General features: G+C 39.8%; 2 protein-coding genes across 3 annotated transcripts; both read left to right on the plus strand.

Annotated features, from left to right (window-relative positions):
* Nucleotides 1-12765: 12765 nt before the first annotated feature.
* On the plus strand, nt 12766-59179 carry LOC117506544 (elastase-1-like). Of its 2 annotated transcripts, none has more exons than XM_034166048.1 (8): nt 12766-12868; nt 13094-13194; nt 13334-13434; nt 18118-18243; nt 18384-18520; nt 19000-19142; nt 19822-19971; nt 59083-59179. In XM_034166048.1, the coding sequence occupies exons 1-8, from the start codon at nt 12829-12831 to the stop codon at nt 59092-59094; spliced, it is 810 nt and encodes a 269-aa protein (XP_034021939.1). In that variant the 5' UTR covers nt 12766-12828; the 3' UTR covers nt 59095-59179. The 2 variants fall into 2 exon arrangements, with proteins under 2 accessions (XP_034021939.1, XP_034021940.1); XM_034166049.1 differs by lacking the exon at nt 59083-59179 and adding an exon at nt 22690-22800.
* On the plus strand, nt 50807-59179 carry LOC117506542 (elastase-1-like). The gene is made up of 8 exons (XM_034166047.1): nt 50807-50956; nt 51200-51300; nt 51424-51524; nt 51744-51869; nt 52030-52166; nt 52530-52672; nt 54031-54180; nt 59083-59179. Exons 1-8 carry the CDS (start codon nt 50917-50919, stop codon nt 59092-59094), a joined length of 810 nt encoding a protein of 269 aa, XP_034021938.1. The 5' UTR covers nt 50807-50916; the 3' UTR covers nt 59095-59179.
* Nucleotides 59180-72089: the final 12910 nt, after the last annotated feature.

Here is a 72089-nt window from a genome sequence, read left to right on the forward strand (position 1 = left end):
GCTCACAGTCACACCCACACATAGAGATGTGTACCCACACCACTGACTTCATGAATGAAACTCGGTCAATAAAGGATAATTGTTTAAAAATATAATATATATATAAATGTATTGTAATGGTTTTAGGAGCCACGCTGCGTTGAACGCAGCAGCAGCTCAGCCTAGCAGCGTAGCTTAACAGCGCAGATCTGTGTAACTTTCAACACTAATATTTGGGAATGTGTGTGTCAGAGTAAGTTTAATACTTTCCTGACATAATTTAATGTAATTTAATTTTACTGGCTCAATATCCAGGTCAAAATGGCATTTTAACACTTATTTTGCGAGCATTTTTCTGAGTGTGTTCAGTCGCGAATCTCCATTGAAAATGCATTAACATCCGGGAACTTAATCAATATTTTGCCCGGTTAGGCGACGTCATGTTGCTGTCCATGAAGGGACGTTTTCATTTAGTGTGCAGCAATGGGACTGCGCTCTCTCGTTCTCATATACAGCTCCATCGCGCTAACCCACTGCTGCTGCTTGATTTGTTCACCAGCAAAAGCTATAGCTCTCACATGACCATTCATACAGTTTGACTGTTTCAAACCATTCACACACTGAGTGAATATAAAGTCTTAATTGGACCTGTTACATTTTACAGTCGGATTCATTATCACAGCCTGACGATAAGACATCCTTGTTTTGGAAGACTAATACCTTATCCTTAATACTGTAATACCTTATCCCCAATACCTTAAAAAAATTACTGAAGAATCTCAATGCTTTGAAAGAAGTCCCTCAGTGTTTGTCTACTCCAGGTGTGTTTCTCAGCCTGAACCAGAGAACACCAGCACTTTGTCCAATCAACAACAAGAAAAATAACTTATTTTAACACTTGAAAGTATCACAGTGCTCCATTTATTCCTGACAGCGTTTAGAAATCTGATACAATATCTCATTCATGATCCACCAAGACAAAAAAAAGAAAGCATAATAATAATTACACAAATAACGCAGCATTTTTAAAGAAGTCCTTTTATGTTTGTCTGCTCCAAGGGGGCTTTCTCAATATGAAACACAGAACGCTAGCCCTTTGTTCCACAAAAAACAAAATAACTTAAAAGGGGCCGCTTGTAAATTGTTTGGTATAATAATATCATTCTAAGGGGTAAATAAAACTAATATTTACAGGTATTTTCAAAATTAGAATTTTCTATTAATAGTAATCGCACAAAACATATTCGCTAAAAATTAATCACCACTAGAGGCACTGCAGTGTGACGTCAGCATGTGGTTGTGTGCTAACACTCTAGCAGCAAGCCATAAGCTTTGAACCACTTTCACTTCTTATACGGATGCCAAACAGAACAATTTAACCTTTTTTTAAGTCATGAATGGAATATGACCACAGAAGATAAAAACTATTAACAAATATCAAGAAAATCTTTAGTTTTACCTTGAATCTATGTTGGCAAATTGTTGTATTTTGGTTGTCATCAACACATAGTGGGCCACAGAACCAGACCTGTTGGGTAATAATACATTCCAAAATGCTTTCACTTGACAGTGACCATATGTTCTCTCTAATCTACTTCTGCCTAGGGGGACTCTGGTGGACCCCCGAACTGCAAAGTTAATGGAAAATACTACGTCCATGGTATTACCAGCTTTGTGTCAAGTCGTGGATGTAACATTCCCAAGAAGTCAACACTCTTCACCCGAGTCTCTGACTACATCAGGTCGATAAACTCTGTAATAGGAACATTTGCATCAATATTATATAGGCTTTGAAAAAAAACAGAACCATGTACCCTATGAAATGCAGTGAGTAAATGACCCACATATGGAAATATAACTGAGGCAGATACAGTATGCATACATATTATTTCTAAACACTATCTGTCATATCATTCTGTGTTTTTTAAAAATAGCATTTTTATAAGCAGTTTGAGATGAAACTGACCACCTGATCATGAAACTCCAGATCAGGTTAAGTTTCCAGCTAAACGTACCATGGTGAACAAGCCAGATTAAAAAAGAGCCCCGTACATATCCCTGAAAATAATGGCTGTAGGCTTAATATACTTCACTAACTCACTAACCTTGTTTGTAATAGACCCCTGTGGAGTAAATTAAAAGGGTGAGGCAGGACTCACACAGGAACAGGTGCAAACAGAATGCAAAATCAAAATGAAAAATCAGCATAGACCTACAAAGTGACATGAACACTGACCTGACAAACAGAATAAAAACCATAAATAGATGTATGATGAAGAATGACAAAAATCACAAGACAGGTGTGTGACAATGCACAGGTGCAAGACAGAGGTTCACACCCACACTAGAGAAACCACAACACACAAATGGGACTTACGTGACAAGCAGAAAGCATCAAACAGAAAGCAGAGATTAAAAAAAAAAAACACACGAACAGTAAAATACACCTCAAAATGACCAAACTACTTGTGTAGAGAGGAAGATTTTAAGGAATTTGGCCATGCCAAGGTTTTTTTTTTTTTTCTGAACTGCTTACTGATCTGAAACAACTGGAGGAAAATGGGATAACAATGGGAGATTAACTTGAAGTAAAGGGAGCTCTCTACTGCATTGCTCGAGACAACCTAGGCTCTCACACAATTGGTGGTTTCATAGAAAATTTCAGTTCATCTGAGTACTTCTGCAGATATTGTCTGATTTCTCAAACTGAATTTCAGGGTGCTGATCCTAACATCTGTGGACTGGAACAAACTCCAGAAATGTACAGATCTGCCATTGAACAGCTGGAGACAGAGGATGCCTCACAAGTACACGGGGGAAAGTTCAGGTCGGTATTTAATACTTTAAAAAACTTTGATGTTTGGTCACCTGGCCTACCTCCTGTCTCGGTCATGACATCTTTGAGGGTGTCCTCAAGTACTTCATCAACAAATACAATTGGTTCACCTATACAACTTTGAACAGACGAATCAAGCAGTTTGAATACAAAGCAACAGATGCTTGCTCTAAACCTTGTGAGGTCGGTCCTCAAACACTAAAACTGAGTGGACATGCTGTCCAAAATTAGAACGTCTTGAGACTGTTGCCTCTTATAATTGGAGACAAAGTGCAGGACTTCCAAGATAATGTATGGCAGTTGATTTTGCAGCTTAAAGACATGGTTGACCTGATTTGTGCTCAGCAAATTTCCATAGGTCAGGTTGCTTATCTGGATGTACTCATCCAAGAATATTTGGAAACCAGGAAGGCATTATTTCCAGATATCAGCTTGAGACCTAAACACCATTATTTGTGGCATTATCCAGGACTGATCCTGAAATTTGGCCCACGCATCAGGCTATGGAGCAAATATAGCCATAGTTACTTCAAAAGATGCACAAGGCATCTGAAGAATTTTAAAAATCTGTGTTTGGACTTCCGGGGCAGCGAGGAACGAGATGGCAGCATAATGCTGAGCTCCTGAGTCGATCTAAGAATAATCTCCCCCAAAATATGAAAAGACTGGAAATGCGAAACCAAAGTGATAAGAAATGAGCGGGGGACGAGGTCAAAGAAGTGGAAGGAAGAAAAACATGTCCAAAGACCAAGAAGAATGCGATTTTGAAGACAGGGCGGCAAACCAGGATAATGGCGACCGCGGAAAAACCAGCTGACTGTTGGAGGGACTTACCGCTATCACGACAGAAATACGAGACCTTAAAAAGGAGCTGAAGGATTTCTCGAAATTCAAGGACGAGTTTAAGGAGGAGATGAGACAAGAGTTTGTTGTATTTAAGGATGAAATGAGGCGAAAAGTAGCTCAAAATGTTGCCGATATACAACAACAGCGGAAGGACACAGCTGAAGCACAGGTGAGAGTGACGTAGCTAGAAGAATGGAGCACGGAGGCAAGAGAAGCGATCCTCGCCCTGCTAAAGCAACAAACAAAACTACAAGACAAGCTGACTGAAGTAGAAGGACACCGGAGACGTAACTTGAGAATCTATAACGTGATAGAAAAGGACAATGAATCCGTCCCGGAGCTGGTGGAGGATCTCCTCCGCTGGGAACTCGGAATACCGGAGGACACCGATCTACACATTCAGTGAGCACATAGAAGTTTCGGAAGAAAGCCTCCACCGGGAGCACCCCCGAGGTCTATTATTGTTAATTTTCTGAAATACGAAACCAAAAAGAAAATCCTGACCAAAGCCTGGAAAGAAAAAATACAAGTCGAGGGGAGACAGGTTTTTTTTTTTATCACGATTATCCCACTGAGGTAATGATGAAACGCAAATCCTACTCCGAGATCAAAAAAGTTCTCAAGGACAAAAAGATATGTTTCCAGACACCCCTGAGCAGGATACGGATCCACTGGTCAGACGGACCTAAGATCTACAACAGCGCTGAAGACGCAGCGCAAGATATGAGGAAAAGAGGGCTGGAGACCAGCGGACGGCACAGCGGTTTGGGCGGCGGCGGCCCCCCACTGGAGGAACAGATCCGGGATTGTGGTGCCATGCCGGAGGGAGGCCGGCGACAAACAGAGGAGCTGCCGCGCCCGAAGATGTGAATCAAAATACAGCCAACCGAGCGAAGGAAAGGCTGCAGGAGTTTAGGAGATGAATGAGACGATGGACAACCAGGTCAATGGACAAAAGGTGACATGGAGGTATAGAAAAGGAGGGAGGGGGGAAGAAAAAGAGGTCAAAAATCATTTATGTCCCCCTCCCCTTTTTACCCCCACCCCTTTTTTGTTTTTTTTTTTTGTTGTTTTTTTTGTTCTCCTCCCGAACTTAAGTCAAAGAACAAATAAGGGTTGGGGGATAAAATTCGATCACTATAATGCCAAAGAGTTTAACTTTCATGTTCCACCTCACCCTCACCATATAGTGAAATTCATTTATTATTTTTATTTATTATTATTATGTTTTTATTTAATTTTTTTTATTGTTTGTTGTTGTTGCTGTCCCCCCCTATTTCACTACTAAATTTAATGTAACAGAAAGGGTTTAATGATCAGTTACTTAAAGCAGAGAACCTTGTTTGCACCTCCATTTATTTAACACTTATACAGCTTAAAATGGAATCGACAAGAAGAGCTATTAAATTAGCAACTGTTGGTCTATCTAGTTGAATGGGAAAGCCTAATTCAGGTGTACCCCAGACCACTAGGGGGGCCCTTTGTTCAGAAACTGCTATCTCTCACTCCCACCAACAGGGAGGCGGGGCCTGCAGAGAGCAGGACCATATTGGCTGGGAAGTTCAGTTTGTTTTTGTGTGTGTTTGTTTTGTTTATAAGAAGATACTGGTGGGGAACACTGCAGCCAGGGGGCTACTAACCATTTTACAGGACATTAACAATGCAACATAACGACATTATGGTGGTGTCATTGAATGTTAATGGATTAAACAAAATCAAAAAAAGAGATAAAGCCTTAGCAAAGTTTAGAAGAGAGAAGACAGGTTATTTTCTTGCAAGAGACCCATCTGTCATGAGAGGAACATGCAAAGTTTAAAAAGCTAGGGTATAGGAACTAATTTTTTAGTTCCTTTGGGAAAAACCATAACAGGGGTGTGGCAACACTAATTTCTAACACAGTAAATTTCGAACTGAAGAAAGAAATAATGGATAAGGAGGGGAGGTATATTATGATTAGTGGAAAATTACAAAACCAGCTTCTGACCTTGCTCGATATATATGCCCCCCCCCCCCCCCCCCCCCCCCCGGAGAGTGGGAAAGCCTTCTATGAGAAAATATTCAACCTTATAAATGCGGAGACAGAAGGTATATTGGTGTGCGGTGGGGACTTCAATGTAGTACTGAACTACAGGCTGGACAAAACAAGTACTAAGGAAGGCAAACGACAGATTAATAAGTACATGAATACAATGTTGTCACAAATGGACCTACTTGATGTATGGCGAGAATTCCACCCATTTGATTGGGACTACACCCACTACTCAGCCCCACATGATATGTACTCCAGAATTGATTATTTTTTAATGGCCAAGAGAGATGTTCACAGAGTGAGGGAGTGCAGGATAGGAGTAGCTGACATCTCATCTTCCTAAAAATTACCATTAATAATAAGAGAAAGGAAACAATATGGAGGCTCAATGAAGGTATATTGAACAACAAGGGGCTAGTCGGGGAATTAAAAGAAGAAATTATTAGATATAAGAAGGAAAATGATAATGGGATGGTAGACTCAACCATTTTATGGGATGCCCTGAAACCAGTAATTAGAGGGAGGCTGATATCATATACAGCATATAAAAAGAACCAGAATGGAAACATATCAAGAACAAATTGGAAAATTAAGAGTTGGAAAAACAACACAAGCAAACACAAGATTCAGAAATAATTAATCGGATGAAAGAAATTAAGGGGAAAATAGATGATATTTTGTTGGAAGAGGTAGAGAAGAAAGCAAGGTTCACTAAACAGATTTACTATGAGGGAGGTTCTAAGGCCACTAAATCCATAGCCAGACGCCTAAGGGAACAACAAGAATTGGCCAATATATATAAAATAAGGGACCCTTTAACTAATACAATTTTTTACGAACAAGAAAAAATAGAAAAAATATTTGAGGATTATTATCGTCAGTTATATTCAGAACCAACCCTCGTAGAAGAAAAGCATATGGAGGAGTTTCTTAGAAATCTGGAGTTACCAGCAATAGGTACAAAGCAGAATGCCATATTGACCTCTGAGATCACAGCAGGGGAGATTAAAAAAGCAATCAGCCGTACAAAATCAGGTAAATCACCAGGATCTGATGGACTGGGGGCTTCCTTCTATAAAATATTTAAGGAAGAGCTAATCCCACTACTACAGGACTCTTTCAATTACAGTCTTACAACAGGCAAAATCCCTCCCTCATGGAAAGAGGCCATTATCTCCATAATCCCGAAGGAAGGTAAAGATAAGGAGCATTGCCACAACTACAGGCCTGTATCACTTTTGAATGTTGACTACAAACTCTACACCTCAATTATCGCAAAAAGATTGGAAACATTTCTCCCAGACCTAATTGACGAAGACCAAACTGGCTTCATTAAAGAAAGACAAGCACAGGACAATATCAGAAGAACGCTACATGTCATAGAAAATATACAAACGAACCAAGAAAGTGCAATTCTAGTAAGCATTGATGCTGAAAAGGCCTTTGATAGTGTGAATTGGCTATTTCTTTATAAAATATTGAGGAAATTTGGGTTCAATGAAAAATCTGTGGATTGCATTACAGCAAAATATCAAGAACCCACAGCAAGGATAAAAGTAAATGGCAGTTTGACAAAACGATTCAATTTGGAGAGGGGGACAAGACAGGGCTGTGGCCTCTCCCCGGGCCTCTTTGCATTGTTTATTGAGCCTTTGGCCCAGCTGATTAGGCAGGAGGAAGAAATTAAAGGGGTAAAAATAAGAGATGAGGAACATACGATGGGGCTATTTGTGGATGATATACTCATATTTTTAAAACAACCCAATGAAAGCTTCCCAAAAATAATAAAGCTATTAGAAAGCTATGGGAAATACTCAGGATACAAGATAAACGTCACAAAAACACAGATCTTGTCATTTAATTACAATCCATCCCAAGAAATATAAGCTCAAGTGGAATGCCAAATCAATAAAATATCTGGGTGTAAATATCACAAAAGGGCTGGATAAATTATATGAGGCAAATTATACCAAAATAAATCAAGAAATTAAGAGGGACCTGGGGAGATGGTCTGCTAATGCCCTGGACTTCACTTCAAGAATAGAAACAATAAAGATAAATATTCTCCCAAGACTTCTATACATGTTCCAGTCCCTGCCAGTAGCAATACCACAGAAGCAGTTTGTGGAATGGGATAAGTGGATTTCAAGGTTCATATGGGGTGGAAAGAAAGCTAGGATTAGGTATAAAACTCTGCAGCTCCCTAAAGACAAAGGAGGATTGGCTTTGCCAAGTATTCAGGAATATTTTTACGCTGCACAAATCAGACCCTTGATATACTGGTGTAATGATAAATATTGGGCAAAATGGAAAAGTATAGAAATGGCCATGACACATACTGAGGTACGAAATCTAATTGCAGATAGAGGATTATTAAGAAAACTGCGTAACCAACTGGACGCAGTAACCGTAAACACAGTTGAAATATGGAACACTGTCTGTGAAAGGTACAAGTTGGAGAAAGAAAAACAGATTTTGAGCTGGTTTGCATTCGATGATAGATTTATCCCAGGGATATATGATGAAGGGTTTAAACAATGGTCACAAAAAGAAATTACAGCGATATGCACAATGATGGATCAGGATAGACTACAGAGTTTTGAAAAGCTACGGGATAGGTTCAGACTAGAACAAAATGACCAATATCGATACCTGCAAATAAGGGATTACTATGAGAAAGAGATAAAAGTGGCCACTAACAATGAAATTATTGAGGTATTCCGGAAAGCATACAAAGGAGAAAAATGTAGAGTAATCTCAGCTTTATATAGAAACTTGATGTTGTGCAACAAATCCTCCTCTCTGTATATTAAGGACAAGTGGGAAAAGGAACTGAACGAAGAAATAACTGAGGAGGAATGGCAGAGTATCTGTAAAACACAGTGCACATCCACTAGCTCCAGGATCTGGAGGGAATTCAATTGGAAGAATATGGTTAGGTTCTTCATAACGCCAAAGCTCAGAAACTTAATGGTATCTACACAGCAACAGTGCTGGAGAGCATGTGGGCATATAGATGCAGACCATACCCACATATTTTGGGCCTGCCAAAAGATAAAAGGGTATTGGGATAAAATATGGCAATGCCTACAAAAGGTAATAGGTTACAAAATACCAAAAAACGTTTAAGATGCTCTACTTAGGGAATTTAACACAAAACATAATTCAAAAAAAGGATGAATATCTTGTAAAAGTATTGCTGTCGGCAAGCAAAAAAAAAAAAACAAATACAAGACTATGGTACAAACCAGAGCCACCGACCGAGGAGCAGTGGCGGTGCACTGTGGAAGAAATTTTTATAATGGAGAAACTTACACACAAACAGATTGCAAGAACAATTTGAGATTAAATGGAGGAAATGGACTGATTATAGAAGACAAGAAGAGGACACCACCACTATAAATCGACAAAAAGAACATGGATGAGTGACTGTTTGCTAAGATATCTAGACTCTTTAATGCGCCCCCTGCCCGAGTAACTGTGTACCAGTTTGTTCTTTGTTCATTACTACTTCTTTCTGTCAATAAAAAATAAGTTAAAAAAAAAAATCTGTGTTTGACTCTTTCAGAGAGGCTTCAGATGTTTCAGGCCTTTCTTTCCGCTGGGTCAGTGAGTCCTCCAGCCTTGCAGATAAAAGATGGCTCACCATTTTACTCAGACCTTTACAGTGAGCAAGTTAAAGGCACAATCCTCCATTTTGGCTTCACTGAAAGAAATACAACAGTTCATGTTAATGTGCAGTATAATGGAATCATTTACAAGAAGGGCCACTTTGTTGTCACTAAGAATGATGATTCAGTGGAGTTTTGTGAAATCATCCTCTTTCTTGTGAAAAATGATTTTGCACTTCATTTTCTCATGAAAGTGCATGATGGTGAAATTCTTTCACACTGCCACATGTACACTGTAAAAAGGACACTGGAAGATTCAAATGCAGACTTGTTAGTGAACTGGTTTGCATGTGGCCTTTATCTTATTAGATACAAAATGCTTTTACAACCCCAATTCCAATGAAGATGGGACGTTGTGTAAAATGTAAATAAAAACAATAAAATTATTTACAAATCCTCTTCAACCTATATTCAATTGAATACACCACAAAGACAAGATATTTAATGTTCAAACTGATAAACATTATTTTCTCATTTTGAAATGGATGCCTGTAACACGTTTCAAAAAAGCTGGGACAGTGGTATGTTTACCACTGTGTTACATCACCTTTCCTTCTAACAACACTCAATAAGCATTTGGGAACTGAGGACACTAATTGTGAAAGTTATGAAACAATGAGACAGATGATCGTAAATAGACTTATTGCTTATTTAAAGTGAAGTAGTGAGCTTTTGTATTTAAAAAACACACATGCTCTGTGTTGACCCCCTGGTGCAATAGGACGTGCACTTTTTTCAAGTGAATCAACTGACTAATCTTTGTCAGGTGGATTATTATCAGATTTGATTCGAGCTTTCATCTATTTGTCAACAAAGTGCACAATGATTTTATCAATGCAGAGTTTGTAAAACCCTCACACACGCAAGGCTGTTTTTCACAGGCTGCGTGCACAGTGCATGTACTGTCTTGAAAGCTCCAAAACCTGTAACAATGTAAAAGAATACATGATTTGACCACTTTAAAAAGAAAAATTGGACTTGTCCAATTCGGACAAAGTTATAAAGGATCAGTGGTGGACACAGAACCAAAAAATTAACTTCGATAACAGATAATCAGATAACTGAAAAGTTATCTTTGATAAAGATAAAACGATAAACCACCCAAAAATGTATTGGAAGTTACAGATAACCGATAACCGATAAATTCCAGTATTGTCTCTGGTACATTTGCAACTACTAACAAGATGAATTGAGGAAAACGTGCGCACATTTTATTAATTCGAGGGCTCAATTAAATTATCATGGCCATGAAAACGTGTGCACGTTTTATTAATTTGAGAGCAAAGTTTTATTAATTTGTGGGCTTAATTAAAGGAAAATGTGCGCACAAATTATCATGGCCAGAAAAAAATGTCACTTTAAGTGACCTCTCCTGGGTTCCATAGTCCCATCGAGAGTTTTTGTAAATTAAGTTTGAAAAAAGGTTCTGTTTACATTTTGCTTCTGGAAATATGAGTCCGACGTGTGGTTTTTGAACGTACAATGTGTGAGAACATAAATCATGTGCTCTGAACCTTTACACCGTGTGGTTCTGTGGTACAGTTTGAGCTGAACCGAGTACAGTGATTGAAAATATATCAGCCCAGCTTCAGGGCCAATACTGCCATGAACATTACTGGCCAGTAGATGGCAGTAGAGACCTTGAAAACTTGCCAAAATAAAATTCCAGATAATCCGAGTCTGCTACATTTAAGATGCTTGGAATTTAATAAATGCAGACACAATAACGTCTACAAACCCAGAGAATATATTCACGAGAGTTTTAGGCACTAGAGTTTAATGCTGTTGTCCGTAGAGCCTGGTCAGAGTGTTTCAAATGCATTTCTCATGTCGTGAACGTACGGAGATTGAAACAGCTCTTCTCTGTTTTGCAGACGGTAGAAGTACACATCAGCTACAAAACATTTAACAGGTAGGTGCTCAACTAATTTTAAATTTTATAAATGTTTGTAGCTGTTCAGCTTTATTTACCACGTTATTGGTCTAAAATTATCAGACAATATTTATCGCAAGAAAATTAGTCCGATAATAGTTTTCAGAGTTATCTAAAAAGATAATCTGATAATGAAAACATTATCTTCGATATTTATCGGAACTGTGCCCACCACTGTAAAGGATCTGTGCTGTCTGAGACAATCGGACAATGATGAGGGCTGTGTTGTTTTAATTTAGGGAATAACCCTGTTGTGTCTGATGATTTGCGGACGTTCATGCTGGATTTTACGGATTTACGGACGTTTATGCTGGATTTACTCAATTTGCGACTGTAAAATCCAGCATGAACGTCTGCAAATCATCAGACAAAAGGGGGTTATTCCCACTAATCCAATTCCATTGTTTGCACTGTTTATTTTTCTGTAAGTAATTCAGTCAGCGAATCGTTCTGAAAGGGTGTGGTCGGCTCGTCAAAGCTTACCGTCGCAACAGCCTCTTCATGCCAAAATGGAAATTCTGTGAGCAGACCCACAGATTTCTCCATCTCTTCAGCTGCATTGAGTTAAAACCACTGTAAATCCTTCAATCAATCCAGTTAATGCCATTAAATCGCATTTCGGCATCATCTTCGCTGCGCTAGTTTCTGTCAGCATCATTGTTGACACCTGCGCAGCAACACGGTCAGGGAGCGAAGTAACACATCAATTTTAATATTTTGCCACCGTCCACACGATATTTTATGGTCTGAAATCGCACACTAACCAATCAGATTCACCGAAAAAAAATTTAACTGGATTAGAAAGTGGGTTTTTTGTTTCTCTCTGAGTGTATGCAGTAGCAGGTGGTGCCCAAGGCGACTGCCTCCATGGTCTATGCCAAGAGCCAGTGTCGCAGACCGAACGGTCCCCCCCTGATGACGCGGTTCAAAGATTATCACCTCGTTTCTGCTTCAAACTGCACTCCAGTCATTATCTATCTCAGCGACAGATATCTGAAGCTTTAGTACAACAGTCATTACCACATAAATTCAGCATTATTTCATCATAAAAGGTGGCAGAAGCGATCAGAGCACCGATGCGTTCATGGCACATCGGATATTTCAAAGCGTCATGGAATTTCGCCTCGTTGCTGCTTAAAACTGATTTTAGAATGATTTAAGAGGTTTTACCTTTATCGTCTGATGGGTAATAATCTCATTTGATTGCTTTGGGTGAAAATACTCCATCTCAGATGTGCTGCTGTGGTCCGAAATGACGCATGCAAAGATGCAAAAGGCGGACTGATTTTTAGGGGCGGACCGTTCAGTCTGTGACACCGGCTCTGCATTTAAGCGTCTACGTGTCATTGCGCGCTCCAAGCCGCTGCCACAGAAGCTGGTGTGAGGTAACTGACTGTGATAAGACTGTGTGAGACCCACCGCAGCTGCATACTTGGATTTTGGCAGGTTTGCAGAAGCTGAAGGTCGGGTTTGGGTATAAAAACAGGAGGTCTGCTCTGTTTTCACTGCAGAAACATTGTGACACACTGCAGACATGCTCAAGCTTCTCGTGCTGACGACTCTGACAGCTCTGGGTAAGAACTTTAACAGTACAATTAACTGTAAAACCAGAACTGATCTGTCACAACTAATTTATTTCCACTGTCACTGTGTCAGCCAATCAGTTTCGGGTTGGTCCTGACAAGATGAATTTATACGACCTCATGTTTTCTCTGTGTTTTTGCTGAAAGCAAATAATGTAACGGGAAATCTGGAAAAAAGTACAGAACCATATAGATTGTTTTTATGTTTTTCATCAGCGTTGGCTGAGCTGGATCCCCAGCCCAGGTACATTGAGGACATTTCTAATGAAAAGGTCATCGGAGGTGAGGTGGCCAGCCCTAACTCCTGGCCCTGGCAGGTAAAAATGCCACATGACAAATTGTATGTGTATAAATGTGTGATGGATCAGCAATAATACCAAAAGAAAAGCTAAAACATGAGATTCTTTATGTTGAAGATGTCCTCATATCTCAGGTCTGTATCTTTTGTCCATTTAGATCTCGCTCCAGTACCAGTATGGTAGCAAATACTACCACACGTGTGGAGGAACTCTGATTAGGAAAGGCTGGGTTATGACTGCTGCTCACTGTGTCGACAGGTAAACATCATGTCTTAAAAAGTGTCTGAAAATATACTTAGCCATCGAGGTGGAAAATTTGTAAACTTTTAGTAAAAAGCAACTGAAATATTTTCAGTCTCCTCGACATTACACCACTTATCAACTTGAACTTGAGTCTACTGGGGCTTCACACCACCGATAGTGCAGCAGATAGCTGAAACAATCGTGCAAGTGGTGATAGACGCACCAATTTTGGCACAAAAGCTCCTTAGACATTACTCTTTTGGACAAAAAAAAACAGATTTTCCACTTGAATTTTCAATAGGTAGCCATGTAGGGGTCAATTGAACAATTACACAGGGGTCAAAATTAAAAGATGCTTCAGTCAAATCGAAAACTATACCATATTATCTGTCTGATCCCAAAGATTCCAAAAAGCTATAGTTTGCATTGTCTGTGACTGAATGTTATGGAATAAAAACAGCAAGAATGGTGACAAAGGTCTAATTCAGTTTGTTTCGTTGCTATAATTTTGGTAAAAAAGTGATGCAAATTATTGATTGAGTGAATGGGATTAATAAACTGAATAGTTTTGACTGTGCTGAATGCTCGGTCTGAAAAGTAAAAATCACAGAATGTTGATGTAAATTGGATATATGTTACTCTGTAACAATGATGGACACAGCTAACCAAAAGGTTAGCTTAGATAACTGCTAATCAGCTAACTGATAAGTTAATAACTGAAAGTAAGTTAATAACTTAATAAGATAACTGAAAAGTTATCTTTTATAATGCTAAACCGATAATCCATCAAAACATTATCGGAAGCTACAGTTAACCGCTAAATTTCAGTATTGTCTCCGGTACACTCTCAAGCCAGTTTTGATTTTAATCACCGCCAATGCTTCTGATAGAATCAAAGGTGATCACAAACCCAAACACAACCAATGAGTCAGTGCTTCTGTCTTTGTGCGCCCTGCCCACTAGTGTAGGGAAACACCATTTACCGTGACAGCATACAGTGGTCCAGCCGTGAGGCAGACGTCTTGAAAAGGAAAGCAGGTTTGACTTATGGTTTTGATTTATAAATCAAATTAATCCAGATAGAATAACTACATTAATGTCAACTCTGTCATTTGCACAAAGTGAAAATATAACACATATCTGTTAATTTTATAATAATGCACTAATTCTGAAGTTTTGAACATTTAGCACACAGAGATACCCAAAGGCATTATGGGTAAACTGAGCCGCCGCTCACACGGATTGGTTGACTCATTCATTCTATGTAAAAAACAGTAAAAGTTAATGTTATGACTCCTGTCACATCGCATCCAGAGCGTATGTAGACTACAGACTGCTGTCAGATGGCCATAAAAGGCGTTGCAGGCTGCCCGATCTACATATGTCTGGATAGCAAACACTGGGTGCAAGTGCTGTGTTCCTCATGTGCATGTGTGTGTGTGTGTGGCACACATGCACTCCGTGCACACGCATGGGCTGCAATTATCACTCAGACGTGTGTGTGTGTATGTATGCATAACACTGCACGGGCCACTAAGCGCACCCGTCGGGTGCATATGCACACCCGTGCCAACAGACAGCTTCGCTCAAAGTTTGCTGGAATTGGGCCATGTTGTCCCCTGCTTCAGACGGAGTGCCTTTTCAGGGAACGTTCTTTTTTTCTTTTTTGCACACTTCAGGAGCACAATGCAATGGGAATTAATATTTTTATTTTGGGATTAATATTTTTATTTTGGGTGAGATTTTAACCAAAGGCTGTGGTCCTGACTTCATATCCACATTGGCACAATGAAACACTCCTGGACCGCTGTTGGAGGTGGGACTCATGTTTATTAATGGTGTAACGGCCTGGCACAAGTCCCATCTCATATCTCCTAGAGAGTTAGAAGGTGATCATTTATTACAGCATGAGATCCGTTCAGCTCCGAGCCTGACGTGTGAAATAGCGCGTTACTGTGCACCACGGAGAGGCGCAGCTGTCCGTGTTATGATGGAGGCAATAGTTAACATTATTTACGTCACCCATGGGAATGAATGGAGAAATATCTGTACTGTAAGGTCTATTGTGGATATAACAGCCTGTTCAGATTAGCGGCTGCGTGCGCACAGTAGCGCACGGAGCTTTTGGTTTGATAGCTGCTGTACACATTCACTGTACATGATAATAATTCATAATCATTATCATGATGAAGCGTGCCACATACATTTTAACAGTTCAGGCTTTGTGGTGCCAGATCCATCTCAAGGTTCCCTCAAATTGTTTCGGATCCCGTTTTGCCGCCATCGGAAGATGTAAATTGCGGCCAGATGGTTCTCAGATTACACATGGATCGCTGTCGGATAGGTGTCCCATCTTGACCACGCCCGTAGAGTTTTGAACATGTGCGTCACACTCGGGGCCGCTGGCCGATTTTGACCAACTGTGTCAACTTCAGCAGATGGCTGTCAGAATGTTTTCAAACTGAAATCCTACACTTTTCGGATGTGCGCCGATTCACAATTCCGACGCCACTCTGTGTGATTCTGGCTCTGTGTGACGGGGGTATTACAGTCACGTAAGTGGCAGAAGAGAACTACAGAGATGCCATGGAGGGTGCCATCTTGGAAGTACTAATGTTACAATGTTCATAAAAATAAAGGTTTTAAAAATTAATCCCAACATTTTCATAATAAAAAAGGCTGCACATCACCGTGCCATGCGCAAGCCATATCTGAAAGCTGAGGCCGATCTGACAAACAGTCAGAGAGATATGCGAGCCACATACCCACACGGACACATCTTGTTTTATAGATAGATTATTGAAACAATGTCCCATAATGAGGTCAATCAGCTGTAGAACTGGTGTAGAGACAATAACCTGGTGCTTAATGTCACAAAAGCCAAGGAGATGATTGTGGAGTTCAGATTGTCTCACACACCTCATTTTTTTATGGCATTAGTGGATTACATAAAGTTCCTCAAGGTGCACATTTCAGACAGACAATCTCACCTGGTCCAGGGATTGTGAAACAGGCCAAACTGACTGTACTTCCTGAGGAAACAATACAAGCATCAGCACCCATTAACATCTTTACCACATTCTATAGAGGTGTGGTGGACAGCGTGCTCACCAACTGCATCTCAACTTGGTCCTCCAGCTGCGCGGCTACAGATAAGGAAGTGGTGAGGACCACAGAGGACGTTATTGGAGTCTCCATCCTTTTTCTTTAAGAACTCTTCCACAGCCAATACCTCAGCAAAGACCCATCACATTCTCTCTGTTAGCTATTTGTCTGTCTGCCATCAGGCATCCACGACAGGAGCATTAAAACATAAACTGCAAGGTTCCTGAACAGTTTTATACCACAGGCAGTCAGGCTGCTGTACTTGATTCAACCTTATTGACACTGACTTTTAATGGACACTTTGATTTTAACTTGTTTTAATGTATTTTTAGTCTATATGTGCTCAGGGACCAGTGTTGCCACAGTTACTTTGAAAAAGTAATCCAATTACTGATTACTGATTACTCCTTGAAAAAGTAACTTAGTTACTTTACTGATTACTCAGTTGTAAAAGTAACTAAGTTAGATTACTAGTTACTTTTTTAGTTACTTTCCCCAGCTGTCGACAACAACCCTCTGCCACCTCAACATGACAATGATACCTGTTTTGCCAAAACTCGCTTTATAGTCACCCTTTCTTGACTTCAATGAAAATAAATACTTGTTTTATAAAGTAAAAAAAAGACCTCTTTCTTGACCTCATATTTAACTGTTGACAGCACTGTAACAGTAAAACTTGCAATTTCTAGCCTACATTGTTTATAAATGTAACTATTAAATTATTTCTAACATTTTTCTAACATTTAAATTCTCTCTAAACATTTTACTTGTCGAAATTATTATTATCATTATTATTATTATTATTATTATTATTATAAGTAGTATTAGTAGTTGTAGTAAAAAAAAAGGCTTCAAAACTGGACCTTTAATCTAGGGGTGTTGTGGGGGGGCACATCCTTGCCCCACGCCCCCATTCCATCTGGATTCGCCCCTGCTTTGGTGGTTGAGCACAAAGAATGGATAACATTTATTTATGCAGAAAACATGACCAGATTTACAGGTAAGAAAGTTTTATTGCATTTTCACATCATGTGGTCCTCAGAAAGAGAGTTTAGGTGCATTTGAGTGGAAAATAGTGTTAGTTGTTGACACGTCGCGGAGGATCAGCTGTTTTTAACAAGCAGATACGGAGCATCTCAGCTCAGAATTCTAAATAAAGGAGGAAAAAACATAAAAATGTCTTTGTAAAGCTCAGTGCAGGTGTGCTGTTGTCACCGTGCTTTAAGAGGTGAGGACGAGCTGCTGCAGAAAACCGCGGATGAAAAGCTCACAGCTCGCTTAAAGTGGGCAGTTCAGTCGAACCCCGACCTCCTGCCCACGGACCAAATTTAATGCTGCTATCGACCCACAATGCAAAAATAAAAGTAATGCACAGTGACTTGGAGAAGTAACTTTAATCTGAGTACTGATTTGGAAAGATTAACGCGTTAGATTACTCGTTACTAAAAAAAGTGGTCAGATTAGAGTAATGCGTTACCGGCATCACTGTCAGGGACTGTGCTGTACTATTTCTTGTTTTTAATTGTCATTATGGCACATTGTCACTGACATTTTCTTGACTCTTGAACTTTGTGTTCCTCTGGACTAATACAGTCCCAGAACTTGGCAAGTCGTTCTTGGTGAACATGACCTCTACAGTCACAGTGGCAGAGAGCAGATCAAGAAAGTCAGCAGTGTGATCATCCACCCCAAATGGGATGGCAACAAACTGTCTGCTGGGTAAGGATGTTTGGTCAACCAACTGTCTTGAATCAGTTTCCAAATTGTTTTGTCTTGTCTATGTGGAACTGGTTGGATATGATGCTCTCACTTCTTTTTGTTGTTGATTATCCTGGTTGATTCATGGATGTGTTCTTCAGGTTTGACATTGCTCTGCTGCTCTTGGAATCTGAAGCCACACTTAACTCCTACGTCCAGCTGGGGTCCCTGCCTCCCTCCGGACAGATTTTGCCTCACAACAACCCCTGCTACATCACCGGATGGGGTCACACTTCCAGTGAGTTGATCATTCTGTAACATTGAGGGTATTGAGGGCTCTGGTACACACAGTCATTGCTAGTGCCCAACTAACTGATGCAGTAATACTCCACAAAGCACACCAAAATACATTTTGATTATTTAAGTGGCTCAGTACAACCCCCTCACATCTCATCCTTTTCTTTGCATTCAGAATAGATGCTGTGTAAATAGTAACATGGTTACTATTTATAATAGTAACCTACCATCCCTGGTTCTCCAGACCAGGCACCCAAGTGGCTCTCAACTTTTTTTAAAGATATTTAGGGGTACCTTAGAATACACTAGTAGAGTTCCACCTTAGATCTGGAATGTATAATAGAAGATATACCTTACTGAATTTTCATGGAGTTGGACATCCCTCAGATATACTTGTGACATGCATTTTAGACTGGATGGAAGTCTTTTTCTCAGTTAATTTAAAATATCCTGTTTGTTTTTGGTTTATCTGGTCTATAGCTGGTGGTAGCCTCTCCCCTGAACTGAAGCAGGCCTATCTTCCTGTGGTTGACCATCAGACATGCACCCTCCCAGACTGGTGGGGAAGCACAGTCAAGACCAATATGGTGTGTGCCGGAGGCGGTGCAGAGTCTGGATGCAATGTGAGTCTTCTCATGCATTTTAAAAGGAAGGTTTTAAGGAAGGAATTAAGACACTCTTTCCATACCTGACAGCTATTTTTAAGACTTATCTAGAAAAACAACTGTTACTTGTTCCTTTTATTTTAAATATCCCCAGAGTCCCACAATATTATGACTGTGCATGTAGAAATTCACCACTTACTCTATGGAGAACACATAGGCTGATTTTGGAAGATGTGTCACAGAGTTCTATGTCTGGAATTCTGCTTCCTCTGTGAGACACACCTGATAAACCAGTACCCTCTGCAAAGGAAGATGATGCCTTTGTATAATACATAATCTATATATCTATATAATACACAATATTTTTCAGTGAAATGGATACACTTGGGGGGGCTTTTTTAAAGAGTTTCAGCTGGTCTTGATTGGAAGATGACCACAGTTGATAAAAATTAATATATATGGTTTCGGGAAAATCTTTTTTTTTTCCCCCTGAATCCATGTTGACAAATTATTTTGGTTGTCGGTAATAATGTATAATGGAAGCAAATGCAACATATGGGCCAAAAAACCCCAAACATCAAACCTATAATAATACATTCCAAAATGTTTTCACTTGACTAAAAAAAAAAAAAAAAAAAAAAAATTACTTTTATACATTATTGTGACCAGATGTTTTCTGTAATTTATTTCATCCAAGGGGGACTCTGGTGGACCCTTGAACTGCCAAGTTAATGGGAAATACTACGTCCATGGTATTGTCAGCTTTGGGTCTGGTCTTGGATGCAACACTCCCAAGAAGCCCACAGTCTTCAGTCGAGTCTCTGCCTACATCGAGTGGATGAACACGGTAATAACATTTTCATCAATATTATATAGAAAAAAGAAGAAGCATGTACCCTGTGAGGGCCTGGTCACACAGCACACGACAATAGCTGAACGAAGGAAAAAAGTCACAAAGTCACAAATTGTTGAGAAAAAGTGGACGAATGAACCTGCATTTCTCTCATCACCGAAAAGAGTCCAGAGCACATAAAAGAACAAAACAAAACCGAAGCTAACAAAAGAAAAATGAAGTGAACGGTGACCTTGATGCTTTAAACAAAATCAAAATGAAACATTCATGATGACGTGACTTGACAAGTGGGTATGAGACCGAGCGCCAGCCTGTGATCAAGTCTGCTGCCACCCTACAGGTGTGGGATCTGGTTGCCTTGACTACAGGTTTGTCTTCATGGCTGCAATGAGCGTAAATAGTTAAAGTAAAAGATAAAATGTTCTTGCCGCTATTGTTTGACAACGTTGCTTTTTGTCCCACATATGGACAAGTCACGTTCAGTTCATCAGATCTTTAGTTATTGATCCGTTCAGATACCAACATTTGTGCAAGACATCGGACTTGGGAGGCTGGACGAAGTTGGACGACAATCAAACGGAATGCTGATGGTATGAGAACTATGTAAATGATGAGGAACCGTCAAGACAGAAAGCATAAAGGAAAACAGACGAATTGAGGTTGTCGTCAGGATTCATTCATATTTTTCAACAGTTTGAAAATTCTGACGAAGCTGGACGATGGTTAAATGATGTCTCCAAAAGTAAACGTAAGTCCAGATTTCTTGTTTTGTTTTGGCTTCGGTGTCCTTTGATAGTGCCGTATGACCGGGGCTTGAAATGTAATCAGTGAATAACCCACATATGGCAATGCAGCTCAAGCAGGCAGTGTCTTGCATAATTCAGAGTTTGTTAAAAGAGCATTTTTCTAGCCAGTTTAAGATGAAACTGAACATATCCTGCTCCAGACCAGGTTAAGTTCCCAGCCAAACTTACCATGGTGAACCAGCCAGCTTAAATGACAGCCAAGTACATATCCCTGAAAATAATGGTTTTAGGCTTAATATACCTCACTAACTCACTAATCTTGCTTGTAATACATCCCTCTGGAGTAAAATAAGAAGGACAGGCAGGACTCACACAGGAACGGATGTAAACAGAATGCAACACCAAAATGAAAAACCAATGTAGACCTCCAAATTGACATCAACACAATGAGCTGACAACCAGAATGAAAACCAGAAATAGACTTATGGTGAAGAATGATTAAAAAAACAAGATACAGCAAGTAAAATAAGAATTGAACACGTCATCATTTTTCTCAGTAAACTAGTGGCATGCATTGCTCAGGTGTGACTTTGGCCCATTCTTCCACACAAACACCAGAGAGTTCAATTTTGGCCTTATCTGACCACACTATATTCTCCCAGTAATTCATAGACTTGTCTAAATGTCGTGCAGGAAACTTTGAAAGAGCTTCAACATGCTTTTTTCTTCAGCAGTGGAGTGATGCATGGTGAGCGTGCAGACAGGCCATGGCAGGTGCATGCATTACTTCTTCTTTTATTCATTTTTCTTTTAAACGTGATGATAATTCCAGGTCTTTCTGAAGTGGTCCTTTGGCTCTTGGACAACTCTCCTGATAATTCTTTTCACTCATCTGTCGGAAATCTTGCAAGAATTCTCTGGTCATGCCCAGTTTATGGTGAAATGATGTTCTTTCCACTTCTGGATTGTGGCCCCAACAGTGTTCACTGGAACATTCACAAGTTCAGAAATCCTTCTGTAACCAGTGCCATTAGTATGTTTTGCAATAATAAGGTTGCAGAGATCCATCATGAGATGTTTTTTGTATGACACCTTGGTAATGAGACATCTTTTTAAACAACATCAGTTGAGACTTAACCAGCCAATATTAATTTGCACTGACAAGGGGCAGGATTGCTTTCTTATTACTGATCTGTTTCAGATGGCGTCTCAGCTTTTTATGCCTTTTTGGATCTCTCTGTGCCAGGTGTTCAATACGTTTTCCCTGTGTCATTTCACATTATTGCACTTAACTTAATTTACAGACATCTATGGTTTGATTTCTTTGTATGTGTGGATTATTTGGGTTCCCACCGACATCTGGTGAAAATTTCATGTCAATAGCACCTTTAGAAATATTTGCTATTTACTCAGAAAAATAGTGACATGTTCAATACTTATTTACACGCTGTAAGTGTGTAATGAACAGAGAAGGCTCAGGTGTAAGACAGAGGTGAACACCCACCCAAGAGAAACCACAACACACAAAAGGGACTTATGTGACAACAAAATTCCAACAGAAAACAGAGATTTCATAAAACCAAAAATACACCGCATAACAACTAAACTCATGTCTGGGCTTGTTGAGTTCAGAATTTTGTCAACATTTTCATGATGGAAATTAAGAGCAAGTGGAGTTAAAAAATTAGCTCATTTGTCAGAGATGTTATATTTTTATTTTATTTTCCTCATTTCCAATGCCGTAGTCTGGTGTCAACCTTGGGCAAGTATTCAGAATTTATTGTTTACTTTGTAACATCAATTAGAATAGTGAGGTTTACTTTGTTAACCCCCAAAATGTGAATTACCTGCAATTCACAAATTATCCACAAACGGTTAATTCATGATTTGCAGCTGATTCACATTTTCGGGGTTAACAACTTTATATAAATGATAGTTTGGTCATTATTTGCTTCTTTTCTTCCAGATCATGAACTGAACGGTGGATTTCCTTTGCAGCGTTTAGAGACTGAGATGTCTCCTTTTCATCTGTATGTTTGTACGTATGTATTTCCTGTTCCTTTCAACCTAATGTGGGTAAATGTGAAAGAAATGCTTATTTTGTAAAGCTCGAAATAAATAATCAATCAATCTGTTGTGCTTTCTGATCCCATTCTTTGAAAATAAAGTCTATGTTTCAACAGATGAATAATTTCAACACAGTCTAAAGTTTGTATTTTTGCCGCTTTACAGCACAAACATCAGCTAAGTCACAGGGAGAATTTACCAAATTCATGGGCCTTCCACATGAAATTCTGCTTGAAGGGGAGGGGAGGGGGCGTTTGCACAAATTCAGCCAAATATTATGTTTTTCGACCCACCCATTTCAATAAAATGTCAGATTTCCTCACAAATAAACAATAAATCATTTGTCTGTTTTTTTTCCCATCATTCATTAAATGTGTTCCTTGTCAGCTGATGTCTGGCCCAGCAAAAAAAAAAAGAGGAAAAAAAAGAGATGTGACGTGTACGGTCAGTTTTCAATGCCAACTGTCCAGACAATTTACGTCACTGAAACATTATGCACAGTGCTATATTAAAGCAAAAAACCTCTGACAGTCATGGAAAGTGTGACTCTGTAGTTATATTATCCGTTTATTGCTGTCCGTGATTCCTGCTTGCTAAGATGAAAGAAATCCATAATTTTCCCATCCAGACTGTCACTGACTGTCATGTCCACAAGTTCCAGAAGTGCTGTGTGTGTCCACACTGTCTGTGTCACACTCTGACTGACAATGTATTTAAATATTTTGTCCGTTGGCAAATTCATTAGTCTCCCGTGGATTTGGAGCACAAATGGACAGATGACGTCACATTTCCACAAAGAATCTGCAAAGAGTAGAAGGATTTTCCCAGTTTATTGAAATTCTGAATTTCAGCAGAGGTTTAGTGGTCTAAAAGCACGGCATCATGTTTCTTTTTCGGTGAAGGACCATTCAGGAGTCAGACATATTGCTGCAGATAGATTTATTTTTGAGCAGAAACAGATGCATCTGGAAAATACCCAGAAAAGACACACAATGTATTGTCAGAACCTTCTGTCTTTTCATTCTCAGAGACCCAATTTAAGGACCTCCACCATAACAAAAACAAAGTCAGAATACAAACATGGCCTTTAGCTAGTCAGAGCCATTATTAGATGTTTAGTCATAAAATTAGAGAAACCCAGTGTGCTTTATCAAAAGGACAGGGATGACTCTGGGCTGGTACATCCTGCCTCACAGACATAAGGAAAACATCAAAGTTTCCTCCACACTGTGCTGTGTTGGTCTTCCCTTACAAAAAAGTAGTACATCCAAGTATGTTTCAAGTATACTTCCAGTTTACTTTTTATATACTTATCAGTACTATTTTTTGGTAAGGGTTTTCTTGGATGCTGGTGGAGTTGTGGTCAAACAGAATGCCAGAATAAGCCATCAGACAGACACAGAAAAAATACAAAACAAGAAGAGCACAAGAAGGTGTGGGCAGTATTAAGGTCTCTGCCCCGGCTCCGCTCAAAGTTTTGAACACGCACAAAACTTTCTGTCCAACTTTGCAGACATCAGCTGACAACCCATTTTGCAGATGTAAAAATGACTTTTGTCAGACAAACACAAACTGATAGTAGCACCTTCATTGTGTGACTGGGGCTGTACAAACCTAGCCATTGTCACAGAACACTTCCTGTTTCTTGCACAAGAATCTTTCATAATAAGAGCACAGGTCAAATGGACATGAATGGGAATAATGTGGTTAAAATAAATGCCGTTATTAATGTTATTTTTTTCAGTAAAGGGTAATCTAACCAATTACTGTTTCCATCATTACAACGCTGTTATCATTCCTGACAATAAAATGTGATGCTTTACTATAAATAAGCTCACTGAAGCCATTTTACTCTGCAGGCTCTCAGCAGTCGTAGGTGCAAAGGTTTTTTGTTCTCTTCTTTGGGCATGTGATTGGCTAAGGAAGAGTCAAATTTCATGGTAAGCCAACCAGAGGCAGAGGTTGGCGAGAGTTCACACACAAATATAAAGACATGCACTTGCTCACACACACAGATGATGGAGACACACAGCACACAGCTTTAGCATTTTTCAACTGGAACTCTAGATATGATTTTCCCCTCACTGAGAAAAAAGGCAAGAACATACATGTGAACTAGCATAATTTTAGATGTATTTGTTGGCCAGTTATGGCCAATAATTGTCAAAAATTTCTAAAATATCTTCTGTTTGATTGTTCTACTTTATAAATATAGTAATGATAATACCTACAATAATATATTAAATTTAATGAGTGCCTTGTCTCACATTCTCCCACAGCAACATTAAAATAGTGTAGATTAATGTAAAATATTTTCTATTAATGTGTTCTATTAAGTGTCCATTTAATTCACTAAATATGCTTAATATTCAGTTTTATTATAAATAATCTAACATACAGTTGAATTTAAATTTCATCAAGGGGGAGTGAGGAAGACAGAGAACAAAGGTCAAATAGAAACCGAGGACAGAATGTAATACTACTATGAACAGGACCTGAACATGAGAACTGAAAAGTGAATCATACAGAAGAAAAACTATATAGGAACTGATAAGAGAATAATAAGACAATAAATACTAAGATAAAATTAAACTGGAACTGACTAAAAAAATAAAGTGACTAAACAAACTACACATGATAACAGAAAGCAAAACCCGATACTAAAGCATAACAGACAAAATCAGAAATGAGCACAGCAAAATAAACAAATGATAAACTGAAAACACAGACTGGCTGAACAAACAAGAACACAACAGAACTATGGGTAAAGTAAGAAAAAGTCATAAAAATGCAAAGTGACAATGCAAAACTAGACAGAGAATAAATGATGAACCAAGGACAAAAAGCGAATGAACACGTGACAAAAATAAAACACTAATAAATCAAGGCTGGCGCAGATGGTTGGTAAAAGAAAGGAGGTAAAAATTGACTCAAAACCCTGGATCCAGGCTGAAACCTGCCAGAAAACCTGCACCCTCTTGGCGGTTTCTGGAATGTCTTTGGACACCACTGAAAACCCATTAAATGTGAGTGGAGTTCTTAAAAACAGGTGACCGTGTTACTTTGTGCTCATGCAGAAAACTATCAATTGCTTTTAGCCCGACTTCTTATTAAACTGGCTGTACAGCCAGTGACACAACTCCGATATTACTCAAACCGCTACAAAACACGCAGAGAAGTTTGCTATATTTTCACTCACTAAAAAATGGAGGTCACATGACCAATGTCCCGGACATCCGACTTCATTGATATGTATTCACTTTAAAGCACCAAATGAGTTGAACAGTAACTAAATTAAATGCAAATAGTCTGACTGAAGTTGAGCCACGAGTCTGCTGACTATTAGCACTAACATTATTAGCTAACAACTCACTCAACAACACACCCGCACAACAGCAGATTTTAAACCATGTGAACTCAGAGTAGCACCAAAAACACATGGTCATGCTTTTATAGTACTTGGTGAATAGTATTAAGCCCCTTAAAGACGGGGAAATTGTAGTAATATACAGATGAACGTTGACAATCTCATTCCTTCACTCGTCTTGAATGAGTGAGGAAAAGGTGCACGCTCCCTCAAGTCTAGCATATAGTCCCTTGATTGAGAGAGTAACGACATGACAAGTCGAAAAAAAAGGTCATGTGACTCCTGGTGCCATCTTGGGTCCAAAATAGCATTCGGTGTTAATCTGTCTGCATGTAAATCCAGCTATTTTATTTATTTATTTATTTGCTGAAAATGACGGGTTGCTGTGCATTTGGATGCACACGTAGACACAACAAGGGCTTCAAGATGTACATATTCCCTTCAGATCCGAACAGAAGAAACATTTGGGAAAATAAAGTCTGTCATGTGGGATGGAAGCGACTTCATCATCAACCGGACAAAAAAGTCCCAATGTTTTTGTATTGTTTTCCATGTAATAAACATGGAAAACAATGGATTTTTTTTGCTCACATCAGATAAAATGTCCAGTCCAATTGCAATGTATTTCCATTAAAAAAAAAACCCAAGCAGTCTGGACATGCAAAGTAACAGAGGTACAAATTCACCAATTTGAGGATAGTGGGACCGGATTCATTTCCCTGATTAAAAACCCGAACATTTATTTCGGACCCACAGCCTGGACATGCACCTGCTAAATCAGACACAAAAAGCTGTGATTCGACACTTTTCTGCTTTTACTCCTTTGCCATCATATTTTAATAGTTTTTGCAGTGCGAACACCGATTACAAATGGATCTGAAAAGTCCGTAACTTTACAACACAAAGTTGGAAAAAGATGAAATTGTACAGCTTACCTTTGAATTGGAGGTGATGACTGTAGAAAGAAAAGCTTGTTGAGGGTCAAATTAATCCATAATAAAGCATAATCCAGCGACGGAGAACTTTAAAACTGTCACGCATGTCATTGCATGACAGAGTTACAGAGCTGCAGCTGCATAAATCAGGCTTTAAATGAATTAAATAAATCATCATGAATTGTAAATTTATGTCAATTTGATAGCTTAACTATTTTTATATTTATTTTGATAGCACGTGTACCTGGATGTGGTTAAATGATTTTAAAAAAATGTTGAAAACATAAAAGGTTCATTCAGTAGTTCAGCACAGTTGGAACCGAAATGGCGCCATGTTCTGAGTTGAAGTTACCCTCCTCAATCAAGGGTCTAGTGTGGGCGTGCCCAACCGATCGATCGTGGGCTGGTTTCCAGTCGATTGCATGAGGGTGGGGAAAAAAAAAATCTCCCGCGGTTCATTCTATCTACGCATGCGCAGGGTCAAGAGGTCCTGAGGAGGTACAGTGGAGAGCGAGGCGAGCGTACAATGGCGAAGGCAAGAAGATCCAAAACTTATCATTTTCATCTGGAGTGGGAGGAAGATTATTTTTTCGTTTATTCAAATGGAAAATCCATCTGCCTTATCTGCAATACAAACGTGGCATTACCGAAGAAAGGGAATTTGGAGTGGCATTTTAAGACGATCCACAAGAGCTAAGATGCTAGCTTCCCGGCTAAATCCCCTCTTTGCACCTGAAAAGTGCAGGAATTGGAAAGTCAGCTTGCAGCACAACACCACCAGTAAGGCTGCAACCATAGCTTCTTATCGTGTCAGCCGTGTTCTGGCAAAAAGAAAAAAATCTTTCAAGGATGGTGAGATTGTGAAAGAAGCATTCATGGAAATTGCAGATGTGCTCTTTGCCAATTTTAAAAATCAGAAGGAGATTGTGTCTGCTATTGAGGGTGTGCAGCTCTCAAGAAATTCTGTTACACTACGACGCGAGTTAATGGCGGAAGATATTGAACGGCAACTAAGGAATGATATTGAGGCATGTGAGTGGTTTTCTCTGCAATTCGATGAATCCACTGATGCTGTGGATGTGGCTCAGCTATGTGTTTTTATTAGAATGGTTTTGACAACATGAATGTAAAAGAGCTGCTGACCATTTTTCCTTTGAAAGGGCGCACGAGAGGCACAGATATTTTTCAGGTTTTTATGGAATTTGTTAATAAGAGCCAGCTGCCCCTCTACAAACTCATTTCCATTACCACCGATGGTGCTCCAGCGATGGTTGGAGTGCTGGGTACCGTAGTGCGGAACCCATAGTGCTGGGTTCCTCGGCTTGTGCAAACAGTGTGAATCTTTCCAAGACTTCCTGAATTACCATTGCATAATTCACCAGCAAGGGTTGTGTGGGAAGATTTTAAATATGGAAGATGTTATGGATGTGACCAACAAAATTGCTTGTTCTGTTCGAGCCAGGAGTCTGCAGAGGCGATAATTTTGTGCACAGCTGGGAGGAGACAGGTGCAGAACACACAGATCTGCTGCTGCACACAGATGTTCGATGGCTCAGCGGAGGGAAATTTCTGGAACGGTTTTCTCAGTTGTTGCCTGAAATTAAAGAATTTCTGAAACAGTCAACTCATGCTGAATAGGCACAGCCAGAAGACAGTCAGTGGCTCTTGGATTTATCCTCTCTTACTGATCTGACCGACAAACTCAATCACTTGAATCTAGACTGCAGGGTAAAGACAAACACATCATCATGATCAGCTCCGTGAACACATTTAAAAGCAAGTTACGCTTGCTATCGAGTAGGTTGCAACAGTGTGATCTACGGAACTTTTCACACATGAATACAGAACCTAAGCATCAAGGCAAAGACTGTGTGGAGCTTGAGAGTGCACGTTATGCTGAGCAAGTGCAGAGCATCTTGTCAGAATTTGACAGGCGCTTTTACTGACTTTGCATTCATTGCGCCTTTGCATTCATTCACTTTTCCCTGTTTTCCATTTGGGGAAAACATTGATATGGACTGTATAACATCCAAAATAGAATCACTCTTCAACCTGGATAGCTGTGCTATTAAGAATGAGATCCTCACAATGAAAAATGACATTGAGATGAAATCCAGAGCAACACCTGGCTTAAGCGTCCAATTTTGGAATCTAATGCAGAAATACCCCAACCTCAGACAAACTGCACAGAATTTGACTGCACTTTTTGGATTAACTTATCAGTGTGAATCTGCCTTTTCACACATGAAAATCATCAAGTCAAAATACAGATCCACCATGACAGATGACCACCTTGCCGCGTGCTTACAGCTGGCAGTCAACCGGATTACAAGAGACTAGCTGCCTCCTCTCAGTCCCACTAAGGTAGGGAACAACTTTTCCAACTTGAATTAAGGATTGTATTATTTGAGTTGTTTGTTGTGTTGTTACAGGCCAGTCCTAGGCCTACTTTTGCTTATTGTTTGCACTACGCACATTTACTGCAATAATGTATTATTACTGTTAAAACTTCATATTTGTGCCAGAAAATTGTGTTATTATATTGGTGCATAAACAATTGCAGCTACGCTATGGAGTTCAACATGGATTGGTTGATCTCGATACACTGTCAACTTTAAAAGTAGATCTCGGTTCAAAAAATGTTGGGCACCCCTGGTCTAGTGGATGAGGATAAGGATACACTAATAGTGTAGTGGATCCTAAAGGCATGACTAATCATTTGCAGATTATCCTGCACTCACACAGGACTGTATCTCTAGAGCTGTACCAATCAATTAATAATACAATAACATGCTTTTGGAGGGATGTATGCCTGAGGCCTGCCGTTCATCCCCAGTCGCCCAAAATGACAGATATTCGCCCGAGTTAGAGTTACGTTATGTACGTAACGCGTACATAAAAAGTTGGCTCACTTTAACTTTTGTGTTGGCTGGCGCGTGCTGCTCTCGAAATTCGGCAGTGCATCCTCATCAAGCTGGCTGCTTTAGCTGCTGTTCATTGTCGTACTATCCATGAGAAAATCATCCGGAATATCCATATTGGGACCAACACACACTTCTTGCCTTTTTATCTTTTCCTCTGCGGACAATTTTTTTTTTTTCCTCTGCGGACAGTTCTTGGGCTGCGCACGCTATGACGCAATTTGTTTACGCACAGCGGGTGGGTATAGCCAGGTAGCGTCGATGTAAATCTACAATACCGGCCTAGCAACGCCTCGGTAAAATACCAGCCTAGCAACGCCTCGGTAAAGTGATAATAATGAACAATAAACCCTCATTCACACAGTCTCTATAGTATTCTTTTGCATAGCTTGCTGCAGAACCTCCACAATATCCCATAATTATATGCAATCTACAGTCAGCATTCTGAGAAGAGAATATGAGTTAAGCTTTACTGACTGAGCATCTTTTTTTGTCCATGTATATTTCTACCAGTAACATACCCCTCTTCACACCCTATGAATGCTGGTATAGGCTCCAGCCCCATTAAATGAGCATGTTTTCAGTGTTTTAGCCATCACAATGTGTACATACAGTGCCCTCCAAAAATATTGGAACACTTTGTATTTCACCATATTTTAATTTGTTTATGCCATTTCAAATACAAAAAAAAAAAAAATCTAAAATTATCTAACCTGAAAGCAAATCTCTGCAATGTAATATAAATGAATTAAATATATAAAAGCCAAGATGATGCGTTGCATAAGTAATGGAACGCTTTGATATAATACCTGTAAATAATCAGTTTTAATATGTATATGTCGCGAGCGAAGCTCTTCAACATCTCACCATGTCATTTAGGTCCTTCAGACTTTTTTTGAATAAATGATTCAGGGGAGCATTAGCATGGCTAAAACCTTTCATCTTCTGGGGGGCTCCCCTCTCCAGACCCCCACCTTTTTAAGCATTTATCTTTTTTTGCCATTCACCTTCTGGGGAGACTTCACCCTCCCAGACCCCCCACCTTTTTAAGCTATGGCAATTATGGAATTAACAGAGAAAATATCAACAGCAATAGATAATAAGGATTATATGGTAAGTGTTTTTATTGACTTGAAAAAAGCTTTTGATGTTATCGATCATTCAAGATTGCTTCACAAGTTACAACAATATGGAATAAGAGGGATTGCAGTAAATAAGTGGGTAAAAAGCTACTTAGAAAATAGAAAACAGTTTGTTCAGATAAATAATACTAAATCAGAATTGTGTAATATTATGTGTGGAGTACCACAAGGGTCGGTACTTGGACCCAAACTGTTTATTTTGTATATCAATGATTTTGTGAATATATCTAATGTACTTGGTAGCATTTTATTTGCTGACGACACAACATTATTTTACTCTGGATCAGATATACAGGAAGTAGCACAAGTGATAAATACAGAGTTGGAAAAAGTGAAATATTGGTTTGATATAAACAGATTGTCAATCTTAATAAAACAAATTTCATATTGTTTAATGACAGAGTTAAAAAAATGATGTGTCATTAAAAATAGATGGAATGGACATTCAAAGGGTAAAAGAAACAAAATTTTTAGGAGTTATGATTGATGAAGATTTTACATGGAAGTCACACATAAATTACATAAAAGGAAAGATAGCGAAAGCCATTGCTGTTTTGCATAAAGTTAAATATTCATTAAATAGTTATGGATTATTAACATTGTACAATTCATTGATTGATTGATTGTTCCATATTTGGCTTATTGTGTAGAAATCTGGGGATCAACATGTACAACTTATACACAACCTTTATTTATTTTGCAGAAAAGAGCTTTAAAAGTGATTGGCAACAGTCGATTTAGAGATCCATCTAATCCATTGTTTATTAAGTATAGGGTACTTAAATTTCATGATTTAGTTGATTTGAAATTACTACAAATAATGTACCAAGCGAATAACAATACCTTATCAATAAACATTCAAAATATGTTTGAAAAAAGAGTAAGTAGTTATAATTTGAAGGGCATAGAAGTCTTTAAAAAAAACAAGATTTAGAACCAAGATAAAGGAAAGGAGTATTGCAGTGAATGGTGTAAAATTATGGAACAACCTCAACAAAGAAATCAAAGAATCAAGGTCGCTTAAATTATTTTAAAAACATATTAAACTTGATATATTTCGTAAGTATGAAACTATGAAATAAGTCAGTGGGCTGTGACAAAGCCAAAAATGTAATCTGTTAATAATGTTTAGAATGTTTGAAGTTTAAAATGTAAGCTATTAGGGATGTAGTCTTTTAAATAATGGTTAAAATTAGGAAAGAAGTCGTGGCATGTGACAAAGTCATAGAAATGCAATGATGTCGATTGATGATGCTTTGCAAGATTGTATTGTAAAAAAGGGGCAGAATATATAAGACTTGTTCTTCCAAACTGCTCCTTTTCGTTCAGTGGTTTGTAATGTTTTGTTAATTTTGCTTTTCTGTTTTTTCTTTTAAATGAATGAAATAAATCCTCAATATAATATATAAAACCTGTAATTAATAATCAGTTTTATTGCGTGTGGTGCCGTGACATGTCAATCATCTGTGTCCAATCAGATTTCAGGGGAGTCCAGTGCAACCCTGGCCTCCGTTCTAGCTCCATCCATGTCAGGAAGTGTTCAACATTTTACATTTCCTGTTTCACTGTAGACTCAAAATTTGTCACTTCCTGTTTCAGTGTGAACTTGCCACTGTATTCCTGTGAGATTTCATAAGATCTCACCTGTCAATCCAGGAAGTGTTTGACATTTGACATTTCCTATTTCACTGTGGACTCAAAATTTGTCACTTCCTGTTTGGGACTCCCTGTACCATGAGCAAGCTTTGGGCCACTGCACTCTTATTATATAGCTACAACGTTGCACGCACACTGATTGGCTGATTTCCAGTCTGATATTTTCCCACATAAGACTGTTATCATGACAATCTTTCCGGATCGCGCATCAGATTTGTTACAAACCAGAAAGCTAAAAACACAATCAGAAAAGCCAGTCGGACATGAACTTACTCCATAAATATCTAAACAGCACTGGAAAAAACACACAGATTGTAAGCTTACCAGCTAACCTGACCATCTCATCGCAAGTCTTGAGAGAGGTGAAGAAAGTGAACAGGTCTGACTGCGAGCCCAAAGCTGTCAGCAGCTTTCATATTTGGGCGATACTTTAAGTTCACATGTTTATGTTTACATCACTCATCTTGTGTGTTTTTTAAGAGCTGACGTAACATGAATTTCTCCACTGTGAGATCAATAAAGTCTTATCTCTTATATTTATAATAGCCATATAAACAAATTATTAACCTTGCTTGCTCGGTCTGTACAGGATTATCAGACCTCTGTGTTTTTCGCACAGACCTCGCTAAACACTCTGTCCGCACTGTCAATACTTCAGTCTGATATTTTCCTGTACAGACCTTTCACTCGGTTGATAATCCTTTGTTATTGCCAGTTTTTTCAGACAAGTCAGGGGAATGGACACATGCACATTTCCAAGTCACTGAATATGTCTTGAACTTTATTTACATCAATTATGAAGAAATACAAACAGTTCGGCACTCTATATTAAATCTGCATGCAGTAGATAGTTCTCAAAAACTGAGTGACTGTGCAAGAAGGAGAAGAGTGAGGAAAGCCACCAAGACACTCAGACAACCCAGAAGAATTTATAGCCTCCTGTGGCTGTGATTGGAGAAATTGTGCAGAGTGCATGTTTAGATTTTTGTATCCCCAGTTATACAGCTTCATGGCGAAGTGGTATAGAGGAGGATTGTCTTTCACCAAAACATCAAATCTAGGCTTGCATCTTAGATGTACCTTCTGGTAAATTGCAACGGACGTTTTGGGTCTTCTTTTGAAGACCCTCCATGTCACCCACAGGTTTCTGAAGAGCGGTTTTGAAGCTCAAATGGGGCACCTCTAAAAGTTGCAACTGCATCTTCTTTCCATTTATTATGATAGGCACAGAAACTGTGTGTGTGTGTGGGGGGGGGGGGGGGGGGGGGGCGCAGGATACATCACCTCAATGGCTATTTTAGCCTGTCACATTACATTATGTTGTTACCAAATGTGTGGTAGCAAACAAGTCATTTTCCTTTTTCCCACAACCTGTCACAGAGCAGTTTGAGAGTAATGGCCTATTTTTTCATGTGTTTCTGCCAGTTACAATGTTTATACGATCAGTGTACGGTGTAAATATTCACCCAAACTTGCACCGTGTTGCATCAGACCATTTTCACAATAGAAAATTAGAAAAAGATGAACACCTCAAACATAAGGCCAAAAGTGTGATGTTTTATTTCTTCATATTTATGCAGCCAGGCTGACAGGTGTTGTTGCATTACTAGCTCCAAAAGATAAAAATAAATAAAAAGAGGTAGCGGCGCATGCAAACATAATCATAACGATTATCACAGTGACTGATGTCATTGAGCAATACATTTATATGTCTATGTGTCATTGTGCGCTCCAGACCGCTGCCACAGAAGGTGGTGTGGTAACAGACTGTGATCAGAGTGTGCAAGACCCACACTGTAAAAAAAAACAAAAAAAAAAACTGTTGTTTTTATGGTAAACATCCAGCAGCTGTAGTTGCTGAAACATTTTCTTCATTTACTGTTGATACTGCTGCTTTTACGGCTAAAAAATGTGCATCGTTCCATTTTTTTTACTGTGAAAAAAAATAGTTTTAACATCTAAAAGATTTTGTTTTACTTGGAAAATTTACATGAAAATACCGTATAAAACAAAGTTCGTGTCATGACATATGACATATGGTTTTTTGCTTGACAATTAACAGTCTAAATTATAAACTACTAATTTATTCTGTAAAAATTCCCAAAAATGACTGCAAATATTAAGGTCCACACAGAAATTCCCTGTAAAAGTTACAGTAAATCGATGTCTGTTAGTAATAGCAATGAGCGCCAGTGCTGCTGCTTTTATGTTTTTTTCCCCATATTCTACTGCAAAAAAAAAAAAAACACTGAAAGAGATGCCAATAAATACAATTTAATATTGCAAATGTGCACTACAGGTCAAATATTGCTTTAGTCTATCAATCAAAAGTTCAATAAGAAGGTGACGTGTGGGCAAGCCTGAGGATAGGAGACGCCTTATCCAGAGAAGAGCCGGAACCCACAAGGTTCCACCGCCAACGGAGACCTGCATCACCCCGGAGCCGCCAAAGTCCACTGCTCCCAGCTGTCAGATCTGGTACTGCTGGCAGGAACAGACAGGTTAGAGGTGGGTGTGTGTACACCCAGTAACAGTCAGCAAATAGTTCAGTTCCTCTCCTGAGGGAAAACTCCACCACTCCCAGAAAACAGGAACACTGAAAACGTGCAGTGCCTAATGTAACACTTAGAAAGTTAGGAAAGTGAGGAGTGGAAACGCCAGCGTCTCCAAACTTCCACAAACCCAGCTCCAAGCTGTAAGTATACAAAAGGATCACGACTGCAAAGATCAGAAGCAAAACATGTGCGTACGGCACAAGACGACTGAGTCAGTTACCTGACGGATAAGCTGATAACTCGGCATAGTAGTGGTGTTTCTTCCAGGCTTTTATGCAGAATGATGATGATGGCTGATTTCTGACAGCTGTCAGCTCCGGGCTCCTGGGGCTCCTGTGAGGCGACTACGCCCTCTGGTGCCTGAAACCTGACGACAGGCAGGGCGCCCTCTGGTGGTGAGCCAGCAGTACCTCCTCTTCGGGCGGCCCACACAACACACAAGTTCACTTTGAAACTGCTCCAATTTCAAACAGTGTAGAAGCTGAACACACCTTTTACTTACAAACGACAACAATTTGCCAAGAAACCTTGAAACATAATTTGACAACATTTAAGTGCATTTTTTTTTGTACAAATCAAACCACAAATTGATAACAGTGTACATACAGCGTTTCACTTTCACATTATCAAAATAAAATCATCCCTGAAGGTGAGAAAAGTTTAAAATCTTGCATCATAAAGCTAAAGAATATTATATCTCTATGACTACAAGGAAATGATAAAGGTAACAGTTCACTTGAGGGGTACAAGTCATACTTAAGGAATGTTAAATTCATGCATAATTCATGATGAATTACTACATGCACTACCACATGGATACATGCAATACAAGATGGATAATTAATTAATGTTGCTCACAGTTAACAGATTATGAAGTCACTATGACTTGTTATGTGATCACACTTAATAGATCATCAATTAAGGATTATTAATTCACAGGAACTTCATACGAGGTCTGTTAGAAAAGTATCCGACCTTTTAATTTTTTTCAAAAACCATATGGATTTGAATCACGTGTGATTGTATCAGCCAAGCTTGAACCTTCGTGTGCATGCATGAGTTTTTTCATGCCTGTCGGTTGCGTCATTCGCCTGTCAGCAGGCTTTGTGTGAGCAGTGGTCCACCCCTCTCGTCGGATTTTTATTGTGAATAAATGTCTGAACGATTTGGAGCTTTGCTGCATCAATTTTTTCCAGAAACTGTGAGAGACCTCCAGGTGGACACCATTCGGAAAATTTAGATGGCTTTCAGGGACAATTTTATGGGGATTACACAGATTAAGGAGTGCTCCAGCCGGTTTAAAGACCACCCACAGCTGCTGAGAGCGCGCCGCGCTCCGAGCACCGATCGACAGGCTGAAACAACCAGATCATTTCCAACGTGAAGGCTTTGTTGATCCGGGACGTCGTCTGACTTCCACAAAAAAAAAGGCAGGAGACGTGGACATCAGTACTTTTTCGGCACATTCCACTGTTACAGGAGTTTTTTTCATGGAAAGAAAAGCGGACGAATGCGCCACGGAGCCGTTCATGGTGCGGCACGAAACCACCTCCGTGTTGGTCTCACAGGACAGCTTTGAGATGGCTTTCAGACGGCTGTCGGTGGCTTTTCAGTCGTGTGACTAACCAAGAATTTGTGGATGAGCCTGGACATGCCAGAACATGTCCTGTGAGGCTTCATCACAGCGTTGCTTTGCGCCATGCGGCTCCACCGCGATGCGCAGAATTCCTCCGCATTTCTGTCTCAATGTGCCGATAAAGTGCTGATGTCCACGTCTTCCGCAATTCCTGTGCTAGTCAGAGGACATACCGCATCAAGACAGCGTCCAGTTTAGAAATGAACGGCACATTCCACTGTTACAGGAGTTTTTGTCATGGAAAGAGGAGCGGTCCCTGATTGATGATGTATTACGTTTGGAAAAAAAGACATTAAGTTATTCAAAAGGAATTAATCATGAGTCCTTCATTATTGCATGCATTAATTCATTATGAATTATGCATTATTTAAGTTTTACTTAAAAAATATTTCACATTAAAAGGGCATTCCTTCATTATCTACTCACCCTGATGCTTACACATTTTAAGACAATCCTGGAACTACAACCCCTGGCAAAAATTATGGAATCACCGGCCTCAGAGGATGTTCATTCAGTTGTTTAATTTTGTAGAAAAAAAGCAGATCACAGACATGACACAAAACTAAAGTAATTTCAAATGGCAACTTTCTGGATCATTAAAAATGATCATTAAAATCATTAAAAATTAACGGATCATTAAAAATGTCCACGAATCAAAGTCAAAAGACATTTGCACAAGTAAAAGTTCTCCACTTATTGTGCTCAAATTCATATTTTAGAAATGACTCTGTCCTAATAACATTAAAGGCAATTACATATTTTGGCAAAATTACAAGTTGAAATTGTTGTGTGGGCCGCCAGAAGAGGAGGTACTGCTGGCCCACCACCAGAGGGCGCCCTGTCTGGAGTGCGGGCTCCAGGCACCAGAGGGCGCAGCCGCCTCACAGGAGCACCCAGGGTGACAGCTGTCACGCATCACCTGCAACAGCTGTTACCAATCACCTGATCAGCAGGGGTACATCAGCAGGACGACGTCTCCACCTCTTTGCCGAGATATCGCTCTACCTGGAAGGTAACGTTCTCAGCTGACTGTGGGATCATTCTACAGTAACCTTTTGTGACTTTGTGCATTATATAGCAGACTCTTTTTCCAACGAGAGGTGGAGGTAGTTTTCCTGCCGTGTGGATTGCTGGGTGCAAACGCGCCCACATTTAACTGTTTTTGTTCCTCGCCAGCAGTACCAGATCCGACACGCGGAGGCAGTGGTCACCTGGGAGTTCGGGACTTGGCGGCTCCAGTATTCCCGGGGTCTGGTGGCGGAGGAAATCGTGTGGTTCCGGTTTTACTTTGGACAGACGTCTTCTATCTTCGAGCCTGCCCACACGACACCTTTTGTGATTTGGCTTTTTGTCTATTGTTGTAATATGTTGTATTTGTTGTGCCCATTCACAACAGTAAAGTGTTGTTATTTGACTTCCTCCATTGTCCGTTCATTTGCGCCCCCTGTTGTGGGTCCGTGTACCGACACTTTCCCAACAGAAATGACCATTAAAAAATTCATCATGAGGTTTTTGTCTCAGAAATCCTACTTTACAGTCACACTGCAGTCATTGTTAAATTATTTCCTGTTGCATTTATAATAAACATTTGTATTTATTTACAGTGTCTGTTTTTTGGGTTGAAATGAGATATAAATAATCTTCCAGACTTAAAAAAAAAGTACAAATTTCCATGTTGTTCCATTTTGTCTAGAAATAAATCTCAGAGGTTCCTTATGTTAAACAAGAAGTTATCTAATCTGAAATAACAGGTGGTTTGAATTTACAGATGAAAGGTTTCTAAAGAACCATTTATTAATTTATTTAGCATTTTAATTACAAGTGTTCTAAACTTTTTTTTTAACAGTAATCAGAAATTCTGAGGTAACAAACAGCAACAAAAATCATTTCCAAAGATTTTTCTTCAGAAAACTGCTCCTTAAATGAGCAGTCCTGTGACACGTTTGTTTTGTACAGATCAGTGGGTTCTGTACCAATCCCTTTTGCAGAGATCAGTGGGTTCTGTACCAATCCATTTTGTAGAGATCAGTGGGTTCTGTACCAATCCCTTTTGCAGAGATCAGTGGGTTCTGTACCAATCCGTTTTGCACAGATCAGTGGGTTCTGTACCAATCCCTTTTGTAGAGATCAGTGGGTTCTGTACCAATCCGTTTTGCACAGATCAGTGGGTTCTGTACCAATCCATTTTGTAGAGATCAGTGGGTTCTGTACCAATCCGTTTTGTACAGATCAGTGGGTTCTGTACCAATCCATTTTGTAGAGATCAGTGGGTTCTGTACCAGTCCCTTTTGCAGAGATCAGTGGGTTCTGTACCAATCCGTTTTGCACAGATCAGTGGGTTCTGTACCAATCCATTTTGCACAGATCAGTGGGTTCTGTACCAATCCGTTTTGCACAGATCAGTGGGTTCTGTACCAATCCATTTTGTAGAGATCAGTGGGTTCTGTACCAGTCCCTTTTGCAGAGATCAGTGGGTTCTGTACCAATCCGTTTTGCACAGATCAGTGGGTTCTGTACCAATCCGTTTTGCACAGATCAGTGGGTTCTGTACCAATCCATTTTGTAGAGATCAGTGGTTTCTACACCAATCCGTTTTGTACAGATCAGTGGGTTCTACAAGGATCCATTTTGTAGAGATCAGTGGTTTCTGTCACTAGACTTCCGTGTTTTGGCCCGACGCGTCATTCCTATTGGACAACGCAAAGGTACGTCACAGCTCAGAGCATCGAAAGTTGGACTGGATTGAACTTTGACGTGTCAGCCTGCTCACAAGTGGCAATGCATGCTCCCATCAGAAGCGTCGCTTTAGCTCAGCCAAATTTTCATATCTCAATATTGTCATATAAATTGTCATGTAAATGTCACTTATATACATGCTTTCCATATACTTGAGCCGCTTAGGTGAGGAGGGAGAGTTCCCATGGGATAATAAAAGGTTTTCAACCTACCATCCCTGGTTATCAAGACCAGGCACCTACAGTATGTGGCTCGATACTCTGTTTTGTTTGTTTGTTTTTAAGATATTTAGGTGTACCTTAGTAAACAATCGTAGAGTTCCACCTTAGATTTGGAATGTATAATAGAAGACAAACTTTAATGAATTTTCACATCAATATGATATATGATATGACTTGATATGATTTGACACAAAGTGCAGCAACAGTGAAAATTAAAACATTCTTAAACAAAACAGTAATAATACCAGAGTCATTTTGCACTCATCATAAGGTTGGGATACTGTGCCCTCCAAAAGTATTGGAGCACTTGGAATTTCACACATATTAATTAAAAATTTCTAAAATTATCTTCCTCAAACTGAAACTGAAAGCAAATCTCTAAAACTTGATACAACCTGTAAATAATAATCAGTTTTATTGCCAGTTTTCTTTAGACAAGTCAGGGGATGGAAACATGAACATTTCCAAGTCACTGAATATGTCTTGGACTTTATTTACATCAATTATGAAGAAATACAAAAGTTTCTTTCACCAAAACATCAAATCTTGGCTTTTATCTCAAATGTACTTTTTGTCAAATTGTAGCCGAACTTTCAAATCAAATCAAATCAAATCAATTTTATTTATATAGCGCCAAATCACAACAAACAGTTGCCCCAAGGCGCTTTATATTGTAAGGCAAGGCCATACAATAATTACGGAAAAACCCCAACGGTCAAAATGACCCCCTGTGAGCAAGCACTTGGCAACAGTGGGAAGGAAAAATTCCCTTTTAACAGGAAGAAACCTCCAGCAGAACCAGGCTCAGGGAGGGGCAGTCTTCTGCTGGGACTGGTTGGGGCTGAGGGAGAGAACCAGAAAAAAGACATGCTGTGGAGGGGAGCAGAGATCAATCACTAATGATTAAATGCAGAGTGGTGCATACAGAGCAAAAAGAGAAAGAAATACTCAGTGCATCATGGGAACCCCCCAGCAGTCTAAGTCTATCGCAACATAACTAAGGGATGGTTCAGGGTCACCTGATCCAGCCCTAACTATAAGCTTTAGCAAAAAGGAAAGTTTTAAGCCTAATCTTAAAAGTAGAGAGGGTGTCTGTCTCCCTGATCTGAATTGGGAGCTGGTTCCACAGGAGAGGAGCCTGAAAGCTGAAGGCTCTGCCTCCCATTCTACTCTTACAAACCCTAGGAACTACAAGTAAGCCTGCAGTCTGAGAGCGAAGCGCTCTATTGGGGTGATATGGTACTATGAGGTCCCTAAGATAAGATGGGACCTGATTATTCAAAACCTTATAAGTAAGAAGAAGAATTTTAAATTCTATTCTAGAATTAACAGGAAGCCAATGAAGAGAGGCCAATATGGGTGACATATGCTCTCTCCTTCCAGTCCCTGTCAGTACTCTAGCTGCAGCATTTTGAATTAACTGAAGGCTTTTCAGGGAACTTTTAGGACAACCTGATAATAATGAATTACAATAGTCCAGCCTAGAGGAAATAAATGCATGAATTAGTTTTTCAGCATCACTCTGAGACAAGACCTTTCTAATTTTAGAGATATTGCGCAAATGCAAAAAAGCAGTCCTACATATCTGTTTAATATGCGCATTGAATGACATATCCTGATCAAAAATGACTCCAAGATTTCTCACAGTATTACTAGAGGTCAGGGTAATGCCATCCAGAGTAAGGATCTGGTTAGACACCATGTTTCTAAGATTTGTGGGGCCAAGTACAATAACTTCAGTTTCATCTGAGTTTAAAAGCAGGAAACTAGAGGTCATCCATGTCTTTATGTCTGTAAGACAATCCTGCAGTTTAGCAAATTGGTGTGTGTCCTCTGGCTTCATGGATAGATAAAGCTGGGTATCATCTGTGTAACAATGAAAATTTAAGCAATGCCGTCTAATAATACTGCCTAAGGGAAACATGTATAAAGTGAATAAAATTGGTCCTAGCACAGAACCTTGTGGAACTCCATAATTAACCTTAGTCTGTGAAGAAGATTCTCCATTTACATGAACAAATTGTAATCTATTAGATAAATATGATTCAAACCACCGCAGCGCAGTGCCTTTAATACCTATGGCATGCTCTAATCTCTGTAATAAAATTTTATGGTCAACAGTATCAAAAGCAGCACTGAGGTCTAACAGAACAAGCACAGAGATGAGTCCACTGTCTGAGGCCATAAGAAGATCATTTGTAACCTTCACTAATGCTGTTTCTGTACTATGATGAATTCTAAAACCTGACTGAAACTCTTCAAATAGACCATTCCTCTGCAGATGATCAGTTAGCTGTTTTACAACTACCCTTTCAAGAATTTTTGAGAGAAAAGGAAGGTTGGAGATTGGCCTATAATTAGCTAAGATAGCTGGGTCAAGTGATGGCTTTTTAAGTAATGGTTTAATTACTGCCACCTTAAAAGCCTGTGGTACATAGCCAACTAATAAAGATAGATTGATCATATTTCATTTCATTTCATTTATTTATTTATTTATTTCATTTAAAAGAAAAAAGCAGAAAAGCAGAAATAAAGCATCTCCATTACCACAATGAAAAGGAGCAGAGAGAAGAACAAGTCTTATATTTTCTGCCCCTTTTTACAATACAGTCTTTCAATATCCAGCGTCATTTTTCAACATTATTTAACATTGTATTTCTTTAACTTGTCACATACCACTGACTTATTACATCTCTGACAGGTTACATTTTTAAACTTAAAACATTTTATACATTATTAACAAATTACATTTTTTTTTTACTTCCTTACAGCCCACTAACTTATTTTATAGTTTCATACTTACGTAATACATCTAGTTTAATACGTTTTTTAAATAATTTAAGTGACCTTAATTCTTTAATTTCTTTGTGTTGGGAAAGTGTAGGAACACGGACCCACAACAGGGGGCGCAAATGAACGGACAATGGAGTAAGTCAAAATAACAACGCTTTACTGTTGTGAGTGTGCACAACGAATACAACCAATTACAGAAATGGACAAAAGTCAATACACAAAGGTGTCGTGTGGGCAGGCTCGAAGATAGGAGACGCCTCTCCAAGGTAAGACCGGAACCACACGGCTTCCTCCGCCACAGGACCCCGGGAATACTGGAGCCGCCAAGTCCCGAACTCCCAGGTGGCCACTGCCTCCGCGTGTCGGACCTGGTACTGCTGGCGAGGGAAAAAGAACAGTTAGATGGGGGCGCGTTTGCACCCAGAACTCCGAACGGCAGGAAAGGTACCTCCACCTCTCGTTGGAACAGTAAACCAATAACTAGCTCAGTCAAAACTGTGTACTCAGTAGGCTTTGATATGTTACCTCTCTGGTAGAAACGATATCTCGGCAATGAGGTGGAGATGCCGTCCTGCTGATATACCCCACTGATGATTGCCGTCAGCTGTCTCAGGTGATGGGTGACAGCTGTCACCGAGGCTGCTCCCGTGAGGCGGCGGCGCCCTCTGGTGCCTGGAGCCCGCACTCCAGGCAGGGCGCCCTCTGGTGATGGTGGGCCAGCAGTACCTCCTCTTCAGCGGCCCACACAACACTTTGTTGAGATTGTTCCATAATTTTACACCATTTACTGCAATACTCCGTTCTTTTACTTTGGTTCTGTATCTTGGTTTTCTAAAGACTTCTATTCCTTTCAGTTTATAACTACTTACTCTTTTCTCAAACATATTTTGAATGTTTGTTGGTAAAGCATTTTTATTAGCTTGGTACATTGTTTGTTATATTTTCAAATCGACCAAATCACGAAATTTAAGTACCCTGTACTTAATGAACAATGGATTAGATGGATCTCTAAAACCACTGTTGCTAATCACCCTTAAAGCCCTTTTCTGCAGAATAAACAAAGGTTGTATATAAGTTGTATATGTTGATCCCCAGATTTCTACACAATAAGTTAAATATGGGAAAATCAATGAATTGTACAATGTTAATAAACCATAACTATTTAATGAATATTTTACTTTATGCAAAACAGCAATGGCTTTCGCTATTTTTCCTTTTATGTAATTTATGTGTGACTTCCATGTAAGATCTTCATCAATTATGACTCCTAAAAATTTCATTTCTTTTACCCTTTGTATATCCATTCCATCTATTTGTAATGACACGTTATTTTTTTTTTTTTTGCTCTGTCATTAAACAATATGAAATTTGTCTTATTAATATTTAGTGACAGTCTGTTTATATCAAACCAATGCTTAACCTTTTCCAATTCTGTTTTTATCACTTGTGCTACTTCCTGTATATCTGATCCAGAGTAAAACAGCGTTGTATCATCAGCAAATAAAATGCTACCAAGCACATTAGATACATTCACAAAATCATTGATATACAAAATAAACAGTTTGGGTCCAAGTACTGATCCTTGTGGTACTCCATAAGCAATATTACACAATTCTGATTTGATATTATTTATCTGAACAAACTGTTTTCTGTTTTCTAAGTAGCTTTTTACCCACTGATGTGCAATACCTCTTATTCCATATTGTTGTAACTTGTGAAGCAATCTTGAGTGGTCAATAACATCAAAAGCTTTTTTCAAGTCAATAAAAATACTTACAAAATAATCCTTATTTTCTATTGTTGTTGATATTTTCTCTATTAATTCCATAATTGCCATAGCTGTCGAATGTTTTGTTCTGAATCCATACTGAGCATTATTTAAAATATGATGTTTCTCAGTGAATTTATCCAACCTTGTCACAAAAACTTTTTCCATAATTTTAGAAAACTGTGGAAGCAATGATACTGGCCTGTAATTAGAGAATTTATGTTTGTCTCCATTTTTATATAATGGGACTACCTTGGCAATTTTCATTTCATCTGGAAAAATCCCTGTTGACAGAGACAGATTGCAAATATAAGTAAATGGTTCAATAACAGTTTCTATTATACTTTTTACAGTCATCATGTCTAAATCTTCATGGTCAGTTGATCTATTGCTTACACAGTTTTTTACAATATTTCTTATTTCATCTTTTTCCACATTGTCCAGGAAAATACTATTGACCGTATTTACAAGTGTATGTAATGTATCTTCTACTATTGGTTTATTTCCCACCAGACTTGATCCTACATTTGAAAAATAATAATTAAACCCATTTGCCACTTCTTTTATGTCATATATCTCTTTATTTTCTTTGACAAAGTAATTTGGAAAAGTTGCTTTCGCTCCATCACTTTCAATCACACTTTTATAATTCCCATGTTGCCCTCATATTATCTTTACTCTTATTTAATTGTTCACTATAATAATCTTTTTTTTGTTCCTAATTATTGTCAATAGTTTATTTTTATATTTTTTGTATCTGTGTTCTGTTTCCTTTGTTTGCATTTTTAAAAAGCACCTGTATAAATAGTTTTTCTTTGCACAAGCATTTTTTATTCCCTTTGTCAGCCATGGTTTATTTACTCTTTTCTTACTAATTTCTATTAATTTACAGTTTTTATTATATGATTTCATCAATATTTTCATTTAAGATCGAAGCATTAATTAATGGTAGGGCTTCCTCGAGCAGCCTGGTAGGAATGGGGTCTAATAGACATGTTGATGGTTTGGAGGAAGTAACTAATGAAAATAACTCAGACAGAACAATCGGAGAGAAAGAGTCTAACCAAATACCGGCATCACTGAAAGCAGCCAAAGATAACGATACGTCTTGAGTAATTTTTTCTCTAATAGTTAAAATTTTATTAGCAAAGAAAGTCATGAAGTCGTTACTAGTTAAAGTTAAAGAATACTCGTCTCAATAGAGCTCTGACTCTTTGTCAGCCTGGCTACAGTGCTGAAAAGAAACCTGGGGTTGTTCTCATTCTCTTAAATTAGTGATGAGTAGTAAGATGTCCTAGCTTTACGGAGGGCTTTTTTTATAGAGCAACAGACTCTTTTTCCCGGCTAAGTGAAGATCTTCTAAATTAGTGAGACGCCATTTCCTCTCCAACTTATGGGTTATCTGCTTTAAGCTGCGAGTTTGTGAGTTATACCACGGAGTCAGGCACTTCTGATTTAAAGCTCTCTTTTTCAGAGGAGCTACAGCATCCAAAGTTGTCTTCAGTGAGGAAGACAAGTGCACATAAACAATGTCAATATATGTTGCCTTTAATTCTGATGTGTGCCATTATTACGGTAAACAAGTAATAATTGTTGATTAATTGCTGTATCTTTTCTGTGGTAATTGGAGTGTGGACGTAATCTCATTGTTGTTGCACTCATGTAATGACAATGACAATAAATCTCATCCATTCATCCATCCATCCATACAAACAATTTGGCACTCTATGTTAAATCTGCATGGAGTAGATAGTTCTCAAAAACTGAGTGTCTGAGGAAGAAGGAGAAAAGTGAGAAAAGCCACCAAGACACCAGACAATCCAGAAGAATTTATAGCCTCCTGTGGCTGTGATTGGAGAAATTGTGCAGAGTGCATGTTTAGATTTTTGTATCCCCAGTTACACAGCTTCATGGTGAAGTGGTATAGAGAAGGATTGTCTTTCACCAAAACATCAAATCGAGTCTTGCATCTTACATATACCTTCTGGCAAATTGTAACAGAAGTTTCGGGTCTTCTTTGGAAGATTTGAAGACCCTCCATGTCACCCACAGGTTTCTGAAGAGCAGTTTTGAAGCAAAAATGGGGCACCTCTAAATGTTGCAACTGCAGCTTCTTTCCAATTAAAATGATAGGCACAGAAACTGTGTGTGTTGGGGAGCAGGAGTGCAGAATACATCACCTAAATGGCTATTTTACAACCCCAATTCGAATAAAGTTGGGATGTTGTGTAAAATGTAAATAAAAACAGAATACAATGATTTGCGAATCCTCTTCAACTTATATTCAATTGAATACACCACAAACACAAAATATTTAATGTTCAAACGGATAGACTATTTTGCTTTTGTGCAAATATTTGCTCATTTTGAAATGGATGCCTGCAACACGTATCAAAAAAAGCTGGGACAGTGGTATGTTTACCACAGAGTTACATCGCCTTTCCTTCTAACAACACTCTGTTTGGGAACTGAGGACACTAATTGTTGAACCTTTTTTGGTAGAATTCTTTCCCATTCTTGCTTGATGTACGACTTCAGTTGTTCAACAGTCCAGGGTCTCCGTTGTTGTATTTTGCACTTCATATTGTGCCACACATTTTCAATGGCCAACATGTCTGGACTGCAGGCAGGCCAGTCTAGTACCCGCACTCTTTTACTACAAAGTCACGCTGTTGTAGCATATGTAGAATGTGGCTTGGCATTGTCTTGCTGAAATAAGCAGGGACGTCCCTGAAAAAGACATTGCTTGGATGGCAGCATGTGTTGCTCCAAAACCTGGATGTACCTTTCTGCATTGATGGTGCCATCACAGATGTGTAAGTCGCCCACGCCATGGATATGAACACACCCCCATACCATCACAGATGCTGGCTTTTGAACTTTGTGCTGGTAACAATCTGGATGGACAAAATGTGTTAACTGACAATGGTTTTCTGAAGTGTTCCTGAGCCCACGCAAGAAGATCATTTACGCAATGATGCCGGTTTTTAATGCATTGCCACCTGAGGGATCGAATGTCACAGCTATTCAATGTTGGTTTTTGGCCTTGCTGCTTATGGGTAGAAAGTTCTCCAGATTCTCTGAATCTTCTGATTATATTATGGACTGAAGATGATGAAATCCCTAAATTCCTTGCAATTGAACGTTGAGAAACATTGTTCTTAAACTGTTGGACTATTTTTTCATGCAGTTCTTCACAAAGTGGTGATCCTCGCCTCATCTTTGCTTGTGAAAGGCTGAGCCTTTTGGGGATCATGGCACTCATAATTAGTGTCCTTAGTTCCCAAATGCTTCTTGAGTGTTGTTAGAAGGATAGGTGATGGAACACAGTGATAAACATGCCACTGTCACAGCTTTTTTGAAATGTGTTGCAGGCATCCATTTCAAAATGAGCAAATATTTGCACAAAAACAACAAACTTTATCAGATGAACATTAAATATCTTTGTGGTGTATTCAATTGAATATGCCACAAAGATATGGCATGTTATTACCAAATGTGTGGAAGCAAACAAGCCGTTTTCCTTTTTCCCACGACCTGTCACGGAGCAGTTTGAGAGTAATGGCCTATTCTTCCATGTATTTCTGCCAGTTACAATGTTTATACGATCAGTTTGCGGTGTAAATATTCACCCAAACTTACACCGTGTTGTATCAGACCATTTTCACAATATCAATCAATCAATCAATCAACTTTTTTCTTGTATAGCGCCAAATCACAACAAACAGTTGCCCCAAGGCGCTCCACATTGCAAGGCAAGGCCATACAATAATTATGAAACACAGTCTACGTCTAAAGCAACATAACCAAGGGATGGTCCAGGGTCACCCGATCCAGCCCTAACTATAAGCCTTAGCGAAAAGGAAAGTTTTAAGCCTAATCTTAAAAGTAGAGAGGGTATCTGTCTCCCTGATCTGAATTGGGAGCTGGTTCCACAGGAGAGGAGCCTGAAAGCTGAAGGCTCTGCCTCCCATTCTACTCTTACAAACCCTAGGAACTACAAGTAAGCCCGCAGTCTGAGAGCGAAGCGCTCTAATGGGGTAATATGGTACTACGAGGTCCCTAAGATAAGATGGGACCTGATTATTCAAAACCTTATAAGTAAGAAGAAGAATTTTAAATTCTATTCTAGCATTAACAGGAAGCCAATGAAGGGAGGCCAACACGGGTGAGATATGCTCTCTCCTGCTAGTCCCCGTCAGTACTCTAGCTGCAGCATTCTGAACCAACTGAAGGCTTTTTAGGGAACTTTTAGGACAACCTGATAATAATGAATTACAATAGTCCAGCCTAGAGGAAATAAATGCATGAATTAGTTTTTCAGCATCACTCTGAGACAAGACCTTTCTGATTTTAGAGATATTGCGTAAATGCAAAAAGGCAGTCCTACATATTTGTTTAATATGCGCTTTGAATGACATATCCTGATCAAAAATAACTCCAAGATTTCTCACAGTATTACTAGAGATCAGGGAAATGCCATCCAGAGTAACGATCTGGTTAGACACCATGCTTCTAAGATTTGTGGGGCCAAGTACAATAACTTCAGTTTTATCTGAGTTTAAAAGCAGGAAATTAGAGGTCATCCATGTCTTTATGTCTGTAAGACAATCCTGCAGTTTAGCTAATTGGTGCGTATCCTCTGGCTTCATGGATAGATAAAGCTGGGTATCATCTGCGTAACAATGAAAATTTAAGCAATACCGTCTAATAATACTGCCCAAGGGAAGCATGTATAAAGTGAATAAAATTGGTCCTAGCACAGAACCTTGTGGAACTCCATAATTAACTTTAGTCTGTGAAGAAAATTCCCCATTTACATGAACAAACTGTAATCTATTAGACAAATATGATTCAAACCACCGCAGCGCAATGCCTTTAATACCTATGACATGCTCTAATCTCTGTAATAAAATTTTATGGTCAACAGTATCAAAAGCAGCACTGAGGTCCAACAGAACAAGCACAGAGATAAGTCCACTGTCCGAAGCCATAAGAAGATCATTTGTAACCTTCACTAATGCTGTTTCTGTACTATGATGAATTCTAAAACCTGACTGAAACTCTTCAAATAGACCATTCCTCTGCAGGTGATCAGTTAGCTGTTTTACAACTACCCTCTCAAGAATCTTTGAGAGAAAAGGAAGGTTGGAGATTGGCCTATAATTAGCTAAGATAGCTGGGTCAAGTGATGGCTTTTTAAGTAATGGTTTAATTACTGCCACCTTAAAGGCCTGTGGTACATAACCAACTAACAAAGATAGATTGATCATATTTAAGATTGAAGCATTAAATAATGGTAGGACTTCCTTGAGCAGCCTGGCAGGAATGGGGTCTAATAAGCATGTTGATGGTTTGGATGAAGTAACTAATGAAAATAACTCAGACAGAACAATCGGAGAGAAAGAGTCTAACCAAATACCGGCATCACTGAAAGCAGCCAAAGATAACGATACATCTTTGGGATGGTTATGAGTAATTTTTTCTCTAATAGTCAAAATTTTGTTAGCAAAGAAAGTCATGAAGTCATTACTAGTTAAAGTTAATGGAATACTCAGCTCAATAGAGCTCTGACTCTTTGTCAGCCTGGCTACAGTGCTGAAAAGAAACCTGGGGTTGTTCTTATTTTCTTCAATTAGTGATGAGTAGAAAGATGTCCTAGCTTCACGAAGGGCTTTCTTATAGAGCAACAAACTCTTTTTCCAGGCTAAGTGAAGATCTTCTAAATTAGTGAGACGCCATTTCCTCTCCAACTTACGGGTTATCAGCTTTAAGCTACGAGTTTGTGAGTTATACCACGGAGTCAGACACTTCTGATTTAAAGCTCTCTTTTTCAGAGGAGCTACAGCATCCAAAGTTGTCTTCAATGAGGATGTAAAACTATTGACAAGATACTCTAACTCCCTTACAGAGTTTAGGTAGCTACTCTGCTCTGTGTTGGTATATGACATTAGAGAACATAAAGAAGGAATCATATCCTTAAACCTAGTTAGACAATAGAAACAATAGAAAATTAGAAAAAGATGTACATAAGGCCAAAAGTGTGATGTTTTATTTCTTCATATTTATGCAGCCAGGCTGACAGGTGTTGTTGTATTCCAAGCTCAAAAACATAAAAATAAAAAGAAGAAGAGGCGCATGCAAACATAATCATAACGAACATCACTGTGACTGATGTCATCGAGCAATACATTTAAGCATCTACGTGTCGTGCACTCCGAGCCGCTGCCACAGAAGTTGGTGTGAGGTAACTGACTGTGATAAGACTGTGTGAGACCCACCACAGCTGCATACTTGGATTTTGGCAGGTTTGCAGAAGCTGAAGGTCGGGTTTGGGTATAAAAACAGGAGGTCTGCTCTGTTTTCACTGCAGAAACATTGTGACACACTGCAGACATGCTCAAGCTTCTCGTGCTGACGACTCTGACAGCTGTGGGTAAGAACTTTAACAGCACACTGCGCTGATCTCTTATAACCAATTAATTTCTACTGTCACTGGGTCAACCAGTTAGTTTCAGGTTGCTCCTGTTAATCTGAATATATGTGACTTCATGTTTCATCTGTTTCTTTTGTTTGTTTGCTTGTTTGTTTGTTTGTTTTTTGTGGATAGCAAATAATTTAACGAGAAATCTGGAATATAGGATCAAACATTATGGATTGTTTTCATGTCTTTCATTAGTGCTGGCTGAGCTGGAGCCCCAGCCCAGGTACATTGAGGATATCTTTGAAGAAAGGGTCGTGGGAGGTGAGGTGGCCAACCCCAACTCCTGGCCTTGGCAGGTAAAATACCACATGAGAAATTGCATGTGTATAAATGTGTGTTGGGTCAGCAACAACACCAAAAGAAAAGCTAAAAGATGAGATTCTTTATGTTGAAGTTGTCCTCATCTTTTGTCCATTTAGATCTCACTCCAGTATAGATCTGGTAGCAAATACTACCACACATGTGGAGGAACTCTGGTTAGGAAAGGCTGGGTTATGACTGCTGCTCACTGTGTCGACAGGTAAACATCACGTCTTAAAAAGTGTCTGAGAAGATGTTTAGCCATCAGGGTGGAAGATCTGTAGGCTTTTAGCAAAAAGAAATTTAACTTTTTTAAATCTTCCAGACATTTCAGTGCTGCTATTTCTTGTGCTATTTCTTGTTTTTAATTGTCATGATTGTACATTGACATTGATGTTTTCTTGACTCTTGAACATTGTGTTCCTCTGGACTAATACAGTCCCAGAACTTGGCAAGTCGTTCTTGGTGAACATGACCTCTACAGTCACAGTGGCAGAGAGCAGATCAAGAAAGTCAGCAGTGTGTTCATCCACCCCAAATGGGATCCCAGCAAACTGTCAACTGGGTAAGGATGTTTGATCAACCAACTGTCTTGAATCAGTTTCCGAACTGTTTTGTCTTGTCTATGTAGAACTTTTTAGGGGTGGAAATATTTCACCTGGATATGATGCTCTCACTTCTTTTTGCTGTGATTATCCTGGTTGATTCATGGATGTGTTCTTCAGGTTTGACATTGCTCTGCTGCTCTTGGAATCTGAAGCCACACTTAACTCCTACGTCCAGCTGGGGTCCCTGCCTCCCTCCGGACAGATTTTGCCCCACAACAACCCCTGCTACATCACCGGATGGGGCCGCACCTCCAGTGAGTTAATGATTCTGTTAACATTGACAGCTCTGTCTTATACCTGCTGCACAAAGTTGCTGCTAGTGCCCAACTAACTGATGCAGAAATACTCCACAACACACACCAAAATACACTTGTGATTATTTAAGTGACTCAGTACAACCCCTTCACATCTTAACTTTTTCTTTGCATTCAGAACAGATCCCGTGTCCCTCAAATGTGCATGTGATATGCATTTTAGACTGGGTTTGATTGATCAACAAGATTGGACCCTTAACTTTCAGTTTCATTATCATTCCAGATGTCTTTTTTTTTTTTTTTTTTTTTTTTTTACAGTTAATTGAAGATATCCTGTTTGTTTTTGGTTTATCTGGTGTATAGCTGGTGGTAGCCTCTCTGCCAAACTGAAGCAGGCCTATCTTCCTGTGGTTGGCTATCAGACATGTTCCCAACCAGACTGGTGGGGAAGCACAGTCAAGACCAATATGGTGTGTGCCGGAGGCGGTGCAGAGTCTGGATGCAATGTGAGTTTTCCCATGCATTTAAAAAGGAAGGTTTTACACATAGAAAAATTTATTGTTTGTGTGCTAATGAGTTACTGAAGCGATTCATTGACTGTAATGGCCATGTTGATGTTTGTTTTGATGATTGGGTCTAGAATATTGAATAGTCACACCCTTTCCATACCTGACAACCATTTTAAGGAGTTATCTAGAGAAACACACCATTTTGTTGCCGGGGGTTGGGGGGAACACGACACACTCGCATGCAATTTGTGTTGCTCTGGGGCACACAAGACACATTGACCACCCTTTGAGCTTTCGCCCCCTGGACTGCAGCTCGAAAGTGGTGTTCTGCACTCTACATTCGTGCTGGCTGTGCCAATGGCCTGCATTTTCTAAGTGCCCAGCGACTGCTGTTGGAAGGTCATAGGTGGCACCTCGATTCTGACCGAGCACGGGTTGAATGGCCATTTTGCACCATTTACCCTCATTCGGCTGCTGGTGTGAAGACGAGCTTGTTCACCACATTCGGCCAGGGTACAATTTGGCCAATCATTTTGTGCAGTCTCTTGATCGCAATCTGAATGGTCTGACCCGCCTACAACATGCTATACGACATGATGTACAAATGTTGCAACCACGGTCAGATGGCAGTACGACCGCTTCTTGACACCATTCGATTGGGTTTCCAGCATGAGTGCGACGCAAATGTGGAGTGCATGTGCTGTGGCTGAATGGTTGTGCCGACTTCTGTACGAGGTGTTCGAGGCGGCTCTGGATTTTTACAACTGCCATTTGAATCCTCCTTCGTGCACCATTCAGCCTCAATCTTATGTGTGAAGGGGCCATAATTAGGACCTTTTGTGTTAAATATCCCCAGAGTCACACAATACTTGTACTATCAATGTGCATGTTACTGTATGAAGAAAACAGGCTCATTTTGGAAGATGTGCCAAAGAATTCTTTATCTGGAATTCAAGTTTCTCTGTGAGACACACTCGATCAACCAGCCTACCCTCTGCAAAGGGAGATGATACCTTTGTATAATACATAATCTGTCTCAGTGAATCAGACACCATTTTAGGGGCTTTTAAAAAGACTTTCAACTAGTCATGATTGGAAGATGACCATAGAAGATTAAAAACAATTAACAAATATGGATTCAGGAAAATCTTTTCTTTTCCCCTGAATGTATGTTGACGAGTTGTTGTATTTTGGTTGTCAGTAATGCTGTATAACAACAGATAATGTAACATACTTTGCCAAACAATCCAAACTATCGGGTTCCAAAATGTCTTCACTTGATAAAAAAAAACTTTGTAGTTCTAGTTTTTTGTGTTATTGTGACCAGATGTTCTCTGTAATATTCTTCATCCTAGGGGGACTCTGGTGGACCCCTGAACTGCCAAGTTAATGGAAAATACTATGTCCATGGTATTGCCAGCTTTGTGTCTACTCTTGGATGCAACGCTCCCAAGAAGCCCACAGTCTTCACTCGAGTCTCTGCCTACATCGAGTGGATGAACTCGGTAATAGGAGTATTTGCAGCATTATTATATAGGCTTTGAAAAAAAAGAGAAGCATGTACCCTATGAAAAGTAATCAGTGAATGACCCACATATGGAAATATAGCTCAAGCAGTCAGTGTATATATATATGCATATATATATATATATAATGTCTAAATACTGCCTCTCCAAAGAAAATCTTGTATAATTCTGAGTTTGTTAAAGACCATTTTTATAGCCAGTTTAAGATGAAACTCTGAACATAACTTGGTCCAGACCAGGTTAAGTTCCAGCCAAACCTACCATGGTGAACGAGCCACATTAAAAAAGAGCCCAGTACATATCCCTGAAAATCATGGCTTTAGGCTAAATATATCTCACTAACTCACTAACCTTGATTTGTAATACACCCCTTTGGAGTAAATTTAACGGGTGCGGGAACAGGTGTAAACAAAATGCAGCACCAAAATGAGAAATCATCATAGACCTCCAAAGTGACATGAACACAATGATCTGACAAACAGAGGGAAAACCAGAAACAGCTATATGATAAAGAATGACAAAAATCACAAGACAGGTGTGTGGTTGACAGACAAGGCACAGGTGCAGGACAGAGGCGCACACCCACACAGGAGAAACCACAGCACCGCACACAAAGGAGACATGACTGGGAAAAATGAAACGGGACTTTGGTGACAACAAGAGAATCAATCTGAAAACAGAGATTTAAAATCATGAACAGCAAAATACTTCACAAACTACCCCAAAACAAGTTAAACTGCCATGTTAACACCCATAGACATATCAACCATTTGCTGTGCACTGCCATCTGCTGGATGAAGACTAGATGCAGCATTTCACTTATTTGCCACCTGCTACACGTGTAGGCTTGATGAGTGAATCATTTTATCATCACATTCATGGTGGAAATTAGGAGCAGGTGTGGTTGAATTTACTCTTAAAATCAGCTTGTTTTTCAACAATGTCGGACTCTGTAGTTTTCTCTGGGCCCCTCCCCAATCGGACCGGGAGTGACATGTTTATCCGCCTGTTCTCCTTGAATTGCTGGCTGTCTGAGTGGTGTCCAAAAAATGAGGTGGGCTTCATAGATAATTGGCAAAGCTTCTGGGGAAAACCTGGTCTTGTTAGGAGAGACGGCATCTATCCCACTTTGGATGGAGCAGCTCTCATTTCTAGAAATCTGGCCAATTTTCTTAAATCCTCCAAACCGTGACTATCCAGGGTTGGGACCAGGAAGCAGAGTTGTAGTCTTACACACCTCTCTGCAGCTTCTCTCCCCCTGCCATCCCCTCATTACCCCATCCCCGTAGAGACGGTGCCTGCTCCCAGACCACCAACAACCAGCAAAAATCTATTTAAGCATAAAAATTCAAAAAGAAAAAATAATATAGCACCTTCAACTGCACCACAGACTAAAACAGTTAAATGTGGTCTATTAAACATTAGGTCTCTCTCTTCTAAGTCCCTGTTGGTAAATTATATAATAATTGATCAACATATTGATTTATTCTGCCTAACAGAAACCTGGTTACAGCAGGATGAATATGTTAGTTTAAATGAGTCAACACCCCCGAGTCACACTAACTGTCAGAATGCTCGTAGCACGGGCCGAGGAGGAGGATTAGCAGCAATCTTCCATTCCAGCTTATTAATTAATCAAAAACCCAGACAGAGCTTTAATTCATTTGAAAGCTTGTCTCTTAGTCTTGTCCATCCAAATTGGAAGTCCCAAAAACCAGTTTTATTTGTTATTATCTATCGTCCACCCGGTCGTTACTGTGAGTTTCTCTGTGAATTTTCAGACCTTTTGTCTGACTTAGTGCTTAGCTCAGATAAGATAATTATAGTGGGCGATTTTAACATCCACACAGATGCTGAGAATGACAGCCTCAACACTGCATTTAATCTATTATTAGACTCTATTGGCTTTGCTCAAAAAGTAAATGAGTCCACCCACCACTTTAATCATATCTTAGATCTTGTTCTGACTTATGGTATGGAAATAGAAGACTTAACAGTATTCCCTGAAAACTCCCTTCTGTCTGATCATTTCTTAATAACATTTACATTTACTCTGATGGACTACCCAGCAGTGAATAAGTTTCATTACACTAGAAGTCTTTCAGAAAGCGCTGTAACTAGGTTTAAGGATATGATTCCTTCTTTATGTTCTCTAATGCCATATACCAACACAGTGCAGAGTAGCTACCTAAACTCTGTAAGGGAGATAGAGTATCTCGTCAATAGTTTTACATCCTCATTGAAGACAACTTTGGATGCTGTAGCTCCTCTGAAAAAGAGAGCTTTAAATCAGAAGTGCCTGACTCTGTGGTATAACTCACAAACTCGCAGCTTAAAGCAGATAACCCGTAAGTTGGAGAGGAAATGGCGTCTCACTAATTTAGAAGATCTTCACTTAGCCTGGAAAAAGAGTCTGTTGCTCTATAAAAAAGCCCTCCGTAAAGCTAGGACATCTTTCTACTCATCACTAATTGAAGAAAATAAGAACAACCCCAGGTTTCTTTTCAGCACTGTAGCCAGGCTGACAAAGAGTCAGAGCTCTATTGAGCTGAGTATTCCATTACCTTTAACTAGTAATGACTTCATGACTTTCTTTGCTAACAAAATTTTAACTATTAGAGAAAAAATTACTCATAACCATCCCAAAGACGTATCGTTATCTTTGGCTGCTTTCAGTGATGCCGGTATTTGGTTAGACTCTTTCTCTCCGATTGTTCTGTCTGAGTTATTTTCATTAGTTACTTCATCCAAACCATCAACATGTTTATTAGACCCCATTCCTACCAGGCTGCTCAAGGAAGCCCTACCATTATTTAATGCTTCGATCTTAAATATGATCAATCTATCTTTGTTAGTTGGCTATGTACCACAGGCTTTTAAGGTGGCAGTAATTAAACCATTACTTAAAAAGCCATCACTTGACCCAGCTATCTTAGCTAATTATAGGCCAATCTCCAACCTTCCTTTTCTCTCAAAAATTCTTGAAAGGGTAGTTGTAAAACAGCTAACTGATCATCTGCAGAGGAATGGTCTATTTGAAGAGTTTCAGTCAGGTTTTAGAATTCATCATAGTACAGAAACAGCATTAGTGAAGGTTACAAATGATCTTCTTATGGCCTCGGACAGTGGACTCGTCTCTGTGCTTGTTCTGTTGGACCTCAGTGCTGCTTTTGATACTGTTGACCATAAAATTTTATTACAGAGATTAGAGCATGCCATAGGTATTAAAGGCACTGCGCTGCGGTGGTTTGAATCATATTTGTCTAATAGATTACAATTTGTTCATGTAAATGGGGAATCTTCTTCACAGACTAAAGTTAATTATGGAGTTCCACAAGGTTCTGTGCTAGGACCAATTTTATTCACTTTATACATGCTTCCCTTAGGCAGTATTATTAGACGGTATTGCTTAAATTTTCATTGTTACGCAGATGATACCCAGCTTTATCTATCCATGAAGCCAGAGGACACACACCAATTAGCTAAACTGCAGGATTGTCTTACAGACATAAAGACATGGATGACCTCTAATTTCCTGCTTTTAAACTCAGATAAAACTGAAGTTATTGTACTTGGCCCCACAAATCTTAGAAACATGGTGTCTAACCAGATCCTTACTCTGGATGGCATTACCCTGACCTCTAGTAATACTGTGAGAAATCTTGGAGTCATTTTTGATCAGGATATGTCATTCAAAGCGCATATTAAACAAATATGTAGGACTGCTTTTTTGCATTTACGCAATATCTCTAAAATCAGAAAGGTCTTGTCTCAGAGTGATGCTGAAAAACTAATTCATGCATTTATTTCCTCTAGGCTGGACTATTGTAATTCATTATTATCAGGTTGTCCTAAAAGTTCCCTAAAAAGCCTTCAGTTAATTCAAAATGCTGCAGCTAGAGTGCTGACAGGGACTAGAAGGAGAGAGCATATCTCACCCATATTGGCCTCTCTTCATTGGCTTCCTGTTAATTCTAGAATAGAATTTAAAATTCTTCTTCTTACTTATAAGGTTTTGAATAATCAGGTCCCATCTTATCTTAGGGACCTCGTAGTACCATATCACCCCAATAGAGCGCTTCGCTCTCAGACTGCAGGCTTACTTGTAGTTCCTAGGGTTTGTAAGAGTAGAATGGGAGGCAGAGCCTTCAGCTTTCAGGCTCCTCTCCTGTGGAACCAGCTCCCAATTCAGATCAGGGAGACAGACACCCTCTCTACTTTTAAGATTAGGCTTAAAACTTTCCTTTTTGCTAAAGCTTATAGTTAGGGCTGGATCAGGTGACCCTGAACCATCCCTTAGTTATGCTGCTATAGACGTAGACTGCTGGGGGGTTCCCATGATGCACTGTTTCTTTCTCTTTTTGCTCTGTATGCACCACTCTGCATTTAATCATTGGTGATCGATCTCTGCTCCCCTCCACAGCATGTCTTTTTCCTGGTTCTCTCCCTCAGCCCCAACCAGTCCCAGCAGAAGACTGCCCCTCCCTGAGCCTGGTTCTGCTGGAGGTTTCTTCCTGTTAAAAGGGAGTTTTTCCTTCCCACTGTAGTCAAGTGCTTGCTCACAGGGGGTCGTTTTGACCGTTGGGGTTTTACATAATTATTGTATGGCCTTGCCTTACAATATAAAGCGCCTTGGGGCAACTGTTTGTTGTGATTTGGCGCTATATAAAAAAATTGATTGATTGATTGATTGATTGATTGATTGATTGATTGAAGGCTGTTTTTATTTATTTTTTCATTTCCAAATCCTTGGTGTGGTGATGACCTTAACCATTGTAGAAGTATTTGGATTTTACTGCTTTCACTGTAACACCAATTAGAATAGTGAAGCTTACTTTTCATAAATGATAATTTGATTATTATTTGCTCATTTGTTTCTAGATCATGAACTGAGCAGTGGATTTCCTTTGCAGCATGCAGAGACTGAGATGTGATTTTACCACCTTTTCTTCTGCTGTTCTTTCTGGTCACATTCTCCTAAAATAAAGTCTGTGTTCAATTCAATTTCATTCAATTTATTTCATTTATGTTGCACCAAATCACAAAAAAGCTGCCTCAAGGCGCTTCATACAAGTAAGGTCTAACCTTACCAACCCCCAGAGCAAGCACACAGGCGACAGTGGTAAGGCAAAACTCCCTCTGATGATTTGAGTAAGAAACCTCAAGCAGACCAGACTCAAAGGGGTAACCTTCTGCTTGGGTCATGCTACAGACACACCTGACAATATAAATATATGGGAAATTTTGGATGTCCATGCTGATGTCCAGGACCAACCTGGTCTCACGGCAAGTCGTGCTTCAGCAGCACGAAATACATTAATCTATTGGTTCGTGATATTGTGACGAAAAGCTCCTCATTTTCATCACAGCAGCATGAATTCATTCTCATTCATTCCGTGATGGCTGCACGAAATTAAAAGTGAAGTGGGCGGGGGGGTGGGGGGGGTGCTTATGGTTAGGGTCGGGGGAAGGAGTAAGATTAGGTTATGGTTAAGGTTATGGTTGGGGGTGATAGTAGGGTTAGGAATAGTGAGTTAAAAAAAGCTCCATCACGAAAATTTGAGTCATTTTGTCACGGGAGCACGAAAAAAAAAAAGTGAGACTGGGCTGCCAGGACAGGAGGCTAGCAGAAGAATGTTTCAACAGATCAGTCATTTCACCAATCATTTCAACTCGTACCCCTTACAAGACCAGAGGAAATCGCTCTTTCCAGGCCATCGCGCCAAGGCTCTGGAATGATCTCCCACTCTCTATTGGCACACTTGCTTCTGTTGATGCATTCAAGAGTAGGTTCAAGACGCACTTGTTTCTCCAAGTGTTTTAATCTACAGTGGAGGAGGGAGCTGTTTATGACCATTATATTTGTTTTTTATTGCAGTGATTGTACAGTAGTGTTCACAATAATAGTAGCACTATGTGACTAAAAAGATTAATCCAGGTTTTGAGTATATTTCTTATTGTTACATGGGAAACAAGGTACCGGTAGATTCAGTAGATTCTCACAAATCCAACAAGACCAAACATTCATGATATGCACACTCTTAAGGCTATGAAATTGGGCTATTACTAAAAAAAAAAAAAAAAATAGAAAAAGCGGTGTTCACAATAATAGTAGCATCTGCTGTTGATGCTACAAACTCAAAACTATTATGTTCAAACTGCTTTTTTAGCAATCCTGTGAATCACTAAACTAGTATTTAGTTGTATAACCACAGTTTTTCATGATTTCTTCACATCTGCGAGGCATTAATTTTGTTGGTTTGGAACCAAGATTTTGCTCATTTACTAGTGTGCTTGGGGTCATTGTCTTGTTGAAACACCCATTTCAAGGGCATGTCCTCTTCAGCATAAGGCAACATGACCTCTTCAAGTATATTGACATATCCAAACTGATCCATGATACCTGGTATGTGTTATATAGGCTCAACACCATAGTTGGAGAAACATGCCCATATCATGAAGCTAGCACCACCATGCTTCACTGTCTTCACTGTGAACTGTGGCTTGAATTCAGAGTTTGGGGGTCATCTCACAAACTGTCTGCGGCCCTTGGACCCAAAAAGAACAATTTTACTCTCATCAGTCCACAAAATATTCCTCCATTTCTCTTTAGGCCAGTTGATGTGTTCTTTGGCAAATTGTAACCTCTTCTGCACATGTCTTTTATTTAACAGAGGGACTTTGTGGGGGATTCTTGCAAATAAATTAGCTTCACACAGGCGTCTTCTAACTGTCACAGCACTTACAGGTAACTCCAGACTGTCTTTGATCATCCTGGAGCTGATCAATGGGTGAGCCTTTGCCATTCTGGTTATTCTTCTATCCATTCTATCCATTTTGTTTGTTTTTTTTTTGTCCATTTTAAAGCATTGGAGATCATTGTAGATGAACAGCCTATAATTTTGTGCACCTGCGTATAAGTTTCCCCTCTCCAATCAACTTTTTAATCAAACTACACTGTTCTTCTGAACAATGTCTTGAACGTCCCATTTTCCTCAGGCTTTCAAAGAGAAAAACATGTTCAACAGGTGCTGGCTTCATCCTTAAATAGGGACACCTGATTCACACCTGTTTGTTCCACAAAATTGATGAACTCACTGACTGAATGCCACACTACTATTATTGTGAACAACCCTTTTCTACTTTTTTTTTTTTACTAATAACCCAATTTCATAACCTTAAGAGTGTGCATATCATGAATGCTTGGTCTTGTTGGATTTGTGAGAATCTACTGGTACCTTGTTTCCCATGTAACAATAAGAAATATACTCAAAACCTGGATTAATCTTTTTAGTCACATAGCACTACTGTTATTCTGAACACTACTGTATGCGCTTTTATGTATTTTATGTATTTTATATATAACTACCTTTTTGTGCAGCACTTTCTGGCTCTCTCTGCCTGTGAAAAGTGCTATATAAATAAAATTTATTTACTTACTTACTGTCCCTCCCCATGATGGAACTGACGCCACTCCTGACGTCTTTCCTGACGACATGAATGACTCATTACCATGAACAAAAGAGTGAAACTGCTTTGACCTGAGTACCCCATTGTAAACAGGGGACAAAGCGTGTCTCAGACCCCCTCCCCGGTTAAGGCTGGGTTTCAGCTATTTCACATACAAAGCTTCCTTCACTCCCCTCTGAAACCATTTATTTTCTCTGGCTAAGATTTTAACTTCCTTGTCCTCAAACGTGTGGTTAGTGTCTTTAAGGTGGAGATGAACTGCAGACTATGGTTCACCAATGCCCTCTCTGCGGTGCTGGTATAGCCTTTTGTGCAACAGCTGCTTCGTCTCACCTATGTAGTGTTCGTCACAGTTTTCCTGACATTTTTCTTGACATTCCTGACATATTAGGGTGCTAACTAGAGTACAATAGTTGTGAATTAGAGCAATTGTTAGTCACTGCCAATAGCAGTCTGCCTCTCAGTAGGAAGAGTCCTGGTAGGTTTAAAACTCCAGGTTTTTCCGGCTTCTGTTTGTTCTTCTCTGCAAGAGTCAAGACAGAAGTCAGACTACCAGAGCAAGAAATTTAGCTGAGGAAGCTTCTGCGATTAGAAGCGACATGTCCTCGTGTTACGCAACCCAGTCCAGTCGAAGATTCAAGCTTCTCTACTCTCGAAACCACCTGGACAACTGAGAGCCTTCACTGAAACCCCTGTGTAATTCTTCACTTGACCCCTACCTGGCTGCCTATTGAAAATTCAAGTGGCCAGTCAGTTTTTTTTAAGTGTAATGTCTAAAGTGTATTTGTGCTACAGTCTGCATCACCATATGATATTTAAAAGAGGACTTACTATCCTAAGGATTACACTGGTGTAAAAATTATTTAAATATCATACATCCTGTAAAAAAAAAGGACTCAGAATTGGCCTACACTGTCTTTTGATGCTCTGGCAGGTGAAGCTTTACCATATACTGCTGTATTATTCAGTTATCTTCCTGTCAATATTAGAACTGCTAAGACTCAAAGATTTTACAGCAAAAACCTATCAGTTTTATATGTCTACCTGGTGCAAATTTGCTGTGTCAGCACCTTCATAGTTCCTGACTTCGCCACCAGGTTCTTGCCGGGCGAATAGTGGAATAAGAGTTATTCGCACGGCTGTAGTGCGAATAGCCATTTCCTATAAAGTATCCTCTCATACCAGTCAGCTATGAATCAGCAAATACCAGCAAGATTACAAAGATTCAGGGATCTGTGGTACTTTTTCTATTAAATTTAAGCATTTTATGGCTGCTGCTGTTGTTGTTCAGTATTCTCTTTTTAAAAAAAGTGAAGAAGCCACATAAATGAGGGGCAAAATGGCTTTAAAACCACTTACTGTTGATTAAACTTTCATATGCCTGGATGAGTGACAAACTTCATCTTTAACTTCAGTAAATGTTTATAATTGTATAATATACAGTTGCAAAAAACTCGAGTTTTATTAACTAGTGCAGTGCCCGTAGGAAGTTTGTATTCCTATAGAAAATTGGGAGTTTCAGTAGATTTCTCATGGATGGTCATATGAAGCTGTGTTTGAAGGTGGGATGAAGAAAGGGGTGTACGTATGTTATATAACAAACCATATTTGAATATAGTATTTCATATTGTTTTTTAAAAAATCTGTTTTATTGTCAATGATATGAAAATGAAATGATTCATATTAAACCGGTTGGGAGACCCACACAAATTAAACAGAACATTTAGAATACAGTCACTTGCCCAGTTCTGGTCATTGCCAGTTCCAGATCACTGCTGTAGTATTTGCGCCACCGTTTCTCGTAATCAGCGCGAATAAGCTAATAATTGGTACCAATGGAAAGACTGATGTTTTGTCTACAAACGACCACAAGCTCGACCGGATCCAGCCATCCTTGTGATCAGCAGAGGAATCAAAACATCCGGTGCCTGTGGTGTGCGCACTTTTTCCTCACTGACTCATTCCTGCAAGTTTGAAAGTAACGATCTCTAAGACGTAGCACAGGTGAGTTAGCCGTTCGGTGTTTTTGGTTCTAGAGTGGGAAGATACTTACTTGGGTAGAAAATGTCAGTGTGTTATGTCTTGCTGTTTAATTGCTGCACGCATTTATCTCCGACGTGAACATTTGCCACTTGGGGATCACTGAAGCAGCAGCCTTGTGTCAGTACTTGTGAGCCATGTGTACAGTACTACTGTGTGTCATCTCAACATCACGAATGGACATGAATGTGGGGGCTTTTACTTTTTAATTCGGGAGAAATCTCACCTCCACACATTTAAAACAATTCTTTGCTCTCCATCCATCCATTCATCCATCCATTTTCTTCCGCTTTATCTGGAGTCAGGTCGCGGGGGCAGCAGCTCAAGCAAAGCTGCCCAGACCTCCCGATCCACACACACCTCCCCCAGTTCCTCCGGGGGAACCCCAAGGCGTTCCCAAGCCAGCCGAGAGATGTAGTGCCTCCAGCGTGTCCTGGGTCTTCCCCGGGGCCTCCCAATGGGACGTGCCTGGAACACCTCTCCAGCGAGGCGTCCAGGGGGCATCCAGAAAAGATGCCCGAGCCACCTCAACTGACTCCTTTCGACATGGAGGAGCAGCGGCTCGACTCCGACCTCCTCCCGAGTGACCTTTTTGACCTCTTTGCGCTCCATCTCTAAACATATAAGGTGCGAAATGACAGCAAGTTGGGGCATCTTATGCTATCCTGACCCACTTCATTGAGCTAAAAGCTTAGGGGGAGATGTCAAAATCCAAGAATGTTTATTACCACAGATTTTATTTTATCTTCATTTATTAAGGACTGTCACCCAATTTGAGTAAATGAATCATTTCATATAAATAAAGTTTTTTTTTTTTGCTGTGCGAATCATTACAAGCACAGATTTGCATGTAATGATGGCACTTTATGATGGCAGTGCATTTTTTTCAGATGACACCTAAAAAGAAGAAAGCTGCTGCAAAGTCACCCATAAAGAAGGGCACTGACACCATGTGAAGCAGGAGATGTTATTAAAAGTTTTTCAATAAAAAATAATGTCAGTCATTTCTTTCAATTTTGATAAATGGTCTTTTCCTTCTCCGATTGTCATTTAAAGGCTGTATTAAACATAGCTGTAAATAAAACATGCAGTGAGCTAATAACCCTTTAAAAGAAGCTTTATTTTGTTCATGAAGGTTGAATGGTGGATACACACTGTTTCCAGTTATATACAGTACAGTGTCATACTATAGAGAAATAAGATGATCTTTTGTTATGAGAGCTCTTGCAACACAGCACATTTATGCTTTGTCAGAAATAATGTGGAATCTCAATAAACTTATTTCAATTCAGCAACTTCTTAATGACCATATATGGACCAAATAATGTAGGTTTGAAGGTATTTAAAAACACCTGATTTTTTTTTGCTTGTAAAAACGCCTAACAGTGCCTTTCGAAACTAAGTAAATTGTCATTTAATAAGTATAATTTATATCATTTTGTGTTCAAAACACATTCTCAGGCACAGTGTGTATCATTCTGCCTTAGAAGGGCTCCAGCCAGATGCCAGGAATGCCCCAAAGTGACACAGAGTGTTGTGATACAGAACCAGCCAAAGTGATCCATTTACGGCAAATATTTGCACCACACATAATGCTTCACACTTTAAGCAGAAGGGTTACCCCATCCTGACTTTATCAGCTCGATAACATCCAAATACCCAATGCAACAATACGCAATAAAGGACATTCAGTTGCATTATGGCTCTGTATAGGTACGGTCGGGCCTACGTCACTTGCGCGTAGTTACGGCCACCACTTTGGGTCGCCGCTGAAAACAAACTGTACGCGCACTCACAACCATTGTTGATGTAGTCGGCTTTACTGCTGTTTATTCGCAAAGGCCTGCCGACTTGGTCATGCCTAATGGCGTAGGTACGGTTGGACATCCGGGTCCATGATGTGCGCGCAAATAGCAACACGCACAGTAACCAGCGAGCCGCTTAAAACAAACCGCAGTCACACTCATTTCCTACTTGATGTCCATCGCTCTTGCAGCGTTCTGCCGTGGCTTTTTCTACTTAATATAGACCAGTTTTCACAGAGAATGCCATGATCAGGTGTTGCAGTTGGCTGTACAAACCACGATAAGTTAAAAAAAAATCATTTTTTCGAGCTCCCAAAGCACCACATTCTGCTTTTCCCTCTCATTCTGTTCGGCTAGCAGGAACACATTCTGTCTTCAGCTGTGAGTTCTCCACTTTCAGGCGTTCCAGCTCTTCTTTTTAGGAAACCTGTTCCATGTTAATGTAACCATATGACACTGGACAAGGCGAGTCCTCATGGTCACTCAGGTCAGCTGGAGGCAGGAACTCTCTGGGTGTTACTGCTGTAGCGGGTTCACCAAGAGAGGCAGCTGCGGGAGGCGAGCCGATATGAAGCTTTGACTTCGCCCTCTTTGGCCTGGGGCGTGGCTGGTCGAGACGCTTCACACTTCTGCTTTGGTTACAGCTGTAGCATTCAGCGGCCTTTGAAGCACTAGTACTGCAGCACACGATCGTGGTATTCCTTGTGAAAACTGGTGTATATTAAGTAGAAAAAATGTGGCAGAACAATGCGAGCGTGATGAACGTGAAGTAGAAAATGAACGTGACAGCGGTTTGTTTCAAGCGGCTCGCTGGTGTTACACCCCTGGCTCGATAAGGGAGTAACAAAAGAGGGGAGACGACACATGGAACAGATTGAACAATATTTATTTAAACAAAATAACATGTACGTGTGAGTCAGTATGTGTGCAAGTGTTGCAGTGCGTGTGATCTGAGCCTTGAGGCAACTCTTGTGATTTGGCGATATATAAAGGAAAATAAATTAAAATTGAAAAAATTGATCTGTGGAAGTGTAAATTAATCAAATAAACAGAAAAACTTAAAAGTCCATGGCTGGCTTCAGCAGGGCACCGACAGTCCAAGCCCTGTGTGCGTGGTGGAGACAGGAGTGCTGCCACGTGCACACCTGCACTCAGGTTATAATGAGGCCGCAATCAGACACAGGTGGAGCCACAGCCAAACAAGAAGGGAGGAGGTGAAGCAGGAGCACCTGGGCGGAGAGCAGAGGCAGGAGCAGCCACACAATCAACCAAGCCCTCCCCAACCTCCAAACCAAACAACACGGGCCAGGGCCATGACGCTGGTTACTATGCGTGTTGGTATGTGTGCGCACATCAGGGACCCGGTGTCCCGTCCAGATGAGGTGAACGTCGAGATGAGTGCGTCGCGCAACTGCAGGGTTCTAGCTAGGATAAAATTTTAGCGTAGTGATAATGTCAAGGGAGTGAAGCAACCGAGGGGAGGGGGGGGATGGTGCAGAAGGGGGGAAGCTTTTGAAAATTCAAGCTAAAAATTGGCCTTTCTGTTGGGGAAAGTGTAGTGACAAGGACCCACAACAGGGGGCGCAAATGAACAGTCAATAGATGAGCCAAAAGGTAACAATTTAATGTTGTGAATGTGCACAACGACTATACAGACAATCTCAGAATATGATAGCAGTCAATACACAAAGGTGACGTGTGGGCAGGCTCGAGGATAGAAGACATCTGTCCTGAGAAGAGCCGGAACCACACGATTTCCGCCGCCACCGAACCTGGTGAATACTGGAGCCGCCAAGTCCCGAATTCCCAGGTGATCACCGTCCCCGACTGTCGGATCTGGTACTGCTGGTGAGGAGCACAAACAGTGAGATGTGGGTGTGTGCACACCCAGTAACAAAAACAGTCAGAAGGTGGAAAGTCACCTCCACCTCTAATCACACACTCGTGCAGCTGCTGTTAACCACTTATCTGGTTGGAGTGTGAAGCGAAGCCGTCGCTGATCACACCAAACGCCAATCCCACAGATAAGGAAACACTTACAGGAAAACAGCTGCAAAGAAGTTCAGACTATTAGTGTTTTCAGTTTAGCAGAGAATTACCTTCACAGGTAGATGATATCTCGGCAATGAGGTGGAGATGACGTCCGGGTTTTATGGAGTAGTATGATGAAGCGTAGATGGGTGACAGCTGTCATGAGATAATGAGTGACAGCTGTCACCCCCGGCTGTGTCCGTGGCGGCAGCGCCCTCTCGTGCCTGAAGCCCGCACTTCAGGCAGGGCACCCTCTGGTGGTGGGCCAGCAGTACCTCTTCTTCTGGCGGCCCACACAACACTTTCCAGGGGTACCCAAAGGGGAAAAGCCAGGTACGACAGCCCACGTCCCTTCATCATGTCCAGAAGGCTGGAGACGTTTGTTGAGTGGGCAATCTCATTCTGGGTTAGCCAGTACATGGCCCTCGGTGAGGCAGTCGGAGTCCGTGAACATTTTTAAATCAAGACTTAAAACCTATTTTTATTCTGTTTCTTATGAGTAGTTTTTATTTTGTTCTGTTTTATTCTTTTACTTCTGTTTTTAATTAGGTATTTGAATTTTTTATTTTTATTTATTTATTTTAATTTTTATGTTGAACTGTTCTGTGTGAGGCACCTTGAGATGGCTTTTGTTGTAATTTGGCGCTTTATAAGCTGATTAAATTGAAATTGAACAACATTTTACTGAGTCTTAAAGTAAATAAATATGAAATTGGTCTCTGGATCCTTAAACTCTGGACATAATTAACTCTACACGGTGGATCCTTGATCTCTGGACATAAACAGAAATAACATCAGTTTGTTTGTTTTTTTTTCAAAAGCATTTCCTTTTAGACATTATTACTGACATGAATGTCTTTCCATACCTATGAGCTGAGCTCTTGCAGCTGTGCTGCAGGTCAGGTTTATAAAGAATGCCGGACGTCTCATCGTTTTGGTCATGCCAAATGGCATGACCAAATCAGCATGCCTTTGCAAATAAACAGCAGTAAAGATGACTATATCAGCAATGGTTCTGAGTGCGTGTAGTTTGTTTTCAGCTGCGACCCAAAATGGCGGCCGTAACTACGCGGAAGTGACGTAGGCCCGACCGTACCTATAGTGTGTTCTCATGACGTCATCAAACCGGAAGTCTGCCATGTCGGAGGCATTGGAGGTGTTTTCATCAGCTGGAGTGCATGACTGCATCAATTCATACTGACAAAATAGCGACATAATGGTCAATTATTGTCAAGTAGACGGCTGCCACAACAGAGCAGACAGGGAAGAACATCTCCATTACTATCGCTTACCGAAAGTGATAAGAAATCAGGGAAAATATAGTAAAGAATTGGCACAGTGCGCAATTATAGCGAAGATTTAAGTGACATATCGATTGTTTTTGAAGAAGATGAGGAAGTTTCTGATGAAGATATTAACGGTGTAAATAATGAGCGGCTCCAAACCCTGTATGTTCCAGCTGAATGCGGCAGAAAGAGGATGAAGCTGCAGATGACAGCAGCAGCAGCGCTGAGGACGACGACATAAGCTGCTGAATGGTTTGTTAACTTACTACTTTATTATAAATGATCATTTATTCACGGTGTGTTTGTGTATGAAAAATTATTTGAGCAGCACAGCGTGCTTAAAATCAGGAGTTTGTTCTAAAATCACTGAAAACGTTTCTGTGCATTCTGTATATATTAAATCATTTATAAGTCAGTTTCTTGTGATTGCTAATTCTTCACTTTTTATTCAAAGCAAATGATTGCAAATCTTTATCTGAAAAGCTGTAGACCCACATGGGATGGGATGAAAAGATTTCTAAATAAAAGAAAACTTTACTTCTATATCTGTTGTCAAATTTTATCAGACATAATGTTGCAGAAAAATGTTTATGCTAAATTGTTTTATTATTATTATTTTATTTATATAGTGCCAAATCACAACAAACAGTTGCCCCAAGGCGCTTTATATTGTAAGGCAAGGCCATACAATAATTACGGAAAAACCCCAACGGTCAAAACGACCCCCTGTGAGCAAGCACTTGGCTACAGTGGGAAGGAAAAACTCCCTTTTAACAGGAAGAAACCTCCAGCAGAACCAGGCTCAGGCAGGGGCTGGTGGGACTGGTTGGGGCTGAGGGAGAGAACCAGGAAAAAGACATGCTGTGGAGGGGAGCAGAGATCGATCACTAATGATTACATGCAGAGTGGTGCATACAGAGCAAAAAGAGAAAGAAACACTCAGTGCATCATGGGAACCCCCCAGCAGTCTAAGTCTATAGCAGCATAACTAAGGGATGGTTCAGGGTCACCTGATCCAGCCCTAACTATAAGCTTTAGCATAAAGGAAAGTTTTAAGCCTAATCTTAAAAGTAGAGAGGGTGTCTGTCTCCCTGATCTGAATTGGGAGCTGGTTCCACAGGAGAGGAGCCTGAAAGCTGAAGGCTCTGCCTCCCATTCTACTCTTACAAACCCTAGGAACTACAAGTAAGCCTGCAGTCTGAGAGTGAAGCGCTCTATTGGGGTGATATGGTACTATGAGGTCCCTAAGATAAGATGGGACCTGCTTATTCAAAACCTTATAAGTAAGAAGAAGAATTTTAAATTCTATTCTAGAATTAACAGGAAGCCAATGAAGAGAGGCCAATATGGGTGAGATATGCTCTCTCCTTCCAGTCCCCGTTAGTACATAGCTGCAGCATTTTGAATTAACTATAAATGGAGACTTTCCTGTCTAAAATACACATACAGAACATCTGTAATCATAAACTGTATCACATCTAATCTACTTTGAATGAACAGACATCTGAACAAAAAACAGGCTGTTCAGTTTACATGCATATGTATATTTGGAAAACAAAAATGTCAATGTTCTGTTTTCTTTCAGGTGCTCATGTGAACACAGTCAGCCGATGCCACTTGTGATCGAGTCTCGCTGTTGCAGGGAAGTTTCTGCAGTCCTGACGGAGATGCAGCGTGGTGGTGAAAATCCTCAGTGTGTCACACAGCTGGCGAGTTTCTCGATTGTGTTTGGATGCAGATGTCCTCAGAGTGGCACACTATGCCTACATGATGCTCCACAGTATGAGTCAGCATATGAAAAGGTTTCATTTACATGGTTTATAGAAAAAAGTAAAAAATATTCAAATGCAAAAAAGAATGAACTGTTGTTTTGAACATCAATCCATGCTATTTTTTGTTGCAGAAAGTATCATCATATCGCATATCTGCAATTTGTGCGGTCGTGCTGGGGACACTTGGGAAGGCACAGAAGGGTGTCACTACCAGCTTGTGTTGTATTCAGACTAAGAAGTACTTTTCCATCACCATCATCCAACTACACTGGCTTCCAGTTTCCTCCTCTGGAGTGAGGGGTTGGGCTCATCGGTGGTACCTGGTCCGTTTGGCAGAATCAGCCTCAGCTTCATCCGTTCACGTTGGCTGCTCAGTGGAGGAGGATCATTGGTGGGGATTTCTGCTCGGTTTGGTGTTTTGCAGATCTGAAGAACCTCTTTTGCTAAGTCACTCATATAGACTGAATAAAATGTTTTTTTTAACAAATTGTAAAACACTTATTGAATGAAACAATGTGAAACTTATGTGAAATTGTATTTTTATTCATTTTATCATGCTATATAAAAATATACAAATAATCTGTTTGTTTTTTTTTTTTTTTTTTTTTTTTTTTTTTTTTTTTCATTTTCCACATATCACATGTTGGATCTGTGGCTAACTTTCTCACTGTGAATCTTCCTCTTTTCCACTAAAGCCTCGGTCCACCGAGTGAAGAAGGAGCCACGCACCCTGTTTTTTTTTTTTTTGTTTCGTGAGCTATCGTGGCATTATAGTGGCTCAGAGTGGCTCTTAGAGGCATTATCTTCAGCAACAACAGCGTGGTGCAGTTTGTGTTCCAGTTACTGCACGGCTTAGAGGCATTTGCGTGGTGCTTACGAGTCTGCAAAAAGTCCATTATCCGTGCGCCTGGCACCTTCGAAGGACCTGAGAGGCTATTTTTGGAGCGGCTCCTCCTCTTGTGCACACAATTGCACCTGCTCTGTGCGCTGGACTCTATATATTTTGTAGTGGATTAATCATTTTCTGCCAAACCTTGGATGTTGAAAACACTTCTAATCACTTCTGGCATCACAGAGGACTGTTTCATCTGGACACTTTTTTTCCTCTCTTTCCTGCTCCATGTGGGATGTATTTTGAGCAGCTTAAGGTAATTATTTTTAATGTTTTTTATAGCTTGATAAAACAGTTCCTTGCTATAAAAGTATGTCTGTATGTTGATGTCTGTTGTATGTAAAAGTATGTTGATTTAATATCTTGTTAATGGATCACTGTGTGTGCGCACTGAGGCAGGACCTGAGAGGCTATTTTTGGAGCGGGTCTCCTCTTTGCGCACCAAATCCCACCTGCTCTGTGCGCTGGACTCTATATAAAATAATTATTTTGTAGCGGATTAATCATTTTCTGTCAAACCTTGGATGCCGAAAATACCTGTAATCACTTCTGGAATTAATGTATTACATGAGCTCCGCTGTGTGTGCGCACT

The sequence above is a fragment of the Thalassophryne amazonica genome, chromosome 3 (genome assembly GCF_902500255.1).
Source record: "Thalassophryne amazonica chromosome 3, fThaAma1.1, whole genome shotgun sequence".
NCBI classification, from domain to species: Eukaryota; Metazoa; Chordata; class Actinopteri; order Batrachoidiformes; family Batrachoididae; genus Thalassophryne; species Thalassophryne amazonica.

Coding starts and splice junctions, on each gene's coding strand:
- LOC117506544 (XM_034166048.1), top strand. CDS start 12,829: ATGCTCAAGCTTCTCGTGCTGACGACTCTGACAGCTCTGG. Junction 12,869..13,093: donor GACGACTCTGACAGCTCTGG/GTAAGAACTTTA, acceptor GTTTTTCATCAG/CGTTGGCTGAGCTGGATCCC. Junction 13,195..13,333: donor CTAACTCCTGGCCCTGGCAG/GTAAAAATGCCA, acceptor TTGTCCATTTAG/ATCTCGCTCCAGTACCAGTA.
- LOC117506542 (XM_034166047.1), top strand. CDS start 50,917: ATGCTCAAGCTTCTCGTGCTGACGACTCTGACAGCTGTGG. Junction 52,167..52,529: donor CGGATGGGGCCGCACCTCCA/GTGAGTTAATGA, acceptor TCTGGTGTATAG/CTGGTGGTAGCCTCTCTGCC. Junction 52,673..54,030: donor GTGCAGAGTCTGGATGCAAT/GTGAGTTTTCCC, acceptor TCTTCATCCTAG/GGGGACTCTGGTGGACCCCT.